Source organism: Rhamphochromis longiceps, linkage group LG3 (assembly GCF_057381845.1).
Source record: "Rhamphochromis longiceps isolate RC_006_pf linkage group LG3, R_longiceps_female_GT1.1, whole genome shotgun sequence".
Lineage (NCBI taxonomy): Eukaryota > Metazoa > Chordata > Actinopteri > Cichliformes > Cichlidae > Rhamphochromis > Rhamphochromis longiceps.
The window spans coordinates 70,103,825-70,175,913 of NC_140559.1; the positions used below are offsets into that span (position 1 = coordinate 70,103,825).

The following is a 72,089-nucleotide window of genomic DNA, read 5'->3' on the forward strand; positions in this document are numbered from 1 at the left end:
TATATTTCTTCATCTGAACATTCACTTTGTTCATACACCCACTGTCGAGCCTTTGCTGCATTCAGCTTTTTTACAGTCTCAAGTCGCTCTACTTCTCTGCGCTTAGCTTCTAGAGCCTTTTGTCTTTGTGCTATTTCTGCTTCTTGCCTTTCAATTTCCTTCATATGGATTTCTTGTTCAAGCAGAACTTGGAGAGCAGCCTCATTTGCTGCAACTTCAGCAGCTGCATCTTGTCTTTTAGCCGAGAGCCGGCTGGAGTGTCTAGAGGAAACCCTCGAATGAGAAGAGAGCTTAGTGTGGTGTGACTTAACACTCATCCTGTCTGAGGCTTCTAACTTAGGCATAGACTCAGTCTCTTTCCATTTTTCATCCCTTTGACTTTTCACATCTGAGGCTACGGATTTAGATGAAGACTCAGTGTCCTTCCAAAGTTCTTCATCTCTTTGAACCTCCGCATTACTTGGGCTTGGACACTTTCTTACAGATTCAATAATTGTCTTTGTTATGGCTTCACACGTATCCATCCTTCGTCTTGTGTCACTATCTGGAGATTCAATGCGTCTCAAGTCATCATAGGCTGCATTCACATCCTTAGAAGCACTCAAAACCTTGGAAACATGTTCTTGTAGCAGATCCTTTGAGCATTGACCATCTATAGCTCCTTTGGCATTCTTAATGACAACCTTCCACTTCTCATAGCGCACACTGAAACGATGTGCAGCCTTCTTTATGTGCTCACCGTACAGTTCTTTGCCCTTTTCCGTCAATGTACAGACTCGTTGGCTCTGTCGTGCTCTTTGTGAGGTAGTAGAAACATCATCAGCTGTGCCTTCAACTGCTTGTAGTTGCTCATCTGCAGAAAGTTGTTCCACATCACCCTTTTCACTGACTTCTGGATTAGCCTCAAACTCTGCCATTGTTGGAGGGGTTTGGGTTTTTTGTGTATCTTACTTAGCCTTAATGTAAAGGTGCAGCAGCTTAAATTTGATTTGGTAGTTGAGGAGCAAATGAATATTGATCTTCATTTACTGTTACAACTTTAAAGCACAGTAATTACTATTACTCCTTAAACATCACTTAACATGTATACTTAAGTCACATTACATCTCTTGTCCAAGCCAGTAATACTGTTTTTTACAGCAACTGCTGAAGCCCACCATATGCACAATCCACAGGTTACTCATCACAACATTATCAAATCAAATCAAATCAAATCAAATCAAATCACTTTTTATTGTCACATCACATGTGCAGGCACACTGGCACAGCACATGCGAGTGAAATTCTTGTGTGCGAGCCCCACAAGCAACAGAGATGTGCAAACACAACAACACAAACGAGCAAAATACAAGAATGGCCAACCTGAAACTAATAAATATATGTACAATATATAATAGTGTATGCATTTCTGGATGTGTATACTAAATATTTTCCTACGTGTGTGTGTGTGTGTGTGTGTGTGTGTGTGTGTGTGTGTGTGTGTGTGTGTGTGTGTGTATACACATTTTTACAAATTAAATAGTAAAAAAATAAAATAAAATAATAATAATAATAATAATAATAATAATAATAATAATAAAATATATAAAATATACAGAGTTGAATATGTGCAAAACAAGTGGCATTTATATACAGTGTGGAGTGCATAATGTTGAAGTTCCAGTAGTGAAGCTGAGGTGTCTATGACGTGTTCAGCAGTCTGATGGCCTGATGGAAAAAGCTGTCTCTCAGTCTGCTGGTACGGGACCGGACGCTGCAGAACCTCCTTCCTGATGGAAGCAGTCTGAACAGTTTATGGCTGGGGTGACTGGAGTCCTTGATGATCCTCCCCGCTTTCCTCAGGCACCGCTTCCTGTAGATGTCTTGGAGGGAGGGAAGCTCACCTCCAATTATCCGTTCAGAGCACCGCACTACTCGCTGGAGAGCTTTGCAGTTGTAGGCGGTGCTGTTGCCATACCAGGTGGTGATGCATCCAGTGAGGATGCTCTCAATGGCACAGTGATAGAAGGTCCTGAGGATGCGGGGGCTCATGCCGAATCTTTTCAGTCTCCTGAGAAAGAAGAGGCGCTGCTGTGCCTTCTTCACTGTTTTGTTTGTGTGTACTGACCACGTAAGATCCTCAGCCAGGTGTACGCCAAGGAACCGGAAGCTGCTCACTCTCTCCACAGCAGCGCCGTTGATGGTGTGTACTTCTCTGCACCTCCGGAAGTCCACTATCAACTCCTTTGTCTTTGCGACGTTGAGGGTGAGATGGTTGTCTTGACACCAGTGGGTCAGGGCGCTGACCTCCTCCCTGTAAGCCGTCTCATCACCGTTGGTGATAAGACCCACCACTGTAGTGTCGTCCGCAAACTTCACAATGATGTTGGAGCTGTTAGTGGCTGTGCAGTCGTAGGTGTAGAGTGAGTACAGGAGAGGGCTCAGTACACACCCCTGTGGAGCACCAGTGTTCAGTGTGATGGGGGATGAGGTGATGCTGCCCAGTCTGACCACCTGGCGTCTGTCAGACAGGAAGCTAAGGATCCAGCTGCAGAGGGAGCTGCTCAGTCCTAGATCCTGCAGTTTCCTGTCCAGCTTCGAGGGAACGATGGTATTGAATGCTGAGCTGTAATCTACAAACAGCATCCTCACATACGTGTCTCTCTTCTCCAGGTGTGACAGGGCAGTGTGTAGTGTCAGGGCTATGGCATCATCAGTGGACCTGTTGTGGCGGTATGCAAACTGTAGAGGGTCCAGTGAGTCGGGTAGTGCAGAGCAGATGAAGTCCCTGACCAGCTTCTCGAAGCATTTGCTTACGATGGGGGTCAGGGCTACAGGTCGCCAGTCGTTCAATGAGGAGATGGTGGAGGATTTGGGTACAGGGACGATGGTGGCCATTTTGAAGCAGGCTGGGACTACAGACAGAGAGAGGGAAAGGTTGAAGATGTGCGTGAACACTCCAGCCAGCTGAGCCGCGCATGACCTGAGGACGCGGCCGGGAATCCCGTCCGGACCAGTAGCTTTGCGTGCGTTCACCTTCCTGAAGCACTTCCGCACATCCTCCTCAGACACAGTGTGCGCACTGACGTCATCCGCGGTGCGCACACTGTCCGGTCTCATGGTGTTCGCTGTGTCGAATCTAGCGTAGAATACGTTTAGATCCTCACACAGAGAGGCTGTGGTCTGCGGTGTGCTGGTTTTCCCTCTAAAGTCTGTGATCGTGTTTAGTCCCTGCCACATACTCCGAGGGTTGTCAAACTGTTGCTCCACCCTGTCCCTGTACTCACGTTTGGCTGCTTTGATCGTCTTCCGGAGTTGGTAATGTGCGTGTTTGTAGTCCGATGTGTTCGCGGAGGCAAAGGCGGTGTTCCGTGCCGCCAGTGCCGCGCGAACATCTCCGTTAATCCAGGGTTTTTGATTTGGGAAGGATTTGACTGTTCTGGATGGGACGACATCTTCCACGCATTTCCTGATAAATCCACAGACTGAGTCTGTGTACTCATCAATGTCTCTGGCGGCCACGTGAAACATTTCCCAGTCCGCGTGATCAAAACAGTCCCGCAGCGCAGACTCCGATTGGTCCGTCCAACAGTGCACCGCCCTCCGGGTTGGAGCTTCCTGTTTCAGCTTCTGCCTGTAGGCGGGCAGGAGCAGGATGGAGCAGTGATCTGATTGGCCGAATGGGGCGCGGGGGAGGGCTTTGTACGCATCCCGGAAAGAGGTGTAACAGTGGTCGAGTTGCCGGTTTCCACGTGTGTTGAAAAGGATGTGTTGATGGAGTTTTGGTGAGACTTTCTTCAGGTTTCCCTTATTAAAGTCTCCGGCTGTGATAAACGCTGCCTCTGGGTGTGCGGTTTCCTCGCTGCTGATCGCGCTGTACAGTTCCCTGAGTGCACGGTCAGTGTCGGCTTGTGGGGGAATGTAAACAGCCGTAATAATCACTGCTGTAAATTCCCTCGGTAGCCAGAATGGCCGGCACTTAATCATCAGGTACTCCAGGTCCGGTGAGCAGAAGGATTTGACCGGGTGCACGTTCGCATAATCACACCAGCTGTTGTTGATCATGAAACACACACCACCGCCTCTGCTTTTCCCAGTAAGATCCTGTGACCTGTCCGCGCGGTGCACAGAGAACCCCGGCAGTTGTATTGCGGAGTCCGGTACTTTGTCCGATAGCCAGGTTTCTGTGAGGCAGATCACGCAGCAGTCCCGCATCTCTCGCTGGAATGAGATCCGTGCCCGAAGCTCGCACAGCTTGTTCTCCAGAGACTGCATATTAGCCAGTAATAAACTGGGTAACGGTGGTCTGTAAGTGCGCCGTCTCAGTTGAACCAGAACGCCAGATCTTCTCCCTCTGCGTCGGCGTTTGCGGCCTCCAGGGCCAGAGAACAAAGATGTCTCACGTGAGATGAATGGGGGGTCTGCAAACGGAGCGTCCGTGTTGCAAAACTTGAACTCCGGAAAGTTATAAGAAAGACCGTCTTTTATGTCCAGTAAGGTTTGTCGGTCGTACACAAGGAGACAAGTGCTGCTCGTGAAAAAATAAAGGAAAAGTAAAATTAAACACAGAAGAAAGCCGTTGCTTGGGGGAGCTCGCGACGAGGCTGCCATACTCGGCGCCATCTTGATCACTCTCATGTTTCTCCTTGAACAGGTAGCTACCCTATGTTAGCCTAGCTTTCTATCACTGATGCTCTGTGTGTATTGTTATGGTTCAAAATATGGGGATGGAGACAAGAGACAAGAGAAAAAAACCACAATAACAACACTGGTCCGGCCGGGTTGAGTCAAACGATGATTTTAATGATCACACGCGTGGGAGATGGACACTGATGCAGACAGCCTCAGATCTCAAAATGGTGGAGCATTGCTCAAACTCTTATAGCCTCTGGTTCTCCCACCTTATCATAAAAGCCTAAACATTCACATGCTTTTCTCTCACACGGCGCCTAAGCTACGACCTTGGCTCCCCGTTTATCTGCTCCTGCTGAGTTGGGGCAGAAAACTCCAGCATGCTCTGTTCTCTTCTAATCAGACAAATAAGGCGATGACTTTCTGCAGCAGTATTATGCATCATAAAACAATATCATTCATCCACAATAAATCAGCAGTCTACTTTAATGCAAATCAGTTTAACTAATGCAATAGTTATCAGCTTCTTCTAATTCAGGAGAATAATGCAAACTAAAACTACATAATAATTCACAATCTTTAGTTAGGGGTATAACATGGCATAAAATAATATTATAATCTAACAGTATGCTGCTGCCTCTCTCTCATGTTACTTAAAAAATTAACCCCACAGCTTCAATAACCGTATCTAAAAATCTCTCAGTGAAAGTTACAGTTGTAGGTTTGGAAACATTTTGGGGTAGCCAGTGTTAAATAGAGACAGGGCCACATTCTTTATCTAGTCATTGTAATGAAAGAAGCACATTAAAAACTATATGAGAGTTTGCTTTTAACAAGCATGTAATGACTCTACTTAGTTTAGGTAGTCTTAGGGAGTCAAACTGAAAGTAGCATTTTGTGGATGTTTTCCCTGCTGCCCGATCCCATCAGTCTCTTAAAGCATCATTTCTTATGCGCCCTGGTGTGACAGTGGTTTCATGGCGCTACAGGTTACCTGAGCACATCAGGTATATTACGGTTGAAAACCAGTGCCCGGCCTTCCAGTGGGTGTTCGACCCCTCGTGCACAGCTCAGGAGTCTAAACGACCCAGCAGTTATGGACATGTGTGTTTTTGGTGTGCTGTCCCTCGTTCTCCCTGCTTGCAGGTATATCTGTGTTTGTGTGTGGATGCCGGAGTTTCTGAGAGCACCTGTTTACAGGCACCTTCAGGCCTGGTGGGTGTGGCCCTGCCAGGTGGTTGGCCACACTTGAAGACCATCACACAGCTGATCAAGCCTTGTCAGAGGAGCTACTTAAGAATGCGGTGGCGCTCTCTCTGACGCTGGATCATTGCGTGACTTCAAGTTAGTCTCTCGGCCAGTCAGTACGGATAGTCTGCCGCATTGTATGTGTCTTACGGCTGCCTGTTTGTTATCTCCCCAGGAGAAGCGTGGAGACGAGAGGGCAGCGAGCACGGGGTGCTCAGACACTGAGGAGCGGAGACAAGGAACACTAGCACTGGGAAGAGGACATTTCACGGGAGTCGGGAACGCACTGCGGATTTATTGTTATTTTCCATTCACTGTAAATAAACGCACTGCTTGCATTCAGAGCTCCGTGCCTGGCTCCTCCTTCCTCACATCCCCACGGTTGACGCTGGCCAACCGTGACAAATAGCTTTTCTTAGATTCATTATTAGTTCAACATTGACAAATAGTAGTTGACTAATATCAGGAGCCAAAAAGAAAACAAAAAACAAACTAAATAAATATTTCAGACGCTGAAAATAAATTATTACGGTTGTTTAAATTTGCTGTCAGCAAGTTAGGTCTAATGCATGTAGTCAATCTAATGAATCAATATTACATGTAAAAAGTACAGAACTGAAAATGAAACTAAAATATAACGGTAAATGAACTGGTTCTTGTATAAAACCTTTCTACTCTCTACAACTTGCCTCATTCATGCACTCACTTTTTTCTATGCTTTTTCTCTGTAAGTGCTTTCTATCTAACATTAATACGCATTCATCCTCCCGATGGATGCATCGGAGAGCAACTTGGGGTTAGCGTCTTGCCCAAGGATATTTGGCATGCAGGCTGGAGCAGGCGGGGATTGAACCAGCAACTTTCTGATTAGTAGGTTTCCTGCTCTACCTGAGCTACAGACACCCCAATTTGTGGTGCTCTGGAAACAACACGTTCTCATCCCAACAGGTAACGATGCTATGTGACAAATCATCGGTATGTGTAAATGTGTTTTGTTCTAATCATGAATCGCTTTGTAAAACAAGACCTGATAGGGTTAAGGTTAAAGTTACGGTTAGAGTTAATGTTAGGGATAGGGCTGGAATGGACGGCTGGAGCCTCTCCTCCAAGTGTGTGTTACTGCCGCCATCAGCATTCTGTTGTATTCTGTTGTCTGCTTTTCTCTGTAAGCGCTTCGAGCCTGTACTTTTTTGCTTTAGCTGAGTAATGAAGTTGAATCAGTACTTTAACTTTCACTGGAACAATAGTATTTTTACTTCTACTTAAGTGGAGAATGTCTGATCTTTTGCCAACTCTGGCTGTCTCTCAGTCTTGGAATACCCACTTATTGTCCAGCGGTGTCCTGGGAATATAGGAACTAGACAGACTGGGGAAACAATGGGAGGAGACACAAAGATGGAATCACTTTTACCATCTTTTATGTATTTGCTGGTCGTCTTATTTCTTCTATTTTGCAAGCACAGTGTTGCAATCATTGTCTTTGTGGTACAATGACACAGGTAGAATGCAGGTGTTTTCATGTAACACGATGCCAGAAAGATGAGTAATGTGTTTTGAAGAGAAGATAAAACATCATGTTTGAACAAAGATAAGCAGCAGACACGTCTGTGTGTGAGTTGTTCAGGTTCAGTAAGAAGGTAATATGTCTGCAGAATTTGTAATTCTTATGAAGATATTGCTTGTACAATAAATAAAATCCCTTTAACTTCTTCTGGAGAGTGTCTTTATATATTTAGTCATTTTGGGGCGATCCTTTATTTAGTAGTAACTCTAGTCGGGGATATATATCAGAGTTTACTTTCAGATATGAGCATTGTGTTTCCTGTGGATGAATGAATGAATTATTTATTTATGTAATTTTTGAAAGACTGGCTCATGTAAAATCTCTGAAAGTATGACAAAGCTCTCCTGTTACACTTTATGGACACCTGAGCGTCACCATGAGGGCCTGTCTTTATTCACTTTATTCACTGAAATCCACTTTTATAATGAATTCACAGTAATCACTGACACCTTCAGAGCATTACATTCATTAAAGACGTCTTCTACACCTCCTCTTCCAGACGACCGACACATACTTCAACCACTGCAGGTTAACCAGCCACTCATCAGTAAAGCAAAAACTAAATGTAAATGTCCTCATGTGGAAAAGACTGAAACACAACTCCCATATATCACTAATGTAACAGATCCATTTAGGGAGAGTGAGAACACTAGGCTGGATGTGTTTTAATGCAGGAACATTCATCATGTCTTCAGTTCAACAAATCATTTACATTGAATATGTGAGCTGGATGGTTACACGACACAATGTGATTGTCAACAATAACTGCAATGAACGCTGGTTTGAGGGCGGAGTCAAGGAGGCCATTTACGTGAAAAGGGAAAGACCCTCTCTGAATCAAGGAGGGGGCCTAAGGGTACATCTGTCACCATCTTACAATGCTGTGATTGCAGCCGTTCTCCAACTCTCTGTGAATGGTACTCAGGACCATTGATCAGTGGTTGTTGATCAATGGTCATGAGAATTTGCATAATCATGATTAAGGAACTGACCTCCCAGCCCATTGTTCCTTCAGTCGGCTGGTTTCTCTGACTGAAAACGCTACGTCCAGAAGAACAGAATCAACTTTTGGAGATTTACTTCCCTGATGATTGAGCACGCATCAAGACCTTTTAATCAGGCCAACAAATATCTTGTACTCAATTTTAGCAGCAGCCATTGTGACACTGATGATAAAACTTGTGTAAAAGTGCGAAGCTGTAAAAAAGTAATTATAAAAAAGCGTTTTTGTAGCTGAATGTTACTGGATAGCTGTTTCATCTGTAACACATCAAAATAACCTGCTAAGGTTTAATAGGCTATAAGGAACACACTCACTTCCTGAGCCCTGGGCAATAAGAGACGTTTTGTGTTTTATGATTTATTGATATGTTTGATCCTTTCTGACCTGCGTTAATGAAGCAGTCATTAGAGCACCATGTCCGCTAGAATAGTTCTGTAGTTTGATGCTTGAGTCGTTGCAGACTTGTTGAAACTCCCTCACCCGTCAAAGCAGCGTCTTTGTTATTCGAGTCCAGCAGATGGCAGTGTTTCACTGTCTGACGGCTGTCTGAAGCTTCAGCTGGATTATCCGTTTTCATGTTTGATTAGAGGTTTGTGTGTGTGTGTGTGTGTGTGTGTGTTTTTAGCCACGAGTTGTCCACGATAAAGCATATTGAATGGCCTGTCTAATATTGTTAGAATTCTCCTTTGGGTTAGTTTCATTACTCAATCGGGACATTTATTTGGAAAAAGAAAAAAAGAGGGAAAAAAAAGAAAAAAAAAGAAAAGAATTAAAAATAAATAAATCCTCATAGTTTACATTTACAAATATCAATACTGAATGTTACGTCCCTCTGCAGCTTCTAATCGTCTCAGTGTTTTCAGCTGGTGCTAATTGGCCACACCTAGTCAGGTGTGGATAAAAGCATACCTGAGGCAAGCTTCCCGGCAGTGCACTAGTCTTTGCCTTGGTGGCACCAGCCATTTTAGCCAACCTGGTTTTCCATTTTAGGATGAAACCTCTTCTCACCCACACTCTGCTATTCATCTCTGTTTTTATGTTGCGGCTTTTGAGCCGGGTCGTAACACTGAAGATTACAAAGATCAACATTAAGACCAGTCTGTGCATTCAAAGCAGTGACAGAAAAGAGTGTGGGGCATTAACCCCCACTCACTTCACAGTTCACGTTCACAGCGAGCTTCGTCGAAATTTACAATGAGACCCTGAGGGACCTTGTGTTCACCGGCAAGTCCAGCAAGAGACCTGAGCATGAGATCCGCAAGACAGCCAGCAACGAATTGACAATCACTAATCTCACCTATGAGCGGGTCTCCAATGAGGATCAGGTACAGCAGACAGACATCTGTAGCTCAGAACAAATTAATTTCAAATCTGCTGACAAATTGTTACCAAACTTTGAAAATACATCAAACTTTATCGATGCTCTATGTTTTAAAACGTTCCCTCGTCCTCTCAGGTTCTCCGTCTGATTGCTTTGGCCAATCAGAATCGCTCCACTGCCCAGACAGCCCAGAATGACCGCTCGTCTCGCTCCCACTCAGTCTTCCAGCTGGATATTGAGGGAGTTAATGCCGGCAGGGATGTCAAGTGCAAATGTATCACACTGGAAGTACCAGCATCAGGAATGTGGCTTCTTCTTTTTGGATCTATAATATTTAGTCTGGTTAGTTATTGTTACTGTAACCAGTGCAAAATCTGCTCTGATGACTCAACGTTAATGTTTGAGCCCCTGAGCGCTAAAAGAAGTGTTTTGTAAAGTATTAAAACTACCTTTAATGGAAGGAAAAACGGATCACTGCTTCCTATAAGAGTTGGTTTTCTCTGTGTGTGTAGCCACTCTGTGCCTGGTGGACTTGGCTGGCAGTGAGCGAATGGTGAAGAGCCAGTCTCAGGGTGACCGTTTCAAAGAGATGACCGCCATCAACAGCTCACTGTCCAACCTGGGCGTCGTTATCGCCGCTCTGGCCAAAAAGGTCTGCAGCTGACTGGTTTTTTAAGGAAGCAAAAGAAGATCAGATCAGATGAGCATGATGTGTCTATTGGAAACAAGTTCAAAGAATTGTCTAATAATGAGTTGCTGTGCATCCACACTGCCTGACATATTTTACCTTTACAAATAAAGCAGGTACAACAGATTCATATACCAAAACAAATGTCAGGAACTTCACCAGATCACAGGGCATTGATCCTTTCTCTCTCTCGCTTTTTTTTTTTTTTTTACTCATCTCTGGAATTTTTCTTTTGTGTTGATCTTTACTCATACCAAGGCTGCTGGCTTGGGGCTGGCTATGAGCTCTGGATAGCTTTAACTTTAACAACATCTTCTTCTTCCTTACCTTCTTTAAAATATTCAATGTTCAGCTGGGTGAGGGTGATTTAAGGGTCTGTGGAGTTTGATGTTGGAAACACAGTGAGGCGGTTTGCCTCTAACAACAGGTTAGTGTGTGTCTGTGAGTGTGTGTGCCTATATGTCTGTGGCACTGTGCACATATATGAAACTAGCTGGCTTGTAATCAGACATACTGGAAGCTGATCAGCCAGTCACTACTCCATGTCGAGAAGTTGAATATCGTCTGATTCCGATCCCTGGCCAGTTGATCGGTCCATTTGTACTTTGTACTAAGGATCTGACAGATTAAACAACATTTAATGTCGACTTTGAAGGATATTTGAATACTCTTTACGGGGTAATGTGTACAGAAGTTCAGGGTTGCGCTGTATGCATTTAAAAATGTCTTACTTTGTTCATAATCTAGCAGCTATACACAGGTCAGAGGTGGAAGTAGGTGGCACTTAAATTTCATTTAAATGAATGGTCTTTGATTAAACTGTTACTTTTCACATCATCTCTTTTAATCCAAATTACATAAATCTAAAAAAGAAATTTTCAGTGAAAATAATTTCTTTTGTGCATAGCTCAGAAATATGGCCTCACCATTGCCTCCTCATTTAGTTTGCATGGACCTGTGCAAATTAGTCCCCACCTCACCCTTTCAACCATGTGTCCTGCATGACTGAGCAGCTTTGGTGCGAGATGCACTAGTAGCACAGCTCATAGCAATGACAAAAATGTAACACCAGCCTCCAATTTATCACTTGTAGCTTACCAGTGCCTGCACTGGTTTCTGGGTTTGATGAGAACATTAATAATACCAACAGCTCTGCTGATTCCTTAGTAGTCTATTAGTTTGCACTTTAGCATGGACACCCAGTCCCCTTTGCAGCATTGCTTATAATCACTAATCACTTCCTGTGAAGCTCTTCTAATTTTAATTTGCAATCTGACTTGCTTCATCTGCACTATGAGTTAGAACAAAGAAAACACACCTGTGCAGTGTCAGTCACTACTCGTTGTGTGAAACCTTTTGGGATCGAATACCATCTGTGTCACATTATATTCATCCTTCCCCATGTACGTCATTGGGTTTAGACAGAGCTGTATCGGCATGAGACGGCGTTAAGGTGACAGTTGCCACAGTGTGACGTTGTGCTGTATCTGTAGTAATAGCCCTAAAAGACGTCAGGGGATTTACTCAAGCTGACAGGAAGATGGCATAGTCTATTGATGCATTAATTCAACTGCCGTTTCTACTCACAAAGCCTCCAGTGCCTATAAAAATGCTGGGATTCCATTCTGAGTGAGGAATGAATAGCAAATTGTAACTCTATGATGCTGTATTTATCCACTGTTGAACCCCCCCCCCCCCCCCCCCTTTTTTTTTTTTTCCCTGACTGCACTCCTAGACTAGAGGACAGGGTGCCAGATTTTAAACTTTTCCCTTGCCCTTATATTTGTCTGATATTCTTGAACTAATAAGAATATCGGACTTGCTGATGAAAATTAAAGTTATGCAGGAGAAAGTAATGCATGCCAAAGCAAGATCCAACACAACAATTTGGATTTCCAATACTCCAGAGTTGACATAAATGATTACCATGATTCAGTCATTCTGCCCCCCAAAGCAATATCATTGCTAACGTGCTGAATAATTTATGTAATTGTAAATGTAATTTTCGAGTCTAATTAGCTGTGTTTAGCTATCCTTTGAAGCTGTGACTGACTGGCTACTTCACTGCTAACAGCAGATTCTTGAGCTGTATCTGCAGCAGAGGGCTTTTAAATCTGCAGCAGAGTGATGTTAAATTAAATTGTTACATCGGTGACTATGGCATGCTAGTCTGCTATGTACTTGAGTGGGCGGGTGGAGTGTTTTTGGGAAGGGGGTGTAAAGTACCACTGGTCTACAACATCCCACCCACACTCCTTAATAAAATTGTGCAGGAAGGAAAAGAAAGAACAAAGTCACAGTGCGTCCACAAGTCAGACTGATGCCTGTGATTAATGTTCTCTGTTCTTTGAAGTTTCACTTTGACTCTGATTTCAGAAGCACATTAATTTGGCTTTGTTTTGCATTAAAAGCTCCTTGATGGAATTAGTGAGACTTTGCAATGTCTTAACATTTACAAAACAGCTCCCTCAGAAGGTCCTTCACGAGGGGCCTGGACTTGACTGCATGTAGTTGTTTATAAAATAAAAATTCAAATTTTCACTAAGCTTGAATAAATAATTACATATTCTTCTTAGCAAGGTCCTGTAGTTTAGCCAGTCAGATCACGATGACTTTTAATGCCGTGGTCCGAGCAGGGTTTATCGTGACTGCTGCCATGAGAGGACTTCATGTTTGCCCAGGAAACCAGCGCAGGAATCACAGGGTCCAAGATGTGTTTGTTGTATTAATATTAGTGGTGATGCAACGTGCTGCGCCATTATGAAATCCAGATTAGTAGTGTGTGATGCAAACATGGCCAGCTGGCTGGCCGGCTCTAGTCCACTAACAGTGCTGATGTTCCTGTATCCAGCTGCCTGTCATCATGGAGAGTTAGTCCTTTCCTTTGCTTTTAAGATTGTGGTAGGTCGCTGTGTTGGCTCGAGGGGAGATTAAAGGAGTTCTTCTTCTAGAAGAGACACCTGTCTAAACTGAAGGGGTAAAAAAAAATGTCCATGTTTGGTTTTATATTGTTATTCCTGCTCTTTTGCATTTTCCCCTCCGACTAGTTGTTGCAGTTGCAGTTGCTGTTTGCACTGGATGATTCCAAATCATTCAAACGCTGATTCTTAACAATAACAATACATTACGTTCTATAAATCTGTGCAATATTACTTTCCGAGTTTCACGAGTATAGGAAGACGATCGCTGTAAATATAAAATGAGCTTCTGAGAACTGTTGATAGGGCAATCAGCAAAACCACCAAGCCACTCAAAGCTGAAAGTTCCATTACAGCTCGGTGTCTCACTAGAGATTAAGACGGATAAATGTTCATCGCACATAAAGACCATTACTCAGATATATCTTGTGCCTCTTCCCCTCATTTCACCTCCCTCACTTGCTGAAAATCCCTTCTCTCTCTCTCTCTCTCTCTTTTTTTTTTTTTTTTTTTTTTAAATTTAAATCTGCTCTCAGCCACCATCACTAGTTCTTCAGAGAATGATGACCGCAGCGGCTCCAGCCTGGAGTGGAGTAAAGATGGCAGCCTAAGAGGCAGCGGTCGCCATGGCCTGGCACAGAGCGTGCGGGCGGACACCTGCTCTCCTGTGGCCGAAGAAGACTCCAGCAGTGCCACAGCAACACCTGCAGACACCCCATCCAGGACAGACCAGCAGCACCCTAACATATCTGCGGGTGCTCCAGGGCCACCACACCCTCCAAGTCACTCACCTGAGGGACCCATTGCGTACCCGCCACAGACATCAGCTTCCCTCATGATGCCGAGGCCAAACTCTGTAGCAGGTAAGACTCCTTGGTTTTTGAGGTCTTGACATCTGGAGCTCAAGAAGTATACAGGAAATGCTCTGTATACTTTTCATCTGTGACTGCATTGTGTTGCCTGTCAAGATCGTAACCGTGAGATACGACCTGTGCCAGAGGCTGACATGTGGCGTGCCAGAGGCTGACATGTGGCATGTCAGTTTAATCCAAGCGAGTGATAGACACCGAAGAGTGAGAGCATCTGTAGTAGGTTTAGAAGAAATAAGAAGTCAATAGTTCAAAGAACGGACTGTGCTTTTCAGAACAGGAGTATCAAGGCAGAAGTTTGGGATTAGACAGCTGCTGTGTGGTGTGGCTCGCCACTGCCTCGCCATGTCAAACCTAAGCACACGCTCCGGTCTGGCTGATCTGTTCTGCATTCCTGCCCTGGAGCCTCCCTGTTGTGGTTCAGCTTACCATATCCACACAGCTGTCACAGTTGTTGATATTTCCCCCTTCACCCCCTTTTCCCTTATGTCTTTTCACCCATACTATTCCCAGGTCTCCTCATACCTTATTGCTTTTGACCTCGGCCTATTTTTGGTGAATCAAACAGCAGTACGTTTAGCATTTTCCTATATATAATTTTGCCTAAATGCAGTTTGTAGCTAAGCTGACAGTATGAGTCATGTACAGCTTTTATCATCCACTCACTCACCCACCTCCCTTCTTTACTCCTTATCCCATTCAGGGTTGGAGGCGTTGCCTGCAGTTTATCCTAGTGGGGTACGCCCTGGACAGGTTTGACTAGAGATGCGCAGGACCCCCCCCCAAAAATTACCTTTCAAATGCAAAATATTATTTTTTATTACAAAAGACATGATCAAACTTTCCCTCAAGCTGCAGTAAGTTGCAAGATCTTCTCACACTTAGTTGAAAATAAAGTGCTCTGCTATTGCAAAGAGGCACAAAGAATTATACCCAGCTTTCCCTGACATACTTCACACTAGCAACATATTAGCATGTAGCTATAAGTTTGATTGCGACTATTTGCCTGCACCGCCGTGTACATGTTCCGCATGGACATAGACTCGGTGCATCTGTATTTTGACACGTAAGTGAATCTTGAACTAATCAGGAGTATATTTTATGGCTCAAATGTTAATGCAAGCTTATGCTAATGATTTTACTCCATAATTAGCAGGGCTGCCCATGCTTGTTGATAGAATGAATGTACACTTGAATAAACGTTGACGGACCAGAGTGGTATGTTAACTGTAAGGCTGTAGAAACAAAAGAGTGAGACTACATTAGAGTCCAACTCAAAGGAGCAAACAGAAAGAGAAGAAAAGACAAACAGTTTAGAGCACAGATGAAATGTTTGTTACATTGAATTTTGAAAGCAGACAATTCTGCCAGTGAGGGAAAATCACAGCAGGGGCAACCTGGGCTGAGCTGTGAAAAGAAGCATAAAAACATGAGTGACTCAGGTCAAACACCTGGCCTAGACAGAGACGACTCAAAGTTTAAAAGACCTCATGAGACTTTTTCCTCTAGAATCTTCCTTGAATATGTTGTTTTGCTTTACCTCTTTAGTCTGTATGTAGCAGCTGCCAATGTTTTGAAGTTCAGATACTTGACTCCTGCCTCCCTTGGGTTTATTCTTGATGAAATATAGTAACAGTTCCCGTGTGTCTACTTCTAGACTGTTTTCTCTCTTTGATAAAATCTAGTCCCAGTTCCTATTCAACATACCAGAGAAATGCAACTGTGTAATGTCCACTCTAGGCCCTTACAATTAGAAGCAGGTAAGCAATTTAACTTGTGAAGGCAGTAATGGAGTAAGATGGGATGAGGACAAGCTATAGAAGAAGTAAGGAGTAGTACATGGTAGGCTCACGGTACTGATATTTCCTTGCATACCATAGCTCATAGCTTGCGCATGTATTTTACACAGTGGCCACTGCTTTGATATTTTCTGCAGCCCACAGTTGGATGTGTTGTTCCCTGATGATTCTATTGTTCCAAGAGTCCGTACCATTTTTACATCTCATCATTATTGTGTGTGACATAAACCTGGACGGTCCAGGCGCACAGTGGCTCATAAAGATTAACAGACCAGAAAACGTTTGGCTGTTTATGTGTGTTGGTTTGCGTGTGAGCACCGGTGTGCTTGTGTCTGTCTGTCCTCCCAGAGTTTATGGGCTGATGTCATAGTTATGCAGTGTTGCCCTCTGAGACCGGCAGAACACGCACCTTAGATTGGTTCAGGCCATAAATGAAGTTGTCTCATCGCGTCCTTGATGCTCTCTCCCAGGGTTTCGTCACACAGTGTAAAATCTTTCTTGGGGTCACAGCATAGCAGAGACGGCACTTCTGTTCAAGGAAATTGTATTCGGTAAAAACCCCCAAAAAGTAACGAGTCTAAAGAAGCAATGAGAGAAAAGAAGCTACCACGGCGAAACATAATATGTATTCATCATGAGTGCATTCATTCTGTGCCAGAACCTTGGTGACTATTGTTTGTCCTGTGTTTGTGAAACAGCATCTGAGATAATGAGCTGTCTGGTTAATCTATAAATTTCTCTTTATTTTATTGATAGATATTAAATAGGAGCACAGAGATTAAAGGCAGAAGCAAACAAATAATCATGAGTTCATTTAGGGCATAATTGCTTCATGCTACAGTATTGCTATTCGTTTTTAATTTTATCTTATGATTATCTCCACCAAAAAGACAAGGTGCTGGAAACATTCCTCAGAGTGATTGAAATTATGGCATGATATAGTTGCTGCTCATCCATGATGTGAATCTCCTGTTTCACTACATCCCAAAGGTGCTCTATTGGATTGAGATCTGGTGACTGTGGAGGTAGAGTGAGTACTGTAAACTCGTTTTTATAGACAGAAGATGAGTACACTTTGGACACAAGGGATCGACATGGTTAGCAACAATACCCAGGTGGCCTGTGGCATTTAAAACCATGTTCAGTTGGTACTAACAGGCTAAAAAGTGCAGAGAACCACCACCAAGAATGGATCAATGCTTTCATGTTGTTTAAGCTAAATTCTCACCTTAAGCATTCAAGTGTCACAGCAGAAATCAAGACTCACCAGACAGTTGTTTGTAAAATGGCTCGTTGTTGGACAAAGGTCACACTTTCTTAGTGTCAGAGTGTATTTTGGCCATCTGTCTGATGCCGATCAACAGATGCATTGCTGGGCCTCTTGAAGTCTCCGTAATTATGTAGAAGGAATGTCTGCATATTGCTGAGAACTGTCGTTTGCACTGCCTTGATGTTGCATGTAGCGTGGGTGTCCCTAGGTTTTGGTGGGAGCGCCACTTTTTGGTGCCAACATGTCCTGTGACAAATTGCACAAATGTTACAAGAACAACATGAATTCATTTAGATTTGTCTTTAGCAGAGCTTTATATTAGGGATTGTATATTACTGTCCACCTCCTAAAGGAAACTGCTGCTGAGGCAGATTTAAAAGGTTGTTAAAATTGTTACTGATTTTCATCTGGCATCGAAATATTGCATTTAAAGATCTAATACGTGAAATAATCTACGTGTAATCATGTTTACAACAGCTGTTCATTAAATCTAACAAACGTGGCAGGTGCATTGGGTGTAAGATGCACTAAGAGCCTGAAATAAATGGGAACAGCTTTTTCCCGGGCTTCCAGGTGCTTTGTGAACTTCTCTATATCAGTTTCTGTGAAAGTGAAGCCAGTCTGCCCTGTTTCCCCCAAATAGTTCCGTCAAACCAAAAAGCAGTGCTGTGGTAAATTAAACTTGATGTCAAATTTCAGCATCAGGATTAGTAATAAGCACTTGTAAATTAACTCTATGCTCTGGTGTTTTCTTTGTTTTATTATTTGCAATCCACTATTTACATCTATCTGTCGCCTCTATTGTAAGATCTTCTGTATAAACTAGAGTTGTTGATGGAATTTCACCTCCTCTCTGAGGTGATATACTCAGTTTATAAGAATCCTAATTTTGAGTAATTGGAGTTGAGCTTTTTTCTTTTTTCCTCTATAAAGGCTTACAGAGTCAAAGGGCCATATTAGTGTTGGCCACTGGAATTCCATGGTTTTGAAATCTTAGCCTGAGCTGCTTGTGGTTGGGTTTCTCAGACAGGGAGATTTGAGTGAGGGTCACCGTGGCGGAGGAATGGTGCTACAATGCTTGTGTGGTGTTTAGCTATTCAGCAGAGCTTTGTGGTTTGAGACAAAGTCAGGTATGGCGCACTCATTGCTCGCTTGTACTCCAAAGTCATACATTCCTCTGGCAAAGCTCGTGCGCCGGGCTCTCTTCACGAATGATAACGGAGCCAAGACTGTGGACTGCTGACAGGCAAATTCGAGGATATGTTGTTTGTCTACTAAAACACTGATGAGGTAACATCTGAATGCTTTTGTGTTTTATTAGAACGACTAAAATCATCTTAACCTTTTCCACATAAATACAACCTATGATTTAAAGATGTTTGCAAAGGTCACACAGTAATTACAAACTCATAAAGTGGCGTAGCCCTTAAATTTAATAATCTCACACTAATTTATCTCATTTGCTCTCATTTGCTGTCTTTCCCGGTAGTTTCTGAGACCATGTGGTCTATTGTATTGTTTTAGGCTGTGTGATCATGTTTAAAGACATGCCAACAGTGTGTGCGATGTCTCCAGGTAGACACGGGAGTCACTTCTGCTTCTGGCTTCATGTATATATTGATCTGTTTAGTGCAGAGTTTAAAATGAAAACAAAAAGAGGAAAGAAAGCCCATTCATTTTCTCGAGCATGAAAAGGTCGCAGAGACATCTTCTAACGTGCCCTTTTTTCAGAGAATTGTTTGGTCCAGCTGTCACAGCAGGAGAAAAATAAAATCTGTTACAGATCAATCCGTTTGAAAGCCCCTTTTAAAATTGTGCTCGGCACTCCATTGACAGATTAGGGCTTATCAAATGCCCAATCTTAAAAGGAACAGAGCGTTAGCTAACCACAGAGGCATTTATATATATGAAATAGCTTATGGAGCAGTTACAGTGGTGGTTTGTTTTTTTTAAAGTAAATGTTGTTGAGCTTAGCATAAGGCTATGCAATTATTACAATAATAATTATCCCTTAATATTTACCACATCACATTTTGGGTTATTTAGACCAAAATACTCAATTCTGCTCTACAAGGGCCTGATATCCACTTATGAGGACATTATACTGCTACTGTTCTCTCAAAATTTTAAACTAATATCCTCATATGTGGCTCTTATTTTTCAAAAAAAACAAAAATAAGGTTAAAAAGAAAATCTGGTAATTCTTTGTTTTTACATTCATCGGGCCCCAATGTGACCAAATATCAAAGAGAAATTAAAAATGCATGCCGTGGAAGAGTTCGGGTCTTAGGAGTAATAGGCAGACAAATGGACCAAACATCAGTGCGTGCTGATATCAGCCTCTTTGCAAATAAAACAACGTTTATCGATATGAGGGATCAGATTTTCTCATTTGTGTCTGAATGTTCAAACGTTCGTCATGAAAAGCTATTAAGGCATGTTTATACCAGCAAAATCAAACCAAATAAAAGGAAAATGGGTATTTGCATTGGCTATAAGCCGAGAACAGCCAAGAACTGATTTATTCATACAAAATCACAAAATGGGTAAAGTGTAACTGGCTACTATAAAAACAGGAAGATATGTGAAGGGAGTATTTGACTCCCTTCTCCTCTTTAGTAGATTCACCTTGTAAGGAGGCGAGAGGGAGTCAAGTTGGGGAGGGAGGGTGGGGGTGGTTAGAGCAAAGGAGCTCAGTCCTCTTCTCTGTTCTGTCATGGGAAACACAGAACAGGGGGTTTTCAAAGGGCAGATCTGCCCGAGGAAAAAAGAATCCCATTTTCATCAGAATACAGTCTTGACACATTTGTGCAGCTTCAAAGTGACTGCAAGTGCAGACTTCAAGGTATCATATGTATGTTTTATCAATGAGTAGAGGTGAGGAAGAATAGGAGGGAACTCGGGAGTAAAAAGAGGAGAAGAAATGAAGGGGAGGATTTGAGGGATGAGGAGGAATCGTGTGGGAAATCTTGGCCTTGGGAAAAAATGTTGATAACGACTCAACAAAAGAGAAATGTAGTTATGGTGCTGGGTGCGCTGTCTGCCACGGACGTGAATCAAGGAGTCTATGCAGCTATGCAGCTCCTTTAGCAAGTCAAATTCGGTATTACGTGTCTGTTGAATAAAGCTCTACTGTGCTATTTCTTTTATTCCATGCAAAACAAAGAAGGAAGGGGGGAAAATAGACTGACATCTTGCGGCCCTCCTGTGTCAGCATGAGGATTTAGTGGCGATTTGTTGCATAAAGCTGATTTTTCTCTTTATTCTCTTTTGAGTCTTGTCCATACCTCCCACAAAATCCACGTGATACTCTTTGTTGCACTCATTTATGAGTCTGCTGCTTTTTCGCCTTCATTTTTTTCCACATTCCCCTCTTTTAACCCCATCTCTGTGCAGTCTGGATTGTTGATTAATACTGCAGCCGTTGGATAACAAACTTTAATCAACCACTGCGAAGTGAATCTCTTGGTTTTCCGTTTATATTTCCTCTAATATTCTCAATTTCCCCCTCTGCTGCTTGCATACCGAGTTATTTATGTGTGTGTGTGTACGTGCAGCATGTGGACAGAGATGATGTACGCATACGTGTTAAAATTGTAGAGAGGGTGATGCTCTGTTGGAAGGCAGCGCGTTCATTTAGCAAGTGCCTAATGCTGTGGGTGCTGTGACTGACTGAACACTAGAGAGGAAGCAGCCAAGCACTCGGCTCGGCTGCCAGAGTGCCGGCATGGGAGCACCGGGGTGGAGGAATCGCTTTTGTGCCCTCGTCCACTGGGAACACTCTCCAGAGATTTAGCTGTGAGTTTACACCCTGCCTACTTGACTGTATGCCTGCCCAAGTATCTCGTCACTGGGGAGATAGAGAGGGCTTTGAGAATTCCCACCATCCTTCCTTGCTTTGGTCTTAGATGTAAGTAGTTGTAGCTGATGAAAAGTGGCATTTGCTTTACAGCAAAAGGTCTTCCAGGTCATGCGCGTTTGCTTTTATTGTTTTCTTTTCTCTTTGTTTGCAATTCCTTAAGCTTTATCCAGTGTAGATGTTTGTGTATGCACAATGCACTGCAGTAAAAGTAACATCAGGCCCTTCTCCTGTTCCAGTCAAAGTTGCGTTGATGGCAGCTTCCTCAGTTCCCGTTGCCAGCAGACCGGTTTTAATTAGCGGGACATTCCGGAGAGTAAGTTAGCGACCGAGTGAGGGAGTGAAGTGAGCGTTAGTGACAGTCTTTCCCAGCTGATATTGATAAAGAAGAAGAAGAGAGGCTTTGATTCTGCTCTTCACTAAGCCCAGGAGAGCGTGGATCGCAACGGCGATAGCATAGTTGAAAAACGAGCAGCAGTTGGAGGAGAGGCCTCGCCGCACTAATGCACATTTTTATTATGTTAACAGACCGTGTCTTAGACTTCAAATTAAAAGCTGAGTTGTAATCACTGGCTCATCAAGTGGTTTTAATCTGTAGACTAGTAGTTTCAGGAGATATCCTGTGTTTGGGGATGGAAATCATTGCCTGCTTTGAGACTTGTTCTCTCTCTGCTTCAAAATGAAGCTAAATCCTAATGAAATCTCAGTAGATTTGAACTCCATAACAACTCAAGTTGTGATCTGGTTTTAATTAATTTTATTATTTCATTTCACGTCAAATGACTTACAGATATTGTAGTTTGTAGTACACAAAAGTCCTGAGATTACACCTGTGCGTCCTGTAGATTGACAGTGATGAGTGCCAAACCCGCGGTGAAGCATTTCTATAACTCTTTGTAGTTTTATGAAAGGTAAAGGTAATCTGCCCTCTCCGTACAGCCTAGCAGGCGTGCTTGTGGGGATGGACCTCTCATTGCTATATCGTGTCCAGCTGTCAGCTCAAATCAAAGAGAATCGGTGCATATTGCTCTTGACTTTAGAATACTGCTATTCTTCCTGCCACAGTATATGCTGGTAGCTGCTCACACTGCCCCTGCAAATGTCAGAGCGCACTGGCTTTGTTCTTTCCTCACTCATCCACCCTCAGACATGGCATAAGTGCCACAAGGTTTTACTCTAGTGTGTGTTTCTGTCTTTCTCTTTATAGTTGTGATGACAAATGTACTCGGGAGGTACTAGACTGTCAGCTTCACTCTTTGTGTGTGTGTGTGTATGTCTTCTCTCTTGTCTACAGCCACCAGTTCCACAAAGCTTGAAGACCTGAGCTTTCTTGATGAACAGCGCAATACCCCCCTCCGGACATCCATTCGCCTACCCTGGCATAATACAGGAGGAAGGCCCCCTCAGGACGCTAAAGGTGACTGGGCTATTCATACTACTGCTGTAGGCACTCAGGGGAGATATTTGTAAAATAAACGTGTAAAATATCGCAGTACATAGGATAATGTTATGTGGTATGACTCTGAAAAACCCTGAAGTTAATAGGCAGCCAACGGTAGTTCTGAAGTTTCCAAAGTACCACGTCTGAGTGCAGAGCCAACAACAAAACTGTGCAAATACTTGAACACTGCAATGTAAACAATGCAGCACTTATGGGTATTAACATTATCCTCAAAAGCCTTTTTTTGGCTTTTAAATCATGCCTTTTTTCCCAGCTAACTTTTATCTTGGTTATGTGTTTTGAATCCTCTGAGAGATCCTGCAGATTAAATATTTCATGGGAACATGAATTACTGAATAAGTCATCACTGGATATATACTCAGACTATTTAGTCTTCCTTTTGAAAATGTCCTCTTTCATTTTCACTCAGTCTCAAACATGAAGCTGATACATAAGCATATGGTCAGTGGTTCTGAGCAGGTTTTTTCTACATGAATTCGTACATACGCAACAATCTTAAACAATTGGATTCTTTTCTATAAATTTTATGGGAGATTCAGTTCAACTCAATTCAGTATTATTTATGCAGCGCCAAATCACAACAACAGTCGCATCAAGGCACTTTATACTGTAAGGTAGACCCTACAATAACGCATACAGATGAAAACCCAACAATCATATGACCCTCTATGAGCAAGCACTTTGGAAATAGTGGGAAGGAAAAACTCCCTTTTATCAGGAACAAACCTCTGGCAGAACCAGGCTCAGGGAGGGGCGGCCATCTGTAGCAACCGGTTGGAGAGAGAGAAGGAAGACAGGATAACATACATGCTGTTGAAGAGAGCCAGAGATTAATAACAAGTATGATTCAGTGCAGAGAGGTCTATTAACACATCTTGAGGGAGAAAGGTGACTGAAGAAGAAATATTCAATGCATCATGGGAATCCCCCAGCAGCCTACACCTATTGCAGCATACCTAAGGGAGGATTCAGGGTCAGCTGATCCAGCCCTATCTATATGATTTATGGTATTTGTTTTTCAGATTTGGGTGTGATGGCACCACCTTTACCTAAATTTTGCAACAGTAGGTCAACATTTCAGTGCAGTTCATTGCAGTTGTATTCATATATTGCAAAAATCCCAACATGTGCCATCTTAGGAAACTCAACCTAGTACGCTGAGGACCTTACAGTTCTGATTTGAGCAACATTTAGTGACTTCCTTTTTGACTGGGCGAACCCTCCGACAGAACTAGACTCGGGATGAGCAGCACTCGTTTGATTGCCATGAGAGGAGAGTGAAAAGAAAGGGGGAAAAAAAGATGAGAAGGAGAAAAGCTTCAACTGTGGGAGAGAGAATACACAAACTGACATGCATGAACAATAAAATGGAGAAGAGGTGAGGATGTCGGTGCACCATGTGAGGCCTCCTGAAAGCAAAGGCCTGTCGCAGCATAATAAGTAAGGGGTGATTCAGACGTTAGCTGAGCGAGCTTTAACTATAAATCTATGAAAGGTTTTGAGGCTAATCTTAAAATTAGAGATTGGGTTTGGCTCCCAACCCTAAACAGCCAGCTGGTTCCACAGGAGCGAAGCAGCTTTAGCCTCTGCTTGTCATTCCGGCTTAGGATACTGAAAAAGCAAGTCATGGTCATTAGGGGCTTTATATTCAAGAAGATGGATTTGAAATCTAAGGGGATCCAATAAAGAGAGGTTAATAAAAGATAACTCTTTTTCTAGTTCCCGTCGATACTCCTTTTGCTCAAGTTAGAGTTTTTCAAACACTGTACTTATTTTGCTGGTATAGTAGAAGGTGGTGATCATTTCAAGTGTCTCAGAACCAGCTCGTTCGCTTTTTGGTTTCATTGTAGGGCACTAGAAACATAAACAGACCTACACCTGCCAATATAAACACTCTCAACTGCCCCTCCAATTACAATAGGCTTTTGTGAACACAGGCAAACTCGCAAGGTGAAAACACTAGCAGCTAACAGCAGTGATAGTTGTAATGTTGAAAGGTGCATTAGCACTAAAGGTAGCAGTCATTTAGTGATGTTAGTTAACAAGTGTTATGAGATCTAATTAGTGCTGAAGTAGACCAGATAAGAGTCCTCTTTCAGGTCTTCACTCTGATTCCACTTAATTGAAAATGTATCCTCTACAGTGTTCAGGGTTTTTCATGTATGTGGCTCCTTCTGGGAAGAAGAATGCGGGAGATGCTCAAAGCATGTTTGTAGGTTAACTGCAACGGAAAACGATTTATTACAGTAAAGTTTCCAGCATTTAAAAGAAGTAATCATTTGTTAACTTCCCGGAGACATGGGGAAAAAAAATAGAAGTAGTGTAAACAATTTTAATCTGTTTCATTTCTTTTCCCGTTTCCTTCAGCGCGTTTTGCTCCCTACAAACCCGTGGACATCATGCTCAAACCTTTGCTGTTCGAGGTTCCCAGCATCACCACAGATTCTGTGTTTGTGGGCCGAGATTGGCTCTTTCAGCATCTGGAAGATGTCCTGAAGGCCGGCGAGTCCACAGAGAACCATGGTGCTGTGGTGGTGGGCAGCGTGGGGTATGGGAAGACGGCCATCATCTCCCGACTTGTGGCGCTGAGCTGCCATGGAGGACGCATGCGTCAGATCGCCTCCAACAGTCCCAGCGCCTCCCCGAAAAGTAATTAGTTTTAGTATTTGCCTTTGGATGTGAGCACTACATTAACTGCTCGTGTTTAGCTAATGTTATTATAATTTCATTTCAACATTAGCTTGCAAAGTGTGGGAGGGAAGTAATTATATATTCGTTGGCAATATAAAATCAAGTTGACTAATATTACATTTACCTTACAAAAGAATGCCCTCACACACAACTAATGTTATTAATGCTAGCATATACATATATAGAGAGATGTTAGTTTATATTAATGTAATAACTTTATATATTGGTGACCATGTGCATGTCTTCCAGCTGGCCCAGGACAAAGCACAGAACTTCCTCTCAGCCAGCCTCCACAGCCCACTCCACCATCCAGTGCTGCCAACACACTGAGGACCAGCAGTTGCCCAGGAACTCCCGAGATGCAGCGGCACAGGGAGGAGGCTGTCAAACGCCTGGCTGCAAAGGTGCGCCTTTCAACATCTAAGAGAGCTCACAGTAACAAAGAAGCAGGAATCAAAGAAGCTGAAAAAAGATTGCACTAGTTATGGTGGTGTTTACTCAGGGAAAAAATGTTTGGTGTGTGCACTGGATCAAAAAAAGTAATTTTAACAATTTTCAACAGTGAGTAGATTATTTTTTGTTTTTGATGGATGGATTTGTTGTTTCTTCCTTTCTTTTTAAAAAAAAAAAAAAAAAAAAAGGAAAAAGAAGGAAAATCGACCAAAAAGCATCTCAGGTTTTACCAAGTACTTCTACAACAGCTTCAGTCTGACTTCTGAAAACTCCTCTTTAATAGTGACCACAGATAATTGTGATATATTCTGTTGAATGATGCATAAAATTATACATAACAATAAGGGTAGGTTGCAGTTTACTAGTCAGTGATTAGAACCTCCTCAGGGAGCAACAACCCACAGCGAGCCCTGTCAGCCATGACCTGAGAGCACAGAATGTAAACACACACCAACGTCAAACAGAGCCAGCTTCATCAATATTAGACGTCATTTAGGAATTTACAAACATCAACACACGTTTCAAATAGCAACACCATTTATCTAGGCGGCTATCAGTTATACCGACATGTATGGCACTACTACTGCTTAATTACTGGTTGGTATCCGTTCCTGTGTCAACTTCAAATAGGTGCTTAAATATATTGTAAGGCCGCCTGTTCAAGTGTTGAACTGGGATGTTTGAACATGATAAGGATCCTCAAAATTCCATGAAGCGGAGCAACACTGACTACTGAGGACAGTGCTTACTTTTTTGACAGATGAATATTCCATCTGTTGATTTTTCTGGCGTTACAAGGATCGCAAAATAAAGTCTAAATACTGCCTCTCTGGGAAGTTTACGTGTCAGCGCTGTTGAGCAGAAGATTAAGTGTTTTCTTGTATAAGCTTGTCAACATTTTTCACAAGATATAAAGTACTGCACGGTAACAGCTTTACATGTGTTCTGTTACTCCCCCACACCGTCAGTAACATTGTTAACCACTTGTCTGTGACCGAAACCCCCCCCCCCCCCCCCCCAAACATGCATACCAGACACTGAGCATATTTCTGCACATCTTTCTCTTTCAGACTTGTGAAGTGGACAGACAAGTCCTCGATGTTTCACTTTAAAATGTTCCTCTCTCGATGCACGCCGACTAAGCAGTGTGCGGTTTTTGCCTACGACTCTTTTATTTTAGTTTTGGAATTGTTCGCTCTGTTTCCACTGAAATTTCTCTGTCGATTTTTCACTCCCGCATCTTTACTCGCACCACCTCTTCTTGTGTTGCTGAGGGTTCAGTCACATAGCAGGTGCACGTTCACTACATTTTGGAAATACTGCTTGCTAAAAGCACCATTTGATGACTTTGGCACTGCTATTGCCTTGTAGCAGGTCTAATAAAGATGATTGGGGGCCACCGGGATTCAGAGAAGATTTGTGATCCACTGTTGTAGTCAGTTGAGTTTGAATAGTGCTGTGATGGTAGGTTGTAAGGTAATTTAATAGGTGGCAGCTTTGTGAAGGACTTTCTCAGTGGATGTGACGTCTCCTACTGATTCTGCTGCGTTTAATGGTACTGATTACAACCTGTTGTCCTTCTAACACCTTTAGAATTTAATACTCTTATCCTGTCAGGGAGGCCTCCTAATTAGTGACCCTGTCAAAGGGGACAGTTCATGCACCAGACAGCTAGGGTAATGCAGTGAGCTTCATGTAAATGTCTGTGAAACTCAAGCAGTATCTCTTGAGCCAATTATGGTGAAAAGTGTTTCCAATAGGCGCCTTCACAGGGGCTCTGTTCCTGTGATGTGTGATGCAACGCTGAGCAGCTTCTGTCAGATTCTGCCAGTGCTTTTTTAATCATTGATTTAAAAGTGGTCTCATAACAGGAGCACTGAGGCTACTACCCTTTCTGCTTTATTCTTATTATCGAGACGTGCCTTTAGGTAACATTTCTGAAAATGCATTTATTGTTTTGCCAGCAGATGAGCTACCGAGGTTTGACTGCAGAGCCTTGCATCATCGTGTGTCGAGATTCGTATTGCTCATTGATGAGGCGGTAGTCTGCGTGACTTGTATGCTAAATTAAATCATCACTGCAGTAGGGGGCTTATTAAGAGTTGTGTTCATGCACACAGCAGGTTACTTGACTTTGTACAATAATAGGCATTCAATATATCAGTTTCCCTCTTTGTTATGTCACATTTGTGATGAAGCTCAAAAAACGCGTGACGCAAAAATGACAGAAAGGAGTGTTCGGACTTCTCTCAGACGTTTGCTGCTTTTAGGCTAAAGCATAACATCAGAGAAAAATTCTGGTGGTCGTGATTTTTGACAGTTTCTGGAGAAGATGTGAATCAGTGGTTGTGTTATTGTTTCAGTTGGTCCATCTTCTGACTGGATGTCACATGTTTTCCTTACTAAAGATGGGTTATATACATCCAGGGAGTTCAGCTATAATTTTTAAAATCTTACCTCCCTCTTTTCTAATTTGCGCTAGCTTTAATTGTGCCTTTATTGGCATGTGAGTTATATGTTATTATTTGAAAAAGAAAGAACCATAAATATGCATTTAGATCTGTGCTGTGGGGAGAAGTTTGGGTCCAAAACATTTATTGATGCTAAATGTTAAAAAAAAAAAGTCTCATATCTTGAGGCTTTAGTCATTTTTCTAGAAGCTGGTCATCGGTTTTCTGTGGAGAACTAAACAGCAACAGCTGAGGTTGAGCCGTCAGAGGAACCGATCACCTGCTCCTCCTCCTGTGGGCCTGGAAGTGTGTCAGCTCCTCCAGGTTGGACTGTAATTAGTACAGTCATCTTCCTTCTTCTCCACCTCTGTCCCTACATTTTCCTTTTAAATCAGACCTCCTTTGAATGCTGCGGAAACCTGCTCAGGTACAGAAGATTCTACCTTTAGATATCCACCTGGGATCTACTCACTTCTTTTTATAGCTTTTCATCCGTTGCCCAATCTCTTCATCATCCCTTCTGTGTGAAATAATGAAAGGATAAAATCATGTCTTTGACATTGTAGAGATAATATGTAGTTTTATGGAGGCTTGTTGGTATCAAAAGCCTCACTTACTTACTTTGTCATGGTAGTTTTTCAGTCACCAGAGATGTTGGTGTTTGTAAACGCTTTAAAGTTATCAAATGTACCCATCAGTCAGTGAATCATATTTTTAATTCTTCCTGATTCTCAAAAAGCAATGGCTTCACTCGCGTTTGTTCTCGTTCCTTTTGTCTTCCAGGTGGTGGCTTATCATTATTGCCAGGCAGATAACACGTACACTTGCTCGGTCCCAGAATTTGTGCACAGCATCGCAGCCCTTCTGTGCAGAGCTCATCAACTGAGTGCGTACCGGGAGCTGTTGCTGAAAGAGCCCCACCTCCAGAGCATGCTCAGTCTGCGCTCCTGTGTCCAAGACCCCATGGCTGCTTTCCGGAGAGGAGTCCTGGAACCGTTGGCCAACCTTCGGAAAGGTAAAACACTGTAGTTGTATATTGCACTATTTCATTTTCATCGTGTATGAGACCACTAATCTCATTTCATAGTATTTTAATATTAATTTATTTGTAAATGTCTTTGCAGAGCGAAGGATTCCAGAGGAAGATTACATAATCTTAATAGACGGGCTGAATGAAGCGGAGTTCCACAAACCAGACTATGGAGACACCATTGCATCCTTCATCACAAAAATCATTGCCAAGTTCCCCTCCTGGCTAAAACTGGTTGTCACTGTTCGAATCAACTTGGTGGTAAGAAAGAACTTATAAAGCATGGCTCTGAGTTCACTCAGATGACAAAATATTCACTGTTATAATCACCTCGAGTCAGAATTACAGATGTCACATTATACTGGTGATGAGTTTTAGTTTTAAAAAGTTTATCACTCTTTCTTCCCTCTCGGTAACTACTCTGCTTATCCGCACACTTTACGGCTGATTAAAGTAACTACTGCTAATGGCATTCACTCTTCTGTTGCTGCAGCTGCTTCTCTCACACACTCAGAGACTCGCTTCCCACAATGAACTCACACAGGTGCAGTTTGGCTGTTACACTGTTGAGTGAAGTACTGGATACAGGCAAGCTGTTAAGGGCTTGATTCTTAACTTAATTACCAGTTTCGTGTCTGCTCTTATCCTCTACTATCTGCTTTCCAAGCGCTCTGAGCTGAAGCTTATCAAAAAGTTTGAACACTCAAGACTTCTGTTGTTATATTTTTTTATACAAATTGAATGAAATTTGCACAGGCTGGTTTAACTAAGCATCTTTAACTAAGTGCTTTTACAGTCTTACCTTTTAATATATTTTAATGTTATTAGTGCTAGTTTTCACTTACTTAATATACTGTATTTTTCGGACCATAAGGCGCACCGGATTATAAGGCGCATTAAGCGAAACAAAACAGTCAGATAAGTCAACTCATTTTTCTTGCTTCCTCCAATCCACATTGATTCATAAATGCTGAATTCTCTTGCAGCTGCTCTATTCCCATGTTGTTGCAGCATATTAATGACTAACCTTTGTATTGTGGATGGATTACCTCAGTTGTTCTCCTGATTGAAGTTTGGTCCGTTTACAGCATCCCGCCATGCGATTGCATTTGTCCCTAACCCTCGGGAACCCTCACATTAACTTTTATGAGTGAAAAAAAGTTAGCCTTCATCCTCTAGCTTCACTGTGTTTATGTTATGCTAACATAGCTGTGTCGCTAGCATATCATTTTATACCAGCTAGCCAAGCTTCAGTAACCCTATAAATGTCACTGCTGTTTAGTTTTCTGTCTTCATTTATGTCGAAAGGGACGGCAGAGCTGTACATTTAAATTTTTTCAGAAATCTCTTAGTCATGTATATCATGTTTAGGTGGAACTAGTGAGCTAACTTCTAACTCCGTTAAATTTAATAAATTTTGTTTTCATGGATGCTTGGATGTTGAACTTAATAGTTACACCTGATAAAGCATCAACGCTGTCGATTTTTGAGAAAATTAAAGGATTTTAAGTGCGGCTTATAGTGCAGAAAAAAAAAGTATGCCGGTTGTAGCCAACAGTCCTCCTGCACTTACAGTTCACACTGGCCCTGTTTCCCAATCCATAAAACACTGTAAAACACATTTATTGATTTGTTGACCAGAACATTTCATATCCTAAATCGGAAAATCTAACACTGTGGCAACCCTAGAAAAGAAATGAATCAAAATTCTCTCATTTTAACAAATGTCTAGCTGGACATGCCGTCACCTCTCTAGGCACTCACTCACTGTCACCAGACCCTGCACATTTTTACATTTTGACAAGTGTTTCCTGAGCTGCTCCCGCTTGTTATTCTACTCTTTACAGAGTCAGGCATATCCAGCAACATTCAGGAAAGAATTGAGACACATGACCTGCAGGGCAGGAGAGAGATGAGTCAGTCACTTTGAGCTGACACTAGGTTGACCAGTTCCAGAAATGCTATGGACTTGGATTAAATTCACGCTGCTGACAACTGAGGCTTTGACACTACTGATGAACTACATGAAAACTTATTTTCCTTGCTGGGGGAAAAAAGAAAGCACTGAGCCTTGGATAATAATGTGGTTTTTGATTGACATCTGGAATTTGAGTTATTATTGCTCAGTCAGAAGCCAGGGTCGAGTGTTGTCCATCAGTGTGGGCTGTACTATATAGTGAATTCAGCCTAGCTATTAAGAATTCAGGCAAGGCCCTGTCAGTGTGGTGAATCAATATATTGTAGCGCTGATATTTTGTATTCACCTCTTATGCTCTTCTATTAATGCATTAGAATTGGTTTTTTGACGTGGAAAGATGTTCCAGGTGACTGCACTTAAAGTAATACATTTCGACTACACTGCAACATCCATCCATCCATCCATCCATAAGCAGAACACTGCAACATATGTGTTGTAATGTCTTCTGACAAAGTGAAACAGTGTTTAATGAGAGGGAGTTACTGTTTGTGTGAATTTGCTAGGGTGACGTTTTTAGCCACCTGGAGGCTGGCAAAGCAAGAACAGCAACAACAACAAGGTTGCAGTCGGTTATCGGAGATGTGTTTTTGTTGTCCGTGTGGTAGATTTCATAGTAACAACTGTGCTGGAAAGGAAACGTGTGGTTTAAGGCATATGTAACAGTAGCTGTTTTTTTTATAACCTCTGTTAGTGAATCCTGTGCACATGCTGGTCTGTGGCAAAGGATAGCACATTGTTAACCATGCCATATGTGTCTTTTACTTTCTTGTAATCATATTTTTCTTATTATATTTCTGTTTTGTTCACATTCCCACTGTAACCACTTAGCAGTTGTCTGCAGTAATGAATCAAATGGCACTGTTGTTTTAATGGGAGCTATATGACGACTTCGCATGTGAAAACCTCGGAGTCGGTTTGACAATGTTTTTGTAAATCAGGCTCCTATGATGTTCAGTAAGTTCCCTTTAAGTGCAATGGAAAGGCTGTTAGTCACTGACTGAAAATGTCTAATTTTCCAAAAATGTAACAGAAGTCAGTTAAATAGTTTTTAAGAGAGTTGGCAGTCTTTTGCAGAAAAACCCTGTATGTCCTCTCTTTTTATTGTTTATTTTTTTTTGGGGGGGGGGGGGGGGGTACGAGTCCACATATTTGGGTAAGATGCAGGAAATGGTTGCAAAATCACAAAGAAATTCCAAAATTGAATTCTCTATGTCCGGTGGGACGTGATGAGAAATATTACAAAAGCAGAATTCAAAATGAAAACAATGAACAAACAGGGCTGCGTACAACCACATGCCATGACACATAACGACAGCACAATGCTTAATAACAGAATTAATGATAAACTGAAGATATTCTACGATAACTGGACCATGCACAGCATTCAAAATAAAATAAATAGAGAAATAAATACAGTAAATAAAGAAAATGTATATAAAATGTTGTTTGGACATGATGGTTGTCAGTCCTGCTCCATGCAATAGACTATAATGACCATACACTTGCATTACTCAAAGGTTCTTGAAACTGAAATATGAGCTAATGATGATGGTTCCTACTTCCTTCAAAAGTTTTTAGAGCAAGTTCCTACAAAAGATCAAAAGCACAAACTGTACGCTCCATGCTGTATTCTCATACCGTTTCCCCTAACATTAAAGCTCTGGACACAGCAGTCAGCAGCATTGCCATTCAGTGCAGACAGTGGTTACATTCGGCTTTGTAAGTTATCTGAACCATTTGGCCATCATTAATATGCAAAAGCCATCGGTAAACCTGCGTCTGTGTGTGTATGGCTTTGCTATCTAAGCTTTCGGCTACAAGTTCAGAAACTCTGCAGCTTAGTGTTTGTATAAGCTGCAATTTAGCTTGAAATTGGAAGCACTAAATGATCGACTTTAAAGCATTATCACTTCATACTTGTAATATTATGCGTGTACATTTGTACTTGTCGCTTGTACTCAGGTGTCTCTTGCAAAAAACCCCTCAGTGAATAAATAAAGCTTATCTGCTTTACTGCCCGACTAACTCGGGGCATAGCAAAAATGAATCATAGAAGAATAATCAAGATAGCATTGTTAAGACAAGAAAATATGAAGGCATGAAATGTTTCTTATTTGCAGACAGAATCAGAGTTGTGCATAGAGATGAAATTGTCACGCTATTGTTTTGTGCTTTGAACAGACAAATAGCATCTCACCTCGGAGGAAGGGTTCGATATATTGGCCCTTGCCTGCTAGACTAATATCTGGACAATCTCTGAGGTGTTGTTTGCACCCCCTCCCCCCAATCTTGTGGATTGTGTTCGGTATGTTTTATTGAGCGTGTGCATACATGTGCTTGTGTGTGTTTGTCTGTTTGCGCTGCCTTCTCATGATGAGGGAGAGGAAAAATGTTATCTTGCGGAGGCAATGTTTCTCTAGCCTCAGACAGGCAGAGGATTGGAGGATTAAGGTGCATTGATTTCTCCAACCCCTGGGACACAGATTGAAATGTGAGCCCTAGTTCAGACCTCTGCTTGCCCGCTAGCTACCATCCCATCCATCCCCTGCCTCTTAATACTCAGTTTCCCCACTCCTGTTTTCCTCACAGCCACATTTTGAACAGTAACAAGTGTCTGCTTTGGCCTGATAGCTCAGCATGCTTGCTTCCCCACTGCTCAAAGAAACTCTTCTGATAATACACGTACACAGGCAGATTTTGTTTTTCTTAATGGCAGCTCAGGATGCAAAGAATATTTTTGCTTTTAATTAATTAAATTATTTATTTATTGGCTGTGGTATTGAGTAATACAGCTGTGTCTGTAATGCAAACACTGCACCAAATTACTTTTTTTCATGCATTGACACTTTAATAGTACATTGAAGCTCAGATGTATGTTTTTATGTCACGCTCTGTCTTTATCTTGTCTTCAATAGGAGATCACCAGCCTCCTGCCCTTCTCCAAAATCTCCCTGGATGACTTTTCTGACAACAAAGAGATCAGCAATGACCTCAACGCATATATCCAGTATCGTATCAACGGCAGCAAGGACATCATGAACAATATTAGCCTGAACGGCAAGGCCGATCCTATCACAGTCGGCAAGCTAAGTAGCCACCTGATCTCCCGCAGCCAAGGGTCCTACCTGTATCTCAAACTCACCCTGGATCTGTTTGAAAGAGGCCACCTCGTGATCAAAAGTGCCAGTTACAAAGTCGTGCCTGTTTCACTGGCAGAACTGTACCAGTTACAGTGTAACATGAAATTCATGACCAATTCAGCCTTTGAGCGCTCACTGCTGATCCTCAACGTATCGCTCGCCTCGCTGCACCCCCTGACTGACGAGCAGCTGTTCAACGCCATCAACGCGGGGTTCGTCCAGGGGGAGCTACAATGGGAGGACTTTCAGCAACGCATGGAGCTGCTCTCGTGCTTTCTCATCAAACGGAGGGACAAGACGCGCATGTTTTGTCACCCTTCCTTCAGAGAGTGGCTGGTGTGGAGAGCTGATGGAGAGAGTACGGACTTCCTTTGTGACCCCAGGTCAGTTTTCTGCTAATGCAATAACTTCGCAGCTCTCAATTTGGTTTGCAGGCTTCTGTAATGCATTTAGAGTTTGCGTATGTTTCAGTAATGCATTTAGAAAAGGTTCTTGAATTGCACAAATAGGCATGTAGGACAGTAAGAAAAGTACAACTAATGCTGCAGAATAATATGATAAACGTGTCTTCATGTGAATCAAGTTTTGCATCTCAGAGTGCTTCTGAATTAGTTGTTTTAGGTCTCTGACAGCTTTAATCATGCCTAAATTTGGTGTCCATCCTGTCGGTTGTCACAAAGTTCTTACCTAAAATGTTTAAAGCAGTGTCCTGCTTATTTCCGGTCCTCAATTTTAATGCAGGAGAGCAGAATTTAACGTGGGATATGTCTGCAGAAGGGGAGAATAGCTGGCTCTGGATGTATTAGAGGCAGTAATTCAGTGTTTTTCTTCACATATCTGCGCAGAAATCGGTCCATAATAAACACTGCAGACTGCACCAAAGCTTCCATTTGTAAATAAACCCCTTTAGTCAGCAGTTTGCATACGCAGCCCTGCAACATCATAGATCAGATTTCAAGCAGGCTGTTTCACTTCTTCGAGTCATCTTCTCTTGCATAATGACTCCATTGCATAACATTTGTGAGAATGTGAGAATACAGCTGTGGAAGTGAAGCATGTTAGATTAATGCTCGAATCTTGCAACAATGACATTCAGGCTTCACTGAATGTAATTTGAGATTTTGCAGAAACATTAGACTCCCTGAAGTCCTGTTTGTTGGTGTCAGCTTGTTGCATGCCAAAGTCTTTCCTTTGTCTCGGAAAAAATACACACGGCATGCAGAAAAAAAATTGAGTGTGAAGTGATGTGATGATGTGAGCATTTACAGACACATCACAGCACTAAATTCATTAGCACAAGGCCTGTTTGCGACGTACAGCACATTCAAAAGGTCATCTCAGAATGCACCTTTGATACAGTGAAGCTGTTTGTAATAAAGCAGCACCTCTGCAGATAAATCCTGTGCTCTTTTGGAGCTGTCAGGATTCATCCGAGTTCAGATGCCTGACTGCAGACTTCACCCTCATATCAAACACATCGATTCTCCTTCCACTGCCTCTCCCCGGTCTGAATTGTTCACATGTGCTGGTACCGTATTATAATTGTCAAATTTCAAATAACAAGCCACACCAGCGTTGTTAGTGGATTACTCGCTCCCTCATCTGCTTGTTTGCAACCCACTAATTTGCGCTGCTGTTGGCAGCTTGCATTGGTCATCGGTAAAATGAACTGCTGCGTGTGTGCTCATGAATTTGTGCTTTGTTAGTAGATCACCCGCACAACTTTTGACTCCTGATCAGTGCTTTTTTTTTTTTTTGTTGTCTTGCAGCCTCACACTGATTTGCCCTGTTTTAATAAATAGTGCTTTTTGTGAGGGAGGGGGGGTACTGACCTATGCATTTTGCAGATATTGCATGTTGCAATGCGAGGCAGGCTTATCTCTTTTAGCAGTACTTGCAGTGCTTACCTAATTGAAATGCTGGAGCCACACGCAAATGAGAGATTTCAGTCATTCACACTTCATAAATTGAATGATGTCACTTTTTTCCTCCCTGTTGCTCACCTCTGCTCACACGGCGATGCCTCCAAACGGACAAGAGCTGAGCTTCGTATTCTGGTCATTCACAGCCTTCCAGCTCCATCATTAAAAAAACAAAGGCTTGTAGTCTGGCGCAGGAGATGCACAGAGAGACAAAAGCCTCCTGCACTGCCTCTCTGTTTGTGCCTGGGCACAACTAGAGAGGATTTTTATCCAGATCAAAGGGATTCGCAATCATGCATGCCTTTTTAATGAAGTTCTGCATTAATTAGTGCCTCAGTGACACTCTTCCCCCCTGTTGTTCAGAGGGTCATTGCCAAACATTTTTAGCTTATTCACACTAGCTCCAGAATACAATAGTTCTCCATGACAGTGCCAGGCTCCTCGTCATCAGCAGAATGAATCAGTACTTTCATGTCGTTTGAAGCAGAGGAACAATCATTCCTACTGTTGACGACTGAGTATCCTATCTGTTCCCTTGTTTTCTAACCCAGGACTGGTCACGCTCTCATGGCTTTCATGTTATCGCGCCAAGAGGGGAAACTGAATCGGCAGCAGACAATGGAGCTGGGACACCACATACTCAAAGCACACATCTTCAAGGTATAGATGTGGAACCTACGTGGTCTATGCATTCATCTTTATTTGAAATCCATCCCTTGCAGGAATTTCTTGGTGTTCACTTTCTCTTGATTTATGCACTGTGACAATGGTTCACCAGAGGATAAGCCGTGGGATGTGGAAAGCAACATTGACAGCTTATGCCCCTCAGATTCGCTGGTTTTTACATATGTGTGTTTGTGTATTTACTCATGCATTTATGCATCGGCGTGCGTGCAGGGTCTGAGCAAGAAGACAGGCGTGTCATCCAGTGTCCTTCAGGCTCTGTGGATAAACTGCAGCACTGACGGCCTTTCTGCAGCCCTGGCCTCCCTGAGGAACCTCTACACACCTAATGTCAAGGTAAGCCTTTGCTTCAGGTTTGCTCCTGCGCGTCTGTTGAATGCAGAACAATCGGCTTATTAGCTAACGATGAAAAAAACACATTATTGATAACCTGAAATGCCTAAATGCAACAGGTTGCTTTTGTTGAAATGCAAAGTATAAGCTTCTTGAGGGGATATAGGAAACCTTTAAACACTATATATTAAACACACAGTATATGTATCCAATTTTCAGCATTTTCATAACCCTTTTGTTACATTGGAGTAATATAATCATATACACTGGTTAGGTCATTTTAAAGCAAATGCATCTCAGAAATAACTGCAACTTTCTTTAGATTTTAGTTACACTTTTAATCCCCGAATGTTGCTCCACGCAGAGAATGTTTTATTAATAACCGCTGTCCTTTTATATTGTTAATGTGTCCAATTATAATTTGACAGGTAAATGTTAATAAGCTTCGCGCACGAGCCAACTTCCTGTGTACTGCTTTTCAGTCGTGTTTCGAAGGACGATAATCATTTGGCCTTTCCTGGAAAGGCTGTTCTGCCAGCATGATGCATTCTGGCTCGAAGAAAAATTATCCTCCGTACTTCTTTGCCGTTAGTGTTATTGTTTCAGAGGGCGTTCCATCACCTGGTGTCTGTTTGTGAGTTATTGTATAAATGTGTAGTATTAGTCAAACAGACATTTACAAAATGACCTTATTCTCTCCTCTGGGGGAGGGGTGGGGGGGTTAATTATGCTACAGAGGATCCAGAAAATAACACACACTTTCATCTCCTGTCGTCAAACACTCATTTCACTCTTTGGTTTTGTTTGACTAGGCCTTTATTATTGATTTACTCGTAATGAAAGCGAATACCACACTTGATAATTGCATTCGCTAGAATGTGGCCGTTTCATTTGCCGTCTGAAAAATCTGAAGATGAGAATAAGAAGTTTGATCTCTGTATGAGCCATAAAATGAGTAATGGAAACAATTCTGCTGCTCAAACATGGGTGGTAGTTCACATTTTTAAGTGTATAATTTAGCCAATAAAGAGTAAAATAGTTAAACAGTCATCTCTTCTTAAGAGAATAACATTTATTTTTAATTCAGATTTCTTTCACCTTTAAGTACAGGTGATAAAAAATTCACTTCTTTGCAAAGACCTTGAAATAAATATTCAAACGTGAATGCTTTCTGCATTTTTTATTTATTTTTTTGCTTGTATGATCAGGTAAGCCGTCTCCTGATGCTGGGAGGGGCAAACGTGAATTACCGCACAGAAGTCCTGAACAACGCACCAGTGCTTTGCGTCCAGTGTCACCTCGGTCACCAGGAAATTGTCTCACTGCTGCTCGAGTTCGGCGCCAGCGTGGATGTTGTTTCAGAAAACGGCATGAGCCCCCTCTGCTTCTCAGCTGCTGCAGGACACTTGGGACAAGTCATGCTGCTCTGTAAAAAGGAGGCTAAGGTGAGGACTTTTCATATTGTGACTACTTGACAACTCTACTGATGTAGTTTTCTTGTGATCATAGACATTTGGTTTCATTTGGCCATCTTTCTGGATTTCTGGCTTTTTCATATGCAGGGTTTGTATGGGTGCTTGAAATCATTAAAAAAGGCTTGAATTTAAATATTGTCTTTTCAAGGTTTGAATAGTGCTTGAATTTTAGATGTGGTGCTTAAACGTGGTTGAAACCATATTTCATTCACCACAAATAACTGAATGAGTCACAAAGTGTGAAAGCAAAATTTCTCCATCTGGTCTGCCTTGCACCTCTGCGTGCCAGTCTGTTTCAATGTGTGACCCCGCCCTCCCCCTGGGGATGAGTGCACTAACTTGACGTTGCTGTTTTAATGAGTGTTTGATGGAAAACGACACTGGTGGAATTTGCACTCTGAGTCACATGACAGGTGAGTCCTAGTAAATAATTTTCGAGTATGTGTACATAACACATGCTAATTTTAAAACTATTATTATTATTTTGCTAGCTATCAAACGTGCTGGAGAAATGCACTGAGTGTGATAGTACAGTAGTTGGTTATGGCATGGTGATTTATGGTATATGCTGTAAACATAGCTAACATTACTTAGCAGTAGCAGTAATGTGAGTTACTTCACTCAAGTAAAAGCTTTAAACGTTAGTCTGATACTTAACTAGCCAACTTGAGGCTTAAGGGAATAATGGTAATAAGAGGGACTGATCCATATGGGCACAGAGAATAGCCACTTTTTGTGGTACTGAAGTTCCCGGGCTTTCATTCAAAATCTGTTTATCGTGAGCACCCACCCATTAAACATAAAAATTATAAATAGCTTCAAGCTATTTCAAGCTATTGATGCCTGTGGGCACTATCAGCCACTGAGACAACAGACAAATTTTAGTGTTTTAATGAATGAATATTTCATACATTAAGGCTGCCTGTTTATTTAAGAGAGGTGAACAATACATTATAATTATACATAATAATATCACAGATGATAGACTAAATAAATAGATTTTACTTAGATGCTTGTTCATTCTTAAAGTCTTATATGTTGAATTGAACTGAATGTCATCTGTTCAAAGGCTCTCCCAGTCAGTGCTGTTCTCCATGCCTGTCTTACTGTACATGATGTTATTAGCACAAACACTTTAAAAGTTACTGTGACTCAAACATAGAAAAATAGATTTTTTATTTCCCTCACCTAATTTTTAAAAGTATTTTATAGCATATAACACGTTTGAAAATATGCTTTGGTTCCCATTTAACTCCAGAAAATCATAAATCAAAATAGGGATATTACCTGTCCACAGATTCATGGTGCAGTAACTGCTCTTTTAACTGTCTGGTGTCTTTGCTTTGTTTGGTGTTTGTAGACATGGTTTACATGAGTTTTTAGCTGAGATTCAGAGGTTTCTGTGGACACTACTCATGTCAGCACTTATATTTCTGACCTCGTGTTATAATCGATTAAACGTGGTCTCCTCTCTTTTGCCCCCATTTTTGATGTTGTGGGTGCAAATGATCATGCGTGACATTCTCATAATAAATCAGATAAAATACTGCAAAGAATTAATCCTGCATTTGTGTGATTGAAATGTGTGTGCAGTGACACTGTTTTAAAGATTTGGCCTAAATAATTCTGGAGTGAATGAGCCTAAACATGATGACCGGACTAGTGACACCATATCACCTGTGACACTCACACACGCACGTATGACTTTGCCAGTTTCAGCTGAAACAATTTCAGTGTTTCAAACCATGTTCCAGAGTTTTTAGTTCACCGTTCATGAGGTTTCAAGAAGAAAATGAAAGACAGATCTGAATGTTTGAAAGTGTTTTGGAAAAACTCTGTAAAGAATAGATGAACAATACTCAAAGGATAAATTCAACTGTTTTATTTTGTTAGATAAGTTGAAAAAAAAGTTAAACAAGCAAGTAAATAACGAAACAAGGTTAAATGAAGTAAGAGCAAAAAGTTAACAAGTAAATAACGAAACAAGGTTAAATGAAGTAAGAGCAAAAAGTTAACAAGTAAATAACGAAACAAGGTTAAATGAGGTAAGAGCAAAAAGTTAACAAGTAAATAACGAAACAAGGTAAAACGAAGTAAGTTCAAAAAGTTAACAAGTAAATAACGAAACAAGGTTAAATGAGGTAAGAACAAAAAGTTAACAAGTAAATAAAGAAACAAGGTTAAATGAGGTAAGAGCAAAAAGTTAACAAGTAAATAACGAAACAAGGTTAAATGAGGTAAGAGCAAAAAGTTAACAAGTAAATAAAGAAACAAGGTTAAATGAAGTAAGAGCAAAAAGTTAACAAGTAAATAAAGAAACAAGGTTAAATGAGGTAAGAGCAAAAAGTTAACAAGTAAATAACGAAACAAGGTTAAATGAGGTAAGAGCAAAAAGTTAACAAGTAAATAAAGAAACAAGGTTAAATGAAGTAAGAGCAAAAAGTTAACAAGTAAATAACGAAACAAGGTTAAATGAAGTAAGAGCAAAAAGTTAACAAGTAAATAACGAAACAAGGTTAAATGAAGTAAGAGCAAAAAGTTAACAAGTAAATAAAGAAACAAGGTTAAATGAAGTAAGAGCAAAAAGTTAACAAGTAAATAAAGAAACAAGGTTAAATGAAGTAAGAGCAAAAAGTTAACAAGTAAATAAAGAAACAAGGTTAAATGAAGTAAGAGCAAAAAGTTAACAAGTAAATAACGAAACAAGGTTAAATGAAGTAAGAGCAAAAAGTTAACAAGTAAATAACGAAACAAGGTAAAACGAAGTAAGTTCAAAAAGTTAACAAGTAAATAACGAAACAAGGTTAAATGAGGTAAGAACAAAAAGTTAACAAGTAAATAAAGAAACAAGGTTAAATGAGGTAAGAGCAAAAAGTTAACAAGTAAATAACGAAACAAGGTTAAATGAGGTAAGAGCAAAAAGTTAACAAGTAAATAAAGAAACAAGGTTAAATGAAGTAAGAGCAAAAAGTTAACAAGTAAATAAAGAAACAAGGTTAAATGAGGTAAGAGCAAAAAGTTAACAAGTAAATAACGAAACAAGGTTAAATGAAGTAAGAGCAAAAAGTTAACAAGTAAATAAAGAAACAAGGTTAAATGAAGTAAGAGCAAAAAGTTAACAAGTAAATAACGAAACAAGGTTAAATGAAGTAAGAGCAAAAAGTTAACAAGTAAATAACGAAACAAGGTTAAATGAAGTAAGAGCAAAAAGTTAACAAGTAAATAACGAAACAAGGTTAAATGAGGTAAGAGCAAAAAGTTAACAAGTAAATAAAGAAACAAGGTTAAATGAAGTAAGAGCAAAAAGTTAACAAGTAAATAACGAAACAAGGTTAAATGAAGTAAGAGCAAAAAGTTAACAAGTAAATAACGAAACAAGGTTAAATGAAGTAAGAGCAAAAAGTTAACAAGTAAATAAAGAAACAAGGTTAAATGAAGTAAGAGCAAAAAGTTAACAAGTAAATAAAGAAACAAGGTTAAATGAAGTAAGAGCAAAAAGTTAACAAGTAAATAAAGAAACAAGGTTAAATGAAGTAAGAGCAAAAAGTTAACAAGTAAATAACGAAACAAGGTTAAATGAAGTAAGAGCAAAAAGTTAACAAGTAAATAAAGAAACAAGGTTAAATGAAGTAAGAGCAAAAAGTTAACAAGTAAATAAAGAAACAAGGTTAAATGAAGTAAGAGCAAAAAGTTAACAAGTAAATAACGAAACAAGGTTAAATGAAGTAAGAGCAAAAAGTTAACAAGTAAATAAAGAAACAAGGTTAAATGAAGTAAGAGCAAAAAGTTAACAAGTAAATAAAGAAACAAGGTTAAATGAAGTAAGAGCAAAAAGTTAACAAGTAAATAACGAAACAAGGTTAAATGAAGTAAGAGCAAAAAGTTAACAAGTAAATAAAGAAACAAGGTTAAATGAAGTAAGAGCAAAAAGTTAACAAGTAAATAACGAAACAAGGTTAAATGAAGTAAGAGCAAAAAGTTAACAAGTAAATAAAGAAACAAGGTTAAATGAGGTAAGAGCAAAAAGTTAACAAGTAAATAAAGAAACAAGGTTAAATGAAGTAAGAGCAAAAAGTTAACAAGTAAATAACGAAACAAGGTTAAATGAAGTAAGAGCAAAAAGTTAACAAGTAAATAACGAAACAAGGTTAAATGAGGTAAGAGCAAAAAGTTAACAAGTAAATAACGAAACAAGGTAGAGGAGAGAAAACCCCAACAATCCCCTCTGAGCAAGCACTAGGCGACAGTGGGGAGGAAAAACTGCCTTTAAACGGGCAGAAACCTCCGGCAGAACCAGGCTCAGGAGGGGGCAGTCAACTGCCGGGACTGGTTGGGGGGGTGAACAGAGGTGGAGCAAGACGAGGCTACATCAGTTGAAGAAGCAGTATTGTCCCTCTACCGGAAAAAGCTGAAGAATCTTTTCTTCTTTTTCATGGACTTTTCCACGAGCGCCTTTTTGTCCAGGATGAGGGTTCTCAACTCATCGATGGTTTCTGTGTTTTGCCTCTCTAGTTTCTTGCATGTTTGTTCCACCTGTTCTAATGTTGCTTGTGTTTCTTCAAGCTTTTCTTTGAGGTCTTTGGATGTTGCCTCCTGTGTCAGCTTTGCCTTCTGCAGGTCTGCATTTCTCACTTGATCTTCTTTGTGCAGGCCTTCTAGCTGCTCATTTCTTTTCTGGATATCGCGGAGCGTACACTGCAGGTCCTCATGCGTTTTGTCTTGTTTTTGCTTTTGGGCCTGCATTTCTGTGTTTTCCCGCTTCAAGTTGTTGAATTCCAACAATATCCCCTTAATGAGCTCTGAGTTGTTTTTGGCCATGTGATCAATCTTTTTCTGCATGTGTGAGCATCGTTTTTCTAGTGTTTCCTTTTCTCCCTCCAGCTCACTTGTTTTGACCTTCAGTTCATCACAGAATCCTTGCAACTTTTGATTTTTACTCTCAAAGTCCTTGATAATGCACTTTTCTTCTGGCAGTCTTTCTTTCTGTTGCTCTTTCTCTTGAAGGAGGTCTTTATTTTGGACCAATGTTTGTTCCAACTCTGCCTTCACCATTCTGTACTTTTCCTGCATGCCTTGGAGCTCGCGCTGCAGGTCTTTTTGCTTTGTGTCCTGTTGTTCCTTCTGTTGGAGGACTTCTTTATTTTTTTCTTCAGCTTCATCAAGCTTTCTTTGGAGCAGGTGATTCATTTGGTCCATGTATTGCAGATCCCACTCCATTTTATCAATCGTCGCTTTCCTGCCTTGAAGCTGCTCGGACATTTCTTTAACTTCAGCGCTCTTTTTCTTGTTTTCTTTGATGAGGGATACAATCTGCTCTCTGGCTTGAGCAAACTTGATCCCCCAGCCCTCATTAATAATGTTGATATCGGGCTGGCGCTGTAGTGTTTCTTCCAGGTGTTTGTTTTGTGCTTCCATCTGTAAGCACTTCTTCTCCAGGTGACGTTTTTCTTCTTCAATTTGTCGAATTTTGTTCTGGAGATGGTTGTTTTCATTCCTACTCTCCTGTAATGCCCTTTGGATGGATAAGAGGCCATTTGGAGAAATTGGCCGGCCACGCGTGGAAGGAGAGGCGGCGAAATCTTTTTGTCTCGGTTGCCGTAATCTTGGATACATGTTGGCGTTTGTATCCGATGACTCTGAGAGGTTTCCAAATTTTTCTGTAGTCAACGTTTGAAGGCTGCAAACACAAAGGCTGCGAAGAAACGAACTGAAAATTGCTGTTTCTCACCCCTATTTATAGAAAAACTTCAAAGGATCCTTGTGACATCCTTGTGACATCCTTGTGACATCCTTGTGACATCATCACTCCTAAGCCAATCAGATTGTCACATGACATTTTGGAATGTGGAATGGGGATATGTTTTTTTTTAAACAGTTTTCAAATGTAACTTAATATTTAAGTGTTTCTTACTTGACCCGCTTAGTCGATTAAAAAGTTAATTGCCACGAACACCCCTAATGTTATATAACAGACCACAGAAAAAAGACAGGTTTTTTTCTACGTGACAGAGCTATAATAAATGTTTTGTTTTTTTAATTATCCTACTTTTTCTAAAAGGGAACATTATTTAAAGAATATGTATTTAATTAAAAACTCTGTATTCATCTAAAGGGTATACCAAGAAGGGTGAGCTTCCTGCTTGAAAAGGAAATGACCAAAATAAATGTATTTCTCTGCAATTACAAACTCTGTGTAAACAGTCTTGGTGTCAAAATAAAGCTAACACTGGTGAGATGTCATCAGAGCTGTAAATATTACTGCAGATGTTACTATGTCAAAGTTACTGTGACTCAAACATAGAAAAATAGATTTTTTATTTCCCTCACCTAATTTTTAAAAGTATTTTATAGCATATAACACGTTTGAAAATATGCTTTGGTTCACATTTAACTCCAGAAAATCATAAATCAAAATAGGGATATTACCTGTCCACAGATTCATGGTGCAGTAACTGCTCTTTTAACTGTCTGGTGTCTTTGCTTTGTTTGGTGTTTGTAGACATGGTTTACATGAGTTTTTAGCTGAGATTCAGAGGTTTCTGTGGACACTACTCATGTCAGCACTTATATTTCTGACCTCGTGTTATAATCGATTAAACGTGGTCTCCTCTCTTTTGCCCCCATTTTTGATGTTGTGGGTGCAAATGATCAGGCGTGACATTCTCATAATAAATCAGATAAAATACTGCAAAGAATTAATCCTGCATTTGTGTGATTGAAATGTGTGTGCAGTGACACTGTTTTAAAGATTTGGCCTAAATAATTCTGGAGTGAATGAGCCTAAACATGATGACCGGACTAGTGACACCATATCACCTGTGACACTCACACACGCACGTATGACTTTGCCAGTTTCAGCTGAAACAATTTCAGTGTTTCAAACCATGTTCCAGAGTTTTTAGTTCACCGTTCATGAGGTTTCAAGAAGAAAATGAAAGACAGATCTGAATGTTTGAAAGTGTTTTGGAAAAACTCTGTAAAGAATAGATGAACAATACTCAAAGGATAAATTCAACTGTTTTATTTTGTTAGATAAGTTGAAAAAAAAGTTAAACAAGCAAGTAAATAACGAAACAAGGTTAAATGAGGTAAGAGCAAAAAGTTAACAAGTAAATAACGAAACAAGGTTAAATGAAGTAAGAGCAAAAAGTTAACAAGTAAATAACGAAACAAGGTTAAATGAGGTAAGAGCAAAAAGTTAACAAGTAAATAACGAAACAAGGTAAAACGAAGTAAGTTCAAAAAGTTAACAAGTAAATAACGAAACAAGGTTAAATGAGGTAAGAACAAAAAGTTAACAAGTAAATAAAGAAACAAGGTTAAATGAGGTAAGAGCAAAAAGTTAACAAGTAAATAACGAAACAAGGTTAAATGAGGTAAGAGCAAAAAGTTAACAAGTAAATAAAGAAACAAGGTTAAATGAAGTAAGAGCAAAAAGTTAACAAGTAAATAAAGAAACAAGGTTAAATGAGGTAAGAGCAAAAAGTTAACAAGTAAATAACGAAACAAGGTTAAATGAGGTAAGAGCAAAAAGTTAACAAGTAAATAAAGAAACAAGGTTAAATGAAGTAAGAGCAAAAAGTTAACAAGTAAATAAAGAAACAAGGTTAAATGAAGTAAGAGCAAAAAGTTAACAAGTAAATAAAGAAACAAGGTTAAATGAAGTAAGAGCAAAAAGTTAACAAGTAAATAACGAAACAAGGTTAAATGAAGTAAGAGCAAAAAGTTAACAAGTAAATAAAGAAACAAGGTTAAATGAAGTAAGAGCAAAAAGTTAACAAGTAAATAAAGAAACAAGGTTAAATGAAGTAAGAGCAAAAAGTTAACAAGTAAATAACGAAACAAGGTTAAATGAAGTAAGAGCAAAAAGTTAACAAGTAAATAACGAAACAAGGTTAAATGAAGTAAGAGCAAAAAGTTAACAAGTAAATAAAGAAACAAGGTTAAATGAAGTAAGAGCAAAAAGTTAACAAGTAAATAAAGAAACAAGGTTAAATGAAGTAAGAGCAAAAAGTTAACAAGTAAATAAAGAAACAAGGTTAAATGAAGTAAGAGCAAAAAGTTAACAAGTAAATAACGAAACAAGGTTAAATGAAGTAAGAGCAAAAAGTTAACAAGTAAATAAAGAAACAAGGTTAAATGAAGTAAGAGCAAAAAGTTAACAAGTAAATAACGAAACAAGGTTAAATGAAGTAAGAGCAAAAAGTTAACAAGTAAATAACGAAACAAGGTTAAATGAGGTAAGAACAAAAAGTTAACAAGTAAATAAAGAAACAAGGTTAAATGAAGTAAGAGCAAAAAGTTAAGAAGTAAATAACGAAACAAGGTTAAATGAGGTAAGAGCAAAAAGTTAACAAGTAAATAAAGAAACAAGGTTAAATGAAGTAAGAGCAAAAAGTTAACAAGTAAATAAAGAAACAAGGTTAAATGAAGTAAGAGCAAAAAGTTAACAAGTAAATAACGAAACAAGGTTAAATGAAGTAAGAGCAAAAAGTTAACAAGTAAATAACGAAACAAGGTTAAATGAGGTAAGAACAAAAAGTTAACAAGTAAATAAAGAAACAAGGTTAAATGAGGTAAGAGCAAAAAGTTAACAAGTAAATAACGAAACAAGGTTAAATGAAGTAAGAGCAAAAAGTTAACAAGTAAATAACGAAACAAGGTTAAATGAGGTAAGAACAAAAAGTTAACAAGTAAATAACGTAACAAGGTAGAGGAGAGAAAACCCCAACAATCCCCTCTGAGCAAGCACTAGGCGACAGTGGGGAGGAAAAACTGCCTTTAAACGGGCAGAAACCTCCGGCAGAACCAGGCTCAGGAGGGGGCAGTCAACTGCCGGGACTGGTTGGGGGGGTGAACAGAGGTGGAGCAAGACGAGGCTACATCAGTTGAAGAAGCAGTATTGTCCCTCTACCGGAAAAAGCTGAAGAATCTTTTCTTCTTTTTCATGGACTTTTCCACGAGCGCCTTTTTGTCCAGGATGAGGGTTCTCAACTCATCGATGGTTTCTGTGTTTTGCCTCTCTAGTTTCTTGCATGTTTGTTCCACCTGTTCTAATGTTGCTTGTGTTTCTTCAAGCTTTTCTTTGAGGTCTTTGGATGTTGCCTCCTGTGTCAGCTTTGCCTTCTGCAGGTCTGCATTTCTCACTTGATCTTCTTTGTGCAGGCCTTCTAGCTGCTCATTTCTTTTCTGGATATCGCGGAGCGTACACTGCAGGTCCTCATGCGTTTTGTCTTGTTTTTGCTTTTGGGCCTGCATTTCTGTGTTTTCCCGCTTCAAGTTGTTGAATTCCAACAATATCCCCTTAATGAGCTCTGAGTTGTTTTTGGCCATGTGATCAATCTTTTTCTGCATGTGTGAGCATCGTTTTTCTAGTGTTTCCTTTTCTCCCTCCAGCTCACTTGTTTTGACCTTCAGTTCATCACAGAATCCTTGCAACTTTTGATTTTTACTCTCAAAGTCCTTGATAATGCACTTTTCTTCTGGCAGTCTTTCTTTCTGTTGCTCTTTCTCTTGAAGGAGGTCTTTATTTTGGACCAATGTTTGTTCCAACTCTGCCTTCACCATTCTGTACTTTTCCTGCATGCCTTGGAGCTCGCGCTGCAGGTCTTTTTGCTTTGTGTCCTGTTGTTCCTTCTGTTGGAGGACTTCTTTATTTTTTTCTTCAGCTTCATCAAGCTTTCTTTGGAGCAGGTGATTCATTTGGTCCATGTATTGCAGATCCCACTCCATTTTATCAATCGTCGCTTTCCTGCCTTGAAGCTGCTCGGACATTTCTTTAACTTCAGCGCTCTTTTTCTTGTTTTCTTTGATGAGGGATACAATCTGCTCTCTGGCTTGAGCAAACTTGATCCCCCAGCCCTCATTAATAATGTTGATATCGGGCTGGCGCTGTAGTGTTTCTTCCAGGTGTTTGTTTTGTGCTTCCATCTGTAAGCACTTCTTCTCCAGGTGACGTTTTTCTTCTTCAATTTGTCGAATTTTGTTCTGGAGATGGTTGTTTTCATTCCTACTCTCCTGTAATGCCCTTTGGATGGATAAGAGGCCATTTGGAGAAATTGGCCGGCCACGCGTGGAAGGAGAGGCGGCGAAATCTTTTTGTCTCGGTTGCCGTAATCTTGGATACATGTTGGCGTTTGTATCCGATGACTCTGAGAGGTTTCCAAATTTTTCTGTAGTCAACGTTTGAAGGCTGCAAACACAAAGGCTGCGAAGAAACGAACTGAAAATTGCTGTTTCTCACCCCTATTTATAGAAAAACTTCAAAGGATCCTTGTGACATCCTTGTGACATCCTTGTGACATCCTTGTGACATCATCACTCCTAAGCCAATCAGATTGTCACATGACATTTTGGAATGTGGAATGGGGATATATGTTTTTTTTTAAACAGTTTTCAAATGTAACTTAATATTTAAGTGTTTCTTACTTGACCCGCTTAGTCGATTAAAAAGTTAATTGCCACGAACACCCCTAATGTTATATAACAGACCACAGAAAAAAGACAGGTTTTTTTCTACGTGACAGAGCTATAATAAATGTTTTGTTTTTTTAATTATCCTACTTTTTCTAAAAGGGAACATTATTTAAAGAATATGTATTTAATTAAAAACTCTGTATTCATCTAAAGGGTATACCAAGAAGGGTGAGCTTCCTGCTTGAAAAGGAAATGACCAAAATAAATGTATTTCTCTGCAATTACAAACTCTGTGTAAACAGTCTTGGTGTCAAAATAAAGCTAACACTGGTGAGATGTCATCAGAGCTGTAAATATTACTGCAGATGTTACTATGTCAAAGTTACTGTGACTCAAACATAGAAAAAATGATTTTTTATTTCCCTCACCTAATTTTTAAAAGTATTTTATAGCATATAACACGTTTGAAAATATGCTTTGGTTCACATTTAACTCCAGAAAATCATAAATCAAAATAGGGATATTACCTGTCCACAGATTCATGGTGCAGTAACTGCTCTTTTAACTGTCTGGTGTCTTTGCTTTGTTTGGTGTTTGTAGACATGGTTTACATGAGTTTTTAGCTGAGATTCAGAGGTTTCTGTGGACACTACTCATGTCAGCACTTATATTTCTGACCTCGTGTTATAATCGATTAAACGTGGTCTCCTCTCTTTTGCCCCCATTTTTGATGTTGTGGGTGCAAATGATCAGGCGTGACATTCTCATAATAAATCAGATAAAATACTGCAAAGAATTAATCCTGCATTTGTGTGATTGAAATGTGTGTGCAGTGACACTGTTTTAAAGATTTGGCCTAAATAATTCTGGAGTTGTTCTGAAGGCAGGACTGTGATGCAGTTTTCTGCCTCGCCACTAGAGGGCGCGGCCGTTTTGTGAGTAATGTTTGACTGGGATGGAAAATGGTGTTCATGAAGGCAGTGTGAATCACAAGTTATGCTCGGGAGCAGTTTATGTGGGTTCAATGAGAGTGTGCGTCCATAAGACTGAGCCACACACACACACACACATACCCACACCCACGCTAAATCTGCCATTAAAGAGCTGAACGATCATCCCCTGTCCTCGTTAATTTCTGGAGGGTCATAGTGGCACTTGACCTGTGCACACCCTGCGATCACCACCGTAGAACTGAACCTCATATCAGAAATCATCATAACAAAATTGGTCCTTCGAGCCGGATAGGTGATTACAGAGTGAAGATGGATTATGACCCCCAGAGAGCAGGTGCACGTCCACGGAGGGCTGTGCGACCACCAGGATGGATGACTCAGTATGAAGGCTACACACTGCCACCCACTGCTACATTGGAGCAACAGCAGACTAGAGAGGGATACGCCAAGATGACGCCCCTCACCCAGACTCCTGGTTCTATTGGAGCTGCAGGACAGACTCCAGTGTCATCCAGCATCCCTCAGGAGTTCATGAACATTGTGCAGCAACTGCAGGAGGACAACAGGCAACTTCAGATGATGGTAGGAGACATGAGGAGGCAGATGGATCGTAATGTCAGCACGTTGGAATCCACCCGCTTACGTTCTGCCCAGCAACCAGGGGGCTACATTTCAGCTGATAACACTTGGGTCTCCACACCTCTAACTACACAGCCTTTTCCCCTGAGACCAGAGCAGCACAATATATCCTACACACAGGATGCAGCTGAAGAATGGCCAGTACCACCACCTCCAGTTTTTCTCCCAAGAGATCATCCTGATCTACCAGAGGTACAGTCTGTTCCACCTCCACCGCTACCAGCCATTGCTCAAGAGCTTAGCCAACGCTTACAAGAGCTACAGTTACAGCAACCCTCAGCCACTGAAGCTCCTGAGTTTCAGCCTCGTGCGCCACAGTCCACCCCCTTATCTCAATCACTAGCTGGACCTAGTTTCGACGCGAACATGCTCCCCCCAGAACAAGTGCTGGCTCCCACTACAGCCATAGGTGTAAAGGAGAAGACCTACAGAGGACCATCGCCCTCCATCCCAGAGTTCACGCAGGGTGATCCCAGGCAGTTTGCTAGATTAAGGCTTGCCCTAGACAATATTCTCCCCTTTGATGCAACGGAGAGGTTCAAATATCAGGTCTTATGTGACCACCTTAAATTTGAGGAAGCTCTTTTAATTGCTGACTCCTACAGTAACTCACCTCACCCCTACTCTGACACGATGGCCTCGCTCATTAAACATTACGGTCAGCCGCACCAGCTGTCACTGCAGAGGATAGCAGAGCTTATGGATGAGCCCAGCATCCGCCCAGGTGACACAACTGGATTCAGAAGGTTTGCACTGAGAGTCCGTGCTCTGGTCGGCATGTTAGAGCAACTTGGGGAAGATGGACACATAGAGCTGCAATGCGGGTCTCATGTTGCTAGACTGACACGAAAGCTACCCCAAGACCTACGTGCTGCTTTCCGCCGCTACCTTTACCCACAGAAAGATGGAATACCATCATTGAGAGACTTTGCAGAGTGGCTGGAGTATGAGCTGGTCATTCAAGAGGGCGGAGATCACACAGAGAAGGTAGAGGAGAGCTCGAGAGACAGGAGCAGCATGAAAAGAGATAAACGAGCCACCAAAAGGACTACCACCGTGCTGCATGGTGCAACACACAACACTGCCCCCCAAAGGTCCTCAGCCACAACCCCTTCCACTTCTGAGGTCCAAGACAAGCACACAGCTTATTGTCCATATTGTAATAACACTCTGCACTTCCTAGATCAATGTGTCAACTTCAAGATGCTGACTAAGGAGCAGAAATCAACTTGGATTAAGTCCAACAATCGCTGCTGGCGTTGTGGGCGGCACCACCAGGCCGCTCAGTGTCGACTTAAAGTGCAGTGTAAGACATGCAGGGGAAAACACCTAGAGGCCCTGCATGAAGTGAATCTCAGACCTGCTGCACCCAATCCACCAATGGAACACGTCGCTGAGCTGGGGAGTAAACCATCTACTGAGGTACTTTATCTAGACCGGCGTGCTGGCTGTAGCCAAGTACTTCTGAAGATAACCAAAGTGCTGCTGCAGAACGGTGAGCACACCCTGGAGACATTCGCCATATTGGATGATGGATCTGAGAGGACGATCCTTCTCCCTGAGGCCACTCAAAGACTGCAGTTACAGGGCACGGCAGAGAGTCTTACTCTACGTACGGTGAGACAAGGATTGAGAACCTTGCATGGCGCATCAGTGACAGTCAAAGTCTCCCCTGCCAGCCAACCATCCAGAACATTCACCATTGAGAGAGCCTTCACAGCAGATGACCTAGGCTTGGCTGAACATTCCTACCCTGTGAAGGCACTTCAACAGAAATATAGACACTTGAGAAGGCTTCCCTTGCAGCCCTTCACAAATGCCCAGCCACTCCTTCTGATCGGCTCTGACTGTCCTCACCTAGTAACGCCCATCAAACCTGTGCGCCTAGGCTTACCTGGAGGACCAGCTGCAGTCAAGACTAGACTTGGTTGGGTACTACAGGGACCAATCCCCTCCCTTAAGCACTCTGCTCAACCACAACAGTGCCTCTTCCTCTCAACTGCCTCTCCTCAATCAGAGCTTCATAGTCAAGTAGAGAGGCTTTGGCAACTTGACACTCTCCCATATCGAAGTGAGAAACTAGTGACACGGTCTCGGAGGGAAGAGCAAGCTATGAGGCTTTTGGAGGCAAAGACGACAAGACTGAATGTCGAGGGAGTAAACAGATGTTCAACTCCCCTTCTGCGTGTCAGTGATATGCCTACACTCCGGGTGCCACCTGAAGCAGTACTCCCCAATCTACGTGGCACGGAGAAGCGCCTCAGTCGAGACCCAGAGAAGGCTAAAGCTTATCAAGCGGAGATGGCAAAGTTGATAGCAGCAGGCTATGTCAGAGAAATCAGTGAGGAGGAAATGAGGGCCTCCACAGAATCATGGTTCATCCCCCACCACATGGTGACACACAACGGAAAGAACCGTGTGGTGTTTAATTGCTCATTCACCTAAAGGGATCAGAACCTCAACGAGCTGCTTTTACCAGGCCCGAACCTGGGGGCCTCTCTTCTTGGTGTGCTGCTACGCTTCAGAGAACGCTCCATCACAGTTAGCAGTGATATCAAGGGGATGTTCCACCAGGTGAGACTACTGCCTGAGGACCGGCCACTACTACGTTTCCTCTGGCGCGATCTGCAACGAGACACCCATCCCAAGGTGTATGAATGGCAGGTGCTCCCCTTTGGGACAACATGCTCACCGTGCTGTGCAATTTATGCACTCCAGCGACACGTCCATGACCACAGTGACCAGGGAGATGACGTGCGTGACTCCATTGAGAAGTATTTTTATGTTGACAACTGGTTACAGAGCTTCTCTTCTCCAGATGTGGCCACAGAGGTTGTGGACAAACTACGGTCACTATTATCGGAGGGAGGATTTGAGCTCAGACAGTGGGCCAGCAGCACCCCAGATCTCATCAGCCATCTACCAAAGGAAATAAGATCGGAGAGCAGCGTACAGTGGCTGAATCAAACTGATATGGACCCTCAAGAACCTGCTCTAGGTTTGCGCTGGATGTGCTGCTCTGACACTCTGCACTACAAGTCCATGCAGTTGGAGAGGAATCTTCCTACCATGAGAAACATCTACCGGGTTCTGGCGAGTCAGTATGACCCACTAGGGTTTCTCGTCCCCTTCACAACGAGGGCGAAGGTACTAGTCCAGCAGCTGTGGGACAAAAAGCATGAGTGGGATGACCCCCTGTTACCAAGTGACCTGCTCTCGGCATGGAACGAATGGGAGGGTGAGCTGCAACATCTGAACGACATTAGTCTACAACGTTGTTATGTAAGCCCAGAGCTGGACAAATCTGACAGTAGGCGTGAGTTGCACATCTTCTGCGATGCATCTCAACAAGCATATGGAAGCATTGCCTACCTACGGACGGAAGATGCTGCTGGAAAGGTGGAAGTTGCTTTCCTGACTGCCCGCTCTAGGGTGGCCCCTAAATGGCAGATGTCCATGCCACGTCTGGAACTATGTGCAGCCTTGACTGGAGCTCAACTTGCTAGCCTGCTGACCAAAGAGCTCACCCTACCACTATGCAGAGTGGTGTTATGGACAGACTCCACCACTGTCCTAACATGGATCCAGTCAGAGTCCTGTCATTTCAAGGTGTTCGTGGGAACTCGGATAGCTGAAATCCAGGAACTGACAGACAGCCAGTCTTGGCGTTATGTGACAACATATGACAATCCGGCAGATGATCTAACTAGGGGTAAAAGGCTACAAGACCTCACAGTCCAGTCCCGGTGGGCATGTGGGCCCCCGTTTCTGCAGCTACATCGAGACCAGTGGCCAGAGCACCCAGCCACACCATGTACAGACTTTGCTGAGGAGCAGCGTAAACCAATAACTTGCTTAGCTGTGTCTACTGACTCTATCTCCCTGCCTGATGCACAGCAGTTTACCAGTTTTAGCAAGCTTTTGGAAGAAACAGCCAGGTGCCTTCACGGGGCGGCTGGTGACAATCTCACATCAGAGAACTACAAGGAGGCTGAGCTTATTCTGCTGAGAGCTGCTCAGAAAGACAGTTTCCCTGATGAGATCCAGTGCCTGACCACTGGGAAACCAGTTCTCTCATCCAGCCGTCTGTTTTGCCTAGACCCGGAATTTGATAAGTCGCTTCAACTCATAAGAGTAGGTGGTCGTCTCAGACGATGCCATGATTTGGAAGCTGCTGTGATACATCCAGTAGTATTGGACCCTAAACATCCAGTCACCAGACTACTCATCCGACAGGCTGACAGTGATTTGAAACACCCAGGAGCAGAGAGATTGTTTGCAGAGTTGAGAAGGAAATACTGGATTCTTCGCGGCCGTGAAGCCGTAAGAAGCGAACAGCGCTCCTGCCCTGAGTGCCCAAAATGGAGAGCCCAACCTGCCAACCCAAAGATGGCTGACCTTCCCCTTGCACGCCTACGATTACATCAGCCAGCCTTCTTCTCAACAGGCATCGACTGCTTTGGGCCAATGCAGGTGAAAGTTGGTCGGAGAAATGAAAAACGCTGGGGCCTGCTCTTCAAATGCTTGACGACTCGTGCCATTCATATTGAGGTGTTGTCTAGTATCAACACCGACTCATTTCTAATGGCATTAAGAAGATTTGTCTCTCGTCGTGGGAAACCAGCTGAGATACTGTGTGACCAGGGAACAAATTTCCGAGGTGGGGATCGGGAGCTCCAGGAAACTTTCAAAGCCCTGCATCCGTCTTTACAAGGCAAGTTAGCAGAGCAGCAGATCAAGTTTCGATTTAACCCTCCCAGTTCTCCCCACTTTGGAGGATCCTGGGAGCGAGAGATCAGGTCCATAAAGGCAGCTCTGGCCTCCACATTGGGCTCACAGGTTGTAAAAGAGGAAATACTCCAAACAGTGTTGATCGAGATCGAGGGAATACTCAACTCGAAACCTTTGGGGTACGTGTCATCAGACGTGGCTGACCCAGACCCCATTACCCCAAATTTGTTGCTGATGGGGCGGCTAGACCCTTCCCTACCCCAAGTGATATACCACGACTCAGAGCTCATTGGACGACGATCATGGAGGACCTGTCAGGTGTTATCCGATCGCTTCTGGACACAGTTCATACGCCACTACCTGCCTACACTGCAGACACGGTCAAAGTGGCAGAAAGACACTGCTCCGATCCAGCTGGGCACTGTGGTGATGATAGTGGATCCCCATCTTCCCAGAATATCATGGCCTGTTGGGAAGATCAACAGGGTATTCCCCGGAGCTGATGGTTTGATCCGATCTGCAGAAGTGGACGTAAAGGACCGTACCTACGTACGCCCAGTGAGCCGCCTTATTCGACTACCTGCAGTACCAGAACAAAATGGACAGTAAATGACATTCTGCAAACTTGCGAGGGCAAGTTTGGGGGCGGCTGTTCTGAAGGCAGGACTGTGATGCAGTTTTCTGCCTCGCCACTAGAGGGCGCAGCCGTTTTGTGAGTAATGTTTGACTGGGATGGAAAATGGTGTTCATGAAGGCAGTGTGAATCACAAGTTATGCTCGGGAGTAGTTTATGTGGGTTCAATGAGAGTGTGCGTCCATAAGACTGAGCCACACACACACACACACATACCCACACCCACGCTAAATCTGCCATTAAAGAGCTGAACGATCATCCCCTGTCCTCGTTAATTTCTGGAGGGTCATAGTGGCACTTGACCTGTGCACACCCTGCGATCACCACCGTAGAACTGAACCTCATATCAGAAATCATCATAACAGGAGTGAATGAGCCTAAACATGATGACCGGACTAATGACACCATATCACCTGTGACACTCACACACGCACGTATGACTTTGCCAGTTTCAGCTGAAACAATTTCAGTGTTTCAAACCATGTTCCAGAGTTTTTAGTTCACCGTTCATGAGGTTTCAAGAAGAAAATGAAAGACAGATCTGAATGTTTGAAAGTGTTTTGGAAAAACTCTGTAAAGATTAGATGAACAATACTCAAAGGATAAATTCAACTGTTTTATTTTGTTAGATAAGTTGAAAAAAAAGTTAAACAAGCAAGTAAATAACGAAACAAGGTTAAATGAAGTAAGAGCAAAAAGTTAACAAGTAAATAACGAAACAAGGTTAAATGAGGTAAGAGCAAAAAGTTAACAAGTAAATAACGAAACAAGGTTAAATGAGGTAAGAGCAAAAAGTTAACAAGTAAATAACGAAACAAGGTAGAGGAGAGAAAACCCCAACAATCCCCTCTGAGCAAGCACTAGGCGACAGTGGGGAGGAAAAACTGCCTTTAAACGGGCAGAAACCTCCGGCAGAACCAGGCTCAGGAGGGGGCAGTCAACTGCCGGGACTGGTTGGGGGGGGTGAACAGAGGTGGAGCAAGACGAGGCTACATCAGTTGAAGAAGCAGTATTGTCCCTCTACCGGAAAAAGCTGAAGAATCTTTTCTTCTTTTTCATGGACTTTTCCACGAGCGCCTTTTTGTCCAGGATGAGGGTTCTCAACTCATCGATGGTTTCTGTGTTTTGCCTCTCTAGTTTCTTGCATGTTTGTTCCACCTGTTCTAATGTTGCTTGTGTTTCTTCAAGCTTTTCTTTGAGGTCTTTGGATGTTGCCTCCTGTGTCAGCTTTGCCTTCTGCAGGTCTGCATTTCTCACTTGATCTTCTTTGTGCAGGCCTTCTAGCTGCTCATTTCTTTTCTGGATATCGCGGAGCGTACACTGCAGGTCCTCATGCGTTTTGTCTTGTTTTTGCTTTTGGGCCTGCATTTCTGTGTTTTCCCGCTTCAAGTTGTTGAATTCCAACAATATCCCCTTAATGAGCTCTGAGTTGTTTTTGGCCATGTGATCAATCTTTTTCTGCATGTGTGAGCATCGTTTTTCTAGTGTTTCCTTTTCTCCCTCCAGCTCACTTGTTTTGACCTTCAGTTCATCACAGAATCCTTGCAACTTTTGATTTTTACTCTCAAAGTCCTTGATAATGCACTTTTCTTCTGGCAGTCTTTCTTTCTGTTGCTCTTTCTCTTGAAGGAGGTCTTTATTTTGGACCAATGTTTGTTCCAACTCTGCCTTCACCATTCTGTACTTTTCCTGCATGCCTTGGAGCTCGCGCTGCAGGTCTTTTTGCTTTGTGTCCTGTTGTTCCTTCTGTTGGAGGACTTCTTTATTTTTTTCTTCAGCTTCATCAAGCTTTCTTTGGAGCAGGTGATTCATTTGGTCCATGTATTGCAGATCCCACTCCATTTTATCAATCGTCGCTTTCCTGCCTTGAAGCTGCTCGGACATTTCTTTAACTTCAGCGCTCTTTTTCTTGTTTTCTTTGATGAGGGATACAATCTGCTCTCTGGCTTGAGCAAACTTGATCCCCCAGCCCTCATTAATAATGTTGATATCGGGCTGGCGCTGTAGTGTTTCTTCCAGGTGTTTGTTTTGTGCTTCCATCTGTAAGCACTTCTTCTCCAGGTGACGTTTTTCTTCTTCAATTTGTCGAATTTTGTTCTGGAGATGGTTGTTTTCATTCCTACTCTCCTGTAATGCCCTTTGGATGGATAAGAGGCCATTTGGAGAAATTGGCCGGCCACGCGTGGAAGGAGAGGCGGCGAAATCTTTTTGTCTCGGTTGCCGTAATCTTGGATACATGTTGGCGTTTGTATCCGATGACTCTGAGAGGTTTCCAAATTTTTCTGTAGTCAACGTTTGAAGGCTGCAAACACAAAGGCTGCGAAGAAACGAACTGAAAATTGCTGTTTCTCACCCCTATTTATAGAAAAACTTCAAAGGATCCTTGTGACATCCTCGTGACATCCTTGTGACATCATCACTCCTAAGCCAATCAGATTGTCACATGACATTTTGGAATGTGGAATGGGGATATGTTTTTTTTAAAACAGTTTTCAAATGTAACTTAATATTTAAGTGTTTCTTACTTGACCCGCTTAGTCGATTAAAAAGTTAATTGCCACGAACACCCCTAATGTTATATAACAGACCACAGAAAAAAGACAGGTTTTTTTCTACGTGACAGAGCTATAATAAATGTTTTGTTTTTTTAATTATCCTACTTTTTCTAAAAGGGAACATTATTTAAAGAATATGTATTTAATTAAAAACTCTGTATTCATCTAAAGGGTATACCAAGAAGGGTGAGCTTCCTGCTTGAAAAGGAAATGACCAAAATAAATGTATTTCTCTGCAATTACAAACTCTGTGTAAACAGTCTTGGTGTCAAAATAAAGCTAACACTGGTGAGATGTCATCAGAGCTGTAAATATTACTGCAGATGTTACTATGTCAAAGTTACTGTGACTCAAACATAGAAAAAATGATTTTTTATTTCCCTCACCTAATTTTTAAAAGTATTTTATAGCATATAACACCTTTGAAAATATGCTTTGGTTCACATTTAACTCCAGAAAATCATAAATCAAAATAGGGATATTACCTGTCCACAGATTCATGGTGCAGTAACTGCTCTTTTAACTGTCTGGTGTCTTTGCTTTGTTTGGTGTTTGTAGACATGGTTTACATGAGTTTTTAGCTGAGATTCAGAGGTTTCTGTGGACACTACTCATGTCAGCACTTATATTTCTGACCTTGTGTTATAATCGATTAAACGTGGTCTCCTCTCTTTTGCCCCCATTTTTGATGTTGTGGGTGCAAATGATCAGGCGTGACATTCTCATAATAAATCAGATAAAATACTGCAAAGAATTAATCCTGCATTTGTGTGATTGAAATGTGTGTGCAGTGACACTGTTTTAAAGATTTGGCCTAAATAATTCTGGAGTGAATGAGCCTAAACATGATGACCGGACTAATGACACCATATCACCTGTGACACTCACACACGCACGTATGACTTTGCCAGTTTCAGCTGAAACAATTTCAGTGTTTCAAACCATGTTCCAGAGTTTTTAGTTCACCGTTCATGAGGTTTCAAGAAGAAAATGAAAGACAGATCTGAATGTTTGAAAGTGTTTTGGAAAAACTCTGTAAAGATTAGATGAACAATACTCAAAGGATAAATTCAACTGTTTTATTTTGTTAGATAAGTTGAAAAAAAAGTTAAACAAGCAAGTAAATAACGAAACAAGGTTAAATGAAGTAAGAGCAAAAAGTTAACAAGTAAATAACGAAACAAGGTTAAATGAGGTAAGAGCAAAAAGTTAACAAGTAAATAACGAAACAAGGTTAAATGAAGTAAGAGCAAAAAGTTAACAAGTAAATAACGAAACAAGGTTAAATGAAGTAAGAGCAAAAAGTTAACAAGTAAATAACGAAACAAGGTTAAATGAGGTAAGAGCAAAAAGTTAACAAGTAAATAAAGAAACAAGGTTAAATGAGGTAAGAGCAAAAAGTTAACAAGTAAATAAAGAAACAAGGTTAAATGAGGTAAGAGCAAAAAGTTAACAAGTAAATAACGAAACAAGGTTAAATGAGGTAAGAGCAAAAAGTTAACAAGTAAATAACGAAACAAGGTTAAATGAAGTAAGAGCAAAAAGTTAACAAGTAAATAACGAAACAAGGTTAAATGAGGTAAGAGCAAAAAGTTAACAAGTAAATAAAGAAACAAGGTTAAATGAAGTAAGAGCAAAAAGTTAACAAGTAAATAACGAAACAAGGTTAAATGAGGTAAGAGCAAAATGTTAACAAGTAAATAAAGAAACAAGGTTAAATGAGGTAAGAGCAAAAAGTTAACAAGTAAATAACGAAACAAGGTTAAATGAAGTAAGAGCAAAAAGTTAACAAGTAAATAACGAAACAAGGTTAAATGAGGTAAGAGCAAAAAGTTAACAAGTAAATAACGAAACAAGGTTAAATGAGGTAAGAGCAAAAAGTTAACAAGTAAATAACGAAACAAGGTAGAGGAGAGAAACCCCAACAATCCCCTCTGAGCAAGCACTAGGCGACAGTGGGGAGGAAAAACTGCCTTTAAACGGGCAGAAACCTCCGGCAGAACCAGGCTCAGGAGGGGGCAGTCAACTGCCGGGACTGGTTGGGGGGGTGAACAGAGGTGGAGCAAGACGAGGCTACATCAGTTGAAGAAGCAGTATTGTCCCTCTACCGGAAAAAGCTGAAGAATCTTTTCTTCTTTTTCATGGACTTTTCCACGAGCGCCTTTTTGTCCAGGATGAGGGTTCTCAACTCATCGATGGTTTCTGTGTTTTGCCTCTCTAGTTTCTTGCATGTTTGTTCCACCTGTTCTAATGTTGCTTGTGTTTCTTCAAGCTTTTCTTTGAGGTCTTTGGATGTTGCCTCCTGTGTCAGCTTTGCCTTCTGCAGGTCTGCATTTCTCACTTGATCTTCTTTGTGCAGGCCTTCTAGCTGCTCATTTCTTTTCTGGATATCGCGGAGCGTACACTGCAGGTCCTCATGCGTTTTGTCTTGTTTTTGCTTTTGGGCCTGCATTTCTGTGTTTTCCCGCTTCAAGTTGTTGAATTCCAACAATATCCCCTTAATGAGCTCTGAGTTGTTTTTGGCCATGTGATCAATCTTTTTCTGCATGTGTGAGCATCGTTTTTCTAGTGTTTCCTTTTCTCCCTCCAGCTCACTTGTTTTGACCTTCAGTTCATCACAGAATCCTTGCAACTTTTGATTTTTACTCTCAAAGTCCTTGATAATGCACTTTTCTTCTGGCAGTCTTTCTTTCTGTTGCTCTTTCTCTTGAAGGAGGTCTTTATTTTGGACCAATGTTTGTTCCAACTCTGCCTTCACCATTCTGTACTTTTCCTGCATGCCTTGGAGCTCGCGCTGCAGGTCTTTTTGCTTTGTGTCCTGTTGTTCCTTCTGTTGGAGGACTTCTTTATTTTTTTCTTCAGCTTCATCAAGCTTTCTTTGGAGCAGGTGATTCATTTGGTCCATGTATTGCAGATCCCACTCCATTTTATCAATCGTCGCTTTCCTGCCTTGAAGCTGCTCGGACATTTCTTTAACTTCAGCGCTCTTTTTCTTGTTTTCTTTGATGAGGGATACAATCTGCTCTCTGGCTTGAGCAAACTTGATCCCCCAGCCCTCATTAATAATGTTGATGTCGGGCTGGCGCTGTAGTGTTTCTTCCAGGTGTTTGTTTTGTGCTTCCATCTGTAAGCACTTCTTCTCCAGGTGACGTTTTTCTTCTTCAATTTGTCGAATTTTGTTCTGGAGATGGTTGTTTTCATTCCTACTCTCCTGTAATGCCCTTTGGATGGATAAGAGGCCATTTGGAGAAATTGGCCGGCCACGCGTGGAAGGAGAGGCGGCGAAATCTTTTTGTCTCGGTTGCCGTAATCTTGGATACATGTTGGCGTTTGTATCCGATGACTCTGAGAGGTTTCCAAATTTTTCTGTAGTCAACGTTTGAAGGCTGCAAACACAAAGGCTGCGAAGAAACGAACTGAAAATTGCTGTTTCTCACCCCTATTTATAGAAAAACTTCAAAGGATCCTTGTGACATCCTTGTGACATCCTTGTGACATCATCACTCCTAAGCCAATCAGATTGTCACATGCACTGCAAAAACTCAAAATCTTACCAAGTAGGTTGGAGAGACAAAACCTGCAGCTCAGAATCAGCGCAAGAAGACGTAATCGCAGCGCGGACCGGACGCATCAGGATCGCTAAGCTCCGACAGCGTGTCCGTCTACGAGCCGTCGGGTGAGAAAGCCGAGAAAGACAAAGTTGATTCTGATGCGTCGGTCCGTTCTGTGTTTACGTCTTTGTGTGGAATCAGTGTACCTGCTCTCATTTACACGGAATCGCATTTGCGACCAAATTGGTTGCACTCTAGAGCCCTGTTACTTGATGAAAGTTGGTTTTGCAGAGTTAATCTTGCAGCTCAGCCACAGCATAGCCCTCAGCAACCAAGAGCATGCTAGCGGGCCGTTGTTATTATGTTATTACTGTGCTTTTCGGAAAATGAGGCACTCTAAAAATCAGTCCTTTGATTTTTCTGGAAATTGACAGTGCTCCTTATAATCCGGTTTGCCTTATGTCTCTACCAGCTTTGCACATCTACAGACTGAAATCTTTGCCCATTCTTCTTTGCAAAACAGCTCCAGCTCAGTCAGATTAGATGGGCAGCGTTTGTGAACAGCAGTTTTCAGATTTTGCCACAGATTCTTGATTGGATTTAGATCTGGACTTTGACTGGGCCATTCTAACACATGGATATGTTTGCTTTTAAACCACTCCATTGTTGCCCTGGCTTTATGTTTAGGGTCGTTGTCCTGCTGGAAGGTGAACCTCCGCCCCAGTCTCAAGTCTTTTGCAGACTCCAAGAGGTTTTCTTCCAAGATCGCCCTGTATTTGGCTCCATCCATCTTCCCATCAACTCTGACCAGCTTCCCTGTCCCTGCTGAAGAGAAGCCCCCCCAGAGCATGATGCTGCCACCACCATATTTGACAGTGGGGCTGGTGTGTTCAGAGTCATGTGCAGTGTTAGTTTTCCACACAGAGCATTTTGCATTTTGGTCTCATCTGACCAGAGCACCTTCTTCCACATGTTTGCTGTGTCCTCCACATGGCTTGTGGCAAACTGCAAACGGGACTTCTTATGGTTTCTGTTAACAATGGCTTTCTTCTTGCCACTCTTCCATAAAGGCCAACTTTGTGCAGTGCACGACTAATAGTTGTCCTATGGACAGATTCCCCCACCTGAGCTGTGGATCTCTGCAGCTCGTCCAGAGTCACCATGGGCCTCTTGGCTGCATTTCTGATCAGCGCTCTCCTTGTTCGGCCTGTGAGTTTAGGTGGACGGCCTTGTCTTGGTAGGTTTACAGTTGTGCCATACTCCTTCCATTTCTGAATGATCGCTTGAACAGTGCTCCGTGGGACGTTGTTTCTTTTTGTAGCCTAAGCCTGCTTTAAATTTCTCAGTAACTTTATCCCTGACCTGTCTGGTGTGTTCTTTGGACTTCATGGTGTTGTTGCTCCCAATATTCTCTTAGACAACCTCTGAGGCGTCACAGAGCAGCTGTATTTGTACTGACATTAGATTACACACAGGTGCACTCTGTTTAGTCATTAGCACTCATCAGGCAACGTCTATGGGCAACTGACTGCACTCAGACCAAAGGGGGCTGAACACACACCCCACTTTGCAGTTATTTATTTGTAAAAAATGTTTGGAATCACGTCTGATTGTCGTTCCACTTCTCACGTGTGCACCACTTTGTGTTGGTCTTTCACGTGGAATTCCAATAAAATTGATTCATGTTTGTGGCTGTAATGTGACAAAATGGGGAAAAGTTCAAGGGGGCCGAATACTTTTGCAAGCCACTGTATGAATCCTGGTTGTGTTTACTGATTTGGAAACGATTTTATGTGCACGGCACTCGAAAATCTGTCAAATGTTTTAGTACGACTTTGCTAAGCTACGAAGCCGCACCGCTTGATGGATTGTTGGAGCATTACGGCTATCGTAGGCAGGAGCCTCGCGGAGTGATACGTCCTGTGCTTCAACATAATATTACTGTACTGTGTGTTTGTTTAACCTCTTTTTAAGTTTTGTGGATATTATACATGGTTGTGCTGAGGATATGTCGGCCAGTTTCCACTGGAAATGCCTTTTGGTTAAACTGTCAGGGAGGAATTTGCATTTGCACTGTTACATTTTTATATAAGTTTAATGCACATGAAAAGCAGCTGCTTATTTAAGTGAAAATACATTGATTGTTTTTTTTTTTTGCACAAATGAAGTGGAGTTGTAAAGTATTTTGTCTCGTGTCAGTTATATCGTTATCGCACATTTTCAAATTTATATCGTGATGAATATTTTTGGCCATATCGCCCTGCTCTACTTCTACAACACGCCTTGTGTAGATGAGTTAGTGAGGCAAACTGATCAGCTGTCTTATTGTGTCTGTTGAGTGTTTGGTTTTGTGAACGGCCTCTTTAATGCACGAGGGTGTGACCATCCACATCCTTGTATCTGTCCACTGTCAGCCATTCATTTTGTGCAAATCTGGCCAAGTCTTCCAAGTGTGCGTGTTTTTTTTCCTTCTGATCAGATGCAGCTTTCTGCAACATCACTTTAATGTCCTTATACTGATCACCACACTGTGTGTGTGCGCTAAAACAGCAATCATTTCACTGCTCCTTTGTAGTGACAGGTTACAAAACGTCATTAGATGCTGCATGGCTGTACAAGATAGACTTTGGTTAGCAACAACTCTCTGAGGCCTTTACTGTGAAACAGAACGCTGTCTTATCCGGCTAACTTCAAGGTTTAATGTGGGATTTTTTTGTAATCCAAGACATAATGCCAGGTCAACTCATGCTTTGAACCTAATCTGCTCCAGAGCAAATCATGTTCCAAATGAGAGATCAACAGGTACAAAATCACCACCTACTAACCAGTAAGACCGAAAAAGAACAAAATAAATAAAATCCCCGATCCTGGAAGGTCCCTCAGACCGCTGTGTGCAGAGAGTAGGAGTGTAAAATCTTTCAGCAGAGTCTGATGTCTTTGTCTTTCCATGATGAGCAACAATAATGAACATAGATTCTCTACAACAACTTTATTGTTTTGGAAGTATTAATATATGATCCCAAAACTTCTACATTTAACCTTTTAATCAGACCAGCAAAAATCTAGTATTGAATCTTAGCACAGTCATAAAAAACTATTTGCTAAAAGCATTTTTGCAGCTGAATATTTTAAATTACAGTTAGGATCACTGGTTGGCTGTTTCACCTGTAAGACTTTAAAATAACATGCTAAGGTTTAATAGTCTATAAGGAATACACTCTGAGGCCTGGGCAGTGTTGTGCTAATGAGAGAAGGTTTGTGTGTGCAGTGAAACAGTAATTTTTTTATCTCAAAATTTATTGATATGTTTGATCCTTTCTGAGCTGCGTTAATGAAGCAGTCATTAGAGCACCATGTCCGCTAGAATAGTTCTGTAGTTTGATGCTTGAGTCGTTGCAGACTTGTTGAAACTCCCTCACCCGTCAAAGCAGCGTCTTTGTTATTCGAGTCCAGCAGATGGCAGTGTTTCACTGTCTGACGGCTGTCTGAAGCTTCAGCTGGATTATTCGTTTAAATGAGATCGTTTTATAAAACTTACAACAACAGGCCTGAACCTGCTCAGCTCCAAAGAGCTGGCTAAACGATGGGGCATGTTCAGAATCTTCCTGAAGTTTAACAATTTCCCAAAAAGCTCCACAAAGTGAATTTTCATATAAGACAAGAAGGAAAGAACAGGGTGTGACGTGGAAGGGGCACTCTGGCAAACAAATTACTGCTTTTATTAAGTTACAAAACTCGCAGTCTTGTTCACGAGTGATCAGAGAAGGGAACAGGAGATGGACAGATGGATCGGTGCTGCGGCTGCAGACTCTTCACCAGTCCCTCTTTACCAGTCGATTTACGTCCTTACCCTCTGTCACAACGGGACTGAACGGACTCACGCGTAGGCTCTGAGTAGGGAACAATAAAGGTTTTTTATTTACAGAAGCACCAGGTGATCTATTTACACAGTGGGGAAAAGACGGGTTCCGGGAATCCACACACGAACAGGAGGGGGGAAAGACACTTGCAGTCCACACACGCTCCAAAGTCCTCACTCCATCCACGCTCCACGCTCCTCTTCACACTCCACAAGAAACACAAAAGCTCGCTCCAATCCTCACACACTTGATCGCTCAGGTAACACAGGGGCAGGTCCAGGGAAATCTATTCACAGAGATGCAAAAGGTTACTGTAAGAAGATCGCTAGGGAAACACGAGAACGAACTGAGCTGGGGTTAACACTGACGAGAGTCGGCAACGGTCCAGCGACGAGAAATACAGGGCTGCCATCTTATAAGGGGACTGGAACACTGTTGGGTGATGAGCCACAGGTGTCACCAGGTGCGTGGGCCAAGGGCCGGAGCCCACAGATGAGCTCCGCCCAGGCAGTGAGAGAAGGAGGGAGGGAGAGAGCGGGGACAAAATCAAAACAAAAAAACACATGTAGCCACACTGAGGCGACCGGGTAGACACAGGGACCCTGACACCCTCGCCTTTTTCACAAATGTCATGTATGAAAATCTATAATAACTCCAGTTATACGGATATCAATATCCTCATAAGTGAGGATATTGATAAACTGATTTGAACTTTTACTGATTTCTGTTTAGATATAAATTGATTCAAAGTGGTCAGATATGCAGATTCTGACCTTTCCTCTGGCAAATATATAAACTCACTGAAAACAGTTTGACTTTTCAGAGAGTTTCCTATCTATCTGTATTTTTACTTTAATAGTTAAGCACGATTAACATTTAGGAAAATGGAAAAATAAACAAGTTAATAAATGAAATGAAATAATACTGATTTATATATTCACTCTGTTTACTTTTTCGATATAGAAATACAATGAAGACTTCCATGTTCCTGCTGGTGGCGCTCTCTGGCACTGTGCTCTGCATGACTAACGGACGTGTTCAGAAAACCAGCATATCATCAACATGATCCCACAAGGGGGATGTGATGATCTGATAGCAAACAGAGATAATAATGGTAACTGTAAGCGCAAGAATACCTTTATCATTGGTGACTTTAATCAAGTTAGAACAATTTGTGATCCAAGCAATTGTATCAATGCAAATAGAAATCTTTATAAAAGCCCCACAGACGTGCACATTCTGTATTGTAAACTGCTGGGACAAACAACGATACCCATTGTACATCCAGATACAGATGAAAAGGCGTATTGTAATTGCATGTGATAAAATCAATACTTTCCTTCAGCCTGTGCACTTTGAATGTTGCTCTTGAGTTGAGAGATGCTGTGAGCTTGCTGCCATCTTTAAACATCACTTCATGATGCTGGTTTAGATGCTTTATAAGACTTTGTTACGTTTCTTAAACAGTGATGAAAATAATAAAGAGGAAATATGAGAGAAGTGATTTTCAGTGAATGTTGAAAAAAATCCCACAACAACAAAAATGATGGCAACATTGCTACACTTTGCTTTCTTAGCTTGCATATTGTACATTTTCACAGTTGTTTCTGATTGGCTCCATCTTCTCTCGTTGTCACAGCTGTTGCTCAACTTTCAGCACTCATTCAATTAAAAAAACAACAAACAAAAAAACCAAGCTGCTGCTGGTAAGGTTGGCATTCTTGCAAGACTCAGTAACACAAAACAAATAAAAAAATGCACATCCCATGTTTATCCCATGTGATTCCAGGCTGAGTTTATGCATTTATGCTTATTTGTTTATAAAATATTATAAGCTGGTCTGAGGTCATTTGTTACTAAAGAAAAACAAACAAACACTGTGTCATTATTTAATCCACTAAAACTAAGACACAATGCAGAAGCAGTGTGTGAAAACTAAGTGCACCTTCACTGGTGTAGCATCTGCCTTAGAAACAATGAAGTCAAATGAAACTGTTGAATCATCTCTATGTGCTAAAGGCTCATTTTAATGCAGCATTAATCACGTTGCTTTAACAGTGCTGCATTTTAATAATGTTTATCACGTTCTTTGTAGATTTTAATTATCACCATCGTCGCTGTGATAACATGTCTGGTTGGAGCAGGCGGCACTCAGGGATCATGTTGTGTGGAAGAAGAGTCATGTGATTGTTTTTTTTAAAGATTTATTTCTATGAGTGCACAGAGTGTGAAACAGAAAGATAGGATCGACAGAGAAAGCTGATCATGTCTGTTGTGACACCTGCAATCTCTGACTAGAGTTTTAGGTTCTGTCAGGCAGCTAACACAAAGAAAGCCTGGCTTCATTGTACAAATACAACTTACATATACAACACATGACATATTACACAGAGTCATTATTTATTCAACAAAAACTAAGCCAGATGCAGTTTTTGGATTTTATTTCAAAATGTTCTTATTCTGATTGTTTACTTAATATATTTAGACACATTTGGTTTATTTCTATAAAAATGATATTTTACACAAAACTTCAAACAGCTGCCTGCAAACATGGCTCTTTATTGTAAAGCCAGGTATGAACAACAACCTGCAGCTGCATGCTGTTGTGCTCATTGGTGTCACATTAGGTTCTGAACCACAAACAGAGAAGTTTCTTAGAACTGCTGGGCTAGTGATGTAGGTGTTGATGCAAATGATGGCTTAGGGTGGTGCTACGACAGTGTATAAAAACTGAAGCTCCCAGAGCCAAGTGTTATTTGTTCTTCCGTAACTGAGGTGAACTATAACCTGCTCAGGTAGAATTTAATAACAGCGTGTCTGAACTGCTCGTCTCCAGGCTTCACGTCTCATTCTGTAAGAACTTGTTGTTTGTTTATGAACTTTTTAGAAACAACAGACTTTTGTATACTTCCAAGAAAGAGGGAGAACTGACTCTTCTGCCACACTCACGTTCATCTTTATCTGTCATCAGTTCAGATAAAAGCATCACTGATTATTCTGAACACTGTTTTAAAGCTTCTGCGTCACTCTGATTTCTTCTTAAAGTTGGCAGACAGGATTGTGAAGAAGGACATAGTGGATCCCCCCTTTTAATGAGCATATTATCTGTGAACACTGAATACAAACAACCTAAATGCTCATTAAAGAAGCAGGTTGGCTCATAAAGTGCTCTGTACTTATTTTATGCAAGTGCTGTTTCTGGAAACAACCACCATCTGTAATCAACACAGGACTTATTGAGCTGTCAGGTGTGCAGACAACATGGCACATTTTGGGAACACCTATAGTTGATGTCTTAATTATGAAAATAGCTACTATGTAGTTGATGCTTCCTGTTCTGCCAGAGCAGGTGCAGCCTTTGTGGAAGTGGGTTCCACTGGACCAGCGTCTGTGAACGATCCACTGTGGGTGATTTTTTTTTTTTTGACCTTACATCTGTGTGTAAGGAACAACCACAACCATCTAAAATCTTTGCATGTTATTTTATCTTCTGTGTAAGAAGTACACAGCATACCCTGATGATCAGCTTCAAGGGTTCTCAGTGTAGGATGCATACAGTATGTCATGCTGAAATATAGAGCACTTACAATAGAACCCACTAGAAACCAATTATTTTAGCCTGGTTCCTTAAATCTATGGCATTTTTCCCATGCTGACTGATATGCTGCTCAGTGTCTTTTGCTGTCTGTCATGATCCTGGGCCATGTTGGCCCAGCATTCTTAGTTTTCGTATGTTTTGTGTGTTGTTCTTTATTTATGCCATGGTTTCTGTTAAGATGTTCCTTATTTGATTACCTCCTGTGTGCCCCTCTGTTTATCTGTGAGCCCTCGTTTCCCCTCTTTGTGTTTTATTCCATGTTTTCCCAGCCCGTTATGTCCGTGCTCTCCCCGTGCTGTCTCTCCTCCTCTCTGAACCTCCGTGTACTTCCTGTTTTACTTTGACAGTCTCCCGTCAGTGTTGCGTTCACTCCTGCCGTGTCTTGTTATGATTATCAGTGTCACCTGTGTTCCCCGTGTGCTCCCACTTCCCTCGTTAACCCTCTGTGTATTTATGTCTGCGTCTCCCTCAGTTCTGTGTCGCGTTCTCCCTCATTCATGGCCGTGTGTTTCTCTGTGTATTACGTTATAGTTTCCTCGTTTAGGTTGTATGGTTTCTCTCTCCAGCAATAAAGCTGTGTTTTGAGTTCATTCCTGCCTCCGTGAGCTTGCGTTTGGGTCCTCATCCTGCCTGCACACAGCCGCAACCATGACAGTCTGCTTTTAAATCAGATGTCACTCTGAACATAAACACAAGCCACAGCAGCCCAGCTGTCTTAGCTGAGTACAAGGATACATTTACTCTCTTTGTGTAAAATATTGTGATGATTTTACATTATATTAGGCAGGCAGCTGCCCAAATTAAACCGTGACTATTAGCAGTTTGGTTATTTTGAACGCCTCGGCTGGAAAAAATTCAAAATGGTTTGTAAGGTTGGCCACAGCTTTGTATGTAAAGGGGAGTTAGAAGATTGCTTCATATTTTAAGATTGATTAAGATTAATTAATATTTTTAATTGTTTTATTTTACATCTCACCTTTTACACTGCATTGAGTTGCTGCCATGTGATTGGCTGAGTGTACATCGTTCTTTGTTTCAAAATGGACTTAATGCTTGGTTGAACAGTTGTGATGTTTATCTCCTTTAGATTTATTTTTTATTTTCATGATGAAAAATGGTTTGTTGGTTCATACCTATGAAGTTACAGTGTTTCTGAAAAGCCTAAAAAGATGAATTGTTACCATAGTAAACTTCAAAACAGACTTTATTATATGATATAGTTATAAAATTGGATAAAAACTGGCTTCAGCATAATATAAAATAATGTGTTGTCACTATGTATGCATTGGTCAACTTTCAGATCTATGAAGTTCAGCTCCCCCAGCTGTGTCTCCCTTCTGTGGCCCATTCCCTCATTACTACCCTGTGTATTTAAGCCCTGTGTTTTCCCACGCTTGGTGTCGCGTCGTACCCTCAGACCCTGCCTGTGTGTTCCTGCTTGGTTTCATGGTTTGGTTTCTGTTTTTGTTTCATGCCAGCAATAAAAGCTGTGGTTTTAGTTACATTTCGTCTCGGAGTCCTGCATTTGGATCCACATTTCCACCTGCCCGCACTCAGAGCCCTGACATCAGCATAATATAAAATAATGTGTTTTCCCGATACCTGATTTTTAGCACTATGTATGCATTGGTCAACTTTCAGATCTATGAAGTTCAGCTCAGTTATCTATGTTTTCATTTTTAGTTTCCATTTGCATTTAGATGCACGGCCGATTCTCTGATGTGTGATCTGTTTCTACCTGTGCTGACGCTAGCAGGACTAAAGCTGATCAAGCAGCAGTAAATATGTGAAGCAAGGCTGAAGGATACACTCATAAAATGAACAGAATCATAAGAATATAACAGCACGAGCACTGCAAATGCAACTAAAACATGTTGACATCAAATGGTATGTTATTTGAAATCTATATGAAATAATGACACATCTATATTTTCCAATTTATTTATTTTTTTTGTATTTATTTATTTTTTCCACAGTTGTGTAAATCAGTCTGTCTGTGGACTGGTACAGCTGAAAAGCCGACGCAGCCAGTTCCTCTTCTTCTTCTTGGGTTTTTTCTCTGGCACAGTCTTAGCTTCAGTTTCGAGTTCAGCTGGATTGGTAGTTATCGTTTTCTCTCTGTCTTCTGTTTGTTGTAGAGAGTCATGCAGAGACATCTCAGTTGATGTCAGGGAGTCTTCTTCTTCTTCCTTGTCCTGTTCTTTGGTGTCTTTTTCCACCAGAAGCTCAGATTTTCCATTTGCTGTGTTGGAATTTTGTTCATTTTGCTCCTGTGTGATTTTAATGTAGGACACTTTGACTTCTTTCAACTCTTGATAAAGAGTCTCTACTTTCATGTCATGAAGCTCCTTGTTGGAGCAGAGCTGGGATTTAAGCTCACTGAT

The 72,089-nt window shown here is 41.5% G+C and overlaps 1 protein-coding gene, 1 long non-coding RNA gene and 1 pseudogene across 2 annotated transcripts; 2 read left to right on the top strand and 1 right to left on the bottom strand.

Moving 5' to 3' along the window:
- LOC146676598 (uncharacterized) overlaps positions 1–951 on the bottom strand; it is a 1,143-nt pseudogene extending 192 nt beyond the window's left edge.
- An 8,191-nt stretch (positions 952–9,142) lies between these two features.
- Positions 9,143–10,370, top strand: LOC146676599 (uncharacterized). Its single transcript, XR_014910571.1, has 3 exons — positions 9,143–9,751; positions 9,883–10,021; positions 10,260–10,370. It is a non-coding gene; the product is annotated as an uncharacterized LOC146676599 (long non-coding RNA).
- Positions 10,371–13,298: 2,928 nt separating this feature from the next.
- On the top strand, positions 13,299–39,152 carry LOC146676600 (protein TANC1-like). The gene is made up of 11 exons (XM_085401218.1): positions 13,299–13,305; positions 13,890–14,216; positions 22,445–22,567; positions 24,980–25,261; positions 25,553–25,707; positions 28,990–29,221; positions 29,331–29,497; positions 34,130–34,737; positions 36,828–36,936; positions 37,174–37,296; positions 38,502–39,152. Exons 1-11 carry the CDS (start codon positions 13,299–13,301, stop codon positions 38,766–38,768), a joined length of 2,400 nt encoding a protein of 799 aa, XP_085257344.1. The 3' UTR covers positions 38,769–39,152.
- Positions 39,153–72,089: the final 32,937 nt, after the last annotated feature.

What these genes read in the sequence shown, in the direction of transcription:
- LOC146676600 (XM_085401218.1), top strand. An exon ending in GAGGCCAAACTCTGTAGCAG is followed by an intron (nt 14,217 to 22,444) that starts GTAAGACTCCTT and finishes TCTTGTCTACAG; the next exon opens with CCACCAGTTCCACAAAGCTT. An exon ending in GTTGGCCAACCTTCGGAAAG is followed by an intron (nt 29,222 to 29,330) that starts GTAAAACACTGT and finishes ATGTCTTTGCAG; the next exon opens with AGCGAAGGATTCCAGAGGAA.